This window comes from Adelges cooleyi, unplaced genomic scaffold (genome assembly GCF_023614345.1).
Source record: "Adelges cooleyi isolate 19-005CV unplaced genomic scaffold, UGA_ACOO_1.1 ACOO_flye_CR_arks_rails_tigmint_CR_PRNA_9, whole genome shotgun sequence".
Lineage (NCBI taxonomy): Eukaryota > Metazoa > Arthropoda > Insecta > Hemiptera > Adelgidae > Adelges > Adelges cooleyi.
Window position 1 is genome coordinate 6,234,072 of NW_026096579.1, and position 72,089 is coordinate 6,306,160.

Sequence of the window (72,089 nt, forward strand, 5' to 3'; positions counted from 1 at the left end):
AACCCATTTCGCTCCATGTCCGCTGTGGGGTTTTGCGATAATCACTGTAAAGCGTGTCGGCCACTCTGGGGAGGGTGTGTGTTATCAAAAATATGTTCAAAAATCAAAACCGTAACCTGACTGCATTAGCAGCAGGTACGTCTGAACCAAAATATGTCAACAACAACAACAGGTCGGCGGAAACGAAGGTTAATCGGTACCGAATTGGCGGGTCACCACTCGTTAGCACTACGGTCAATATTCATACCTGTTGTGTGTTATATAACACACAATATAAAGTAATGATATGTCATCATTTATATTGTTGTGCTGCGTAACGTGCAGATTTCAATTATTTAATAATATCAACCTCAAGAGCTCTAAAAAAATTCTTTTCGCCCATAACGTTTTCACGAAGGATTTATAAAAACGGGTAAACATTTTTTATAGTCTTAAAAAATTATTATGATCTTACTCGCCCAATAATAATATTGTTTTTATTAATTAGAGAGTCTGTCGAATATTTTTTTTTTAACTATTATTTTCACAAAGCTATTTATACTATGTAATATCATCTCTTTTTATAATATTGACATATGAAGGGCACAGGGGAAAAACGATAGTTGTCACATTATGAACATTTTTTTTTTCAAATAGTTTTTTTTTCAATTTATGTCAATAGAGTGTTTAAATAAATACATTTATTATTAGAGTAGCATTTGATGTGATTTTTTTTGTTCTTATGTAAGAGGTAGAGGAATTCACGAACTTTGTTTTTGCTATACTCTAAAATTTTCATGATGTGACAACTGCCGTTTTTCCCCTGTGCCCTTCATACGCAAAAATGTCTACTGTCAAATGACTGATTTTTGGTGTAACAAACAGTACTATTCGGACTATTACTTACAGAGAAATTACAAAACGGATTTTTTAATGGTAAATTGAGACAGGGAATATTTTGTTTTGGCCATCCTGAACAATTAAACAAAAAAAACTCCATTTAAAAACATGTTGTGTTGTTAAAAGATACTTTTGTTGCACCACAAAAATTTACAATCTAATAAAAAAACATGTCGTTGGTTCAGCTCAAACACTAATGGTTTAAGGTAAAAAAACAAAAACATCAAACTAAAAATGTAGTGTACCATGATCAAAAATGTTTTCAAAAAAAAAAAACCTATAAAATAACAGTACTTCTAAGAGCACACTGGTGTAGGGCGTTAAAAGAATCCAACGGTAGAGCGTCAATAATACATCTCATACTTGACCAAATTTTAAATTTGATAAAATTGCATAGGGCACCCCTCAAATGTAACTTGTAAGTCCTGTTTCCTAAGCGTTGACAGACGAGGTAAGCACGTCACCGCTAAATGGCAGGGTCTCTCCCCCCCCCCCCAAATTAATGTCTGCCCGTGGATGTCACCCTGGCGTGTACTAAACTGTACAAAATATTTATACAAACCTAACTTATAAAATAAGTGTCGATCCTCCCACGTTCGGGTACGGGACCAAAAACCGGTTTCGGGGGGTATGTGTAAAATAATAATATATAATAGGTATACACTGTAAGTATAATAGTAATAATTTTTTGAAAAAAAAAAAAAATAATAACTTCAATACCGACAACCCCCCGATGTGGCACACGGGGGAGGCCGACGACTTTTGGGGGTGTGTGTGTGTGTGTTGTGTGCGGGCGGACTGCAAAGGGGTCGACGAGCACAAACGACCGACGATGGTGGTGTACGCTGTACACATACAGGGTGATCGAAATTTCACTCAACAATATATTTTATTCCATTGAAATTAATTGTACTTAAGCTAAAACAATAATTATTCTAAATGAAATATATATATATATATATATATATATATATATATATGATATGTACCGATAAAAACGGCTTTCGGTGTCAAGCAAAAAAAAAAAAAAAACCATTATAAATGCTAATTTCTATAAAAACAAAACCTAACATATTTGATTTACATTATAAAATTTAATTTTAATAAAAAAACAAAAACAAGTCGATGACCAGTTTTAAATTACTAGTTCTCGAGCTGTTAGCGTTAATAGATAGGTACGGACGATGTGTGAGGTAGTTTTTCAACTTAAGTTCTAAGCATTTTATTGAATAATATTAGCAACAAGACGTAGGTATATTTTTTTATTTTACGACTCTATTTTTTATTTTTTATTCAAAAACGCCTGTCTTGTTTTTATAATGATCACACTTACACCCAAAACCCACCTGAGTTGAAAATGTTTCCAAAGGTGAAAACTTGATTAAAATGTCCCAAACAAAAACGTCCTAATCGGCGAACGTACCAAAAAATTTGTACTTAAAATTGTTTTGAAAATCCGGGTTTTTCTTTTTACAGGCATTTTTCTTTTTTGACTGGACAGGGGCGGAGATCAGTGGGAGGGGGATTGGGATACTAAAAACCTTAAAACTTAAATTAAGCGCTTTTCAAAATACCTACATACATTTTTTAGCGAGAGATTTGTTGAAATACAAAATATAAATGTAGCACTAATCATTTTAAGTTTTAACATTTTTACAATCCCTAGCTTCCCCATTGTCGATCACCCTGTATAATACTATATTGAAATATACTAATGTGGGGGGGTTCGACCCTTTGTGTGTGCCCGCGCGCGCAGTGCACCTGCCGAGGCGCCAAGTGTTAGTGCGGGGGTCCCGAGCGGCGGCGGCTGCGGCGGTGGGGGTAAAATGCCGCGTGCGTGTTCGTGACGTCACCGCGTACCCTAGAGGGGGTTGCCGACCCGGCGGCGGCGGCGGCGGCCAACGCGGTGGACGCCGGTGGTGACTGGTGATGTGCGTTTCAGTAACGTTCCCGAAGCGCAAAACGCGGCACGCGCCTCATCCGTTCCGACCGGCATGTGCATGCAATTTTGGTATATTTTTAGTTGTGCAGTTTTGTTTTGATTATTTGTTTTTTTTTTTTTTCGTAACCAAACCGGAAGATAACCCGACGACGACTGCTGCGAGTCACCAACACGGTTTGGTTTTAAGGTAAAAAAAAAAAAAAACAAATTACAGCCCTCACCCTGTTTGTTAATAGAAATTAAAACATTATTTTTTTGTTTTACACGACCGTTGCTTTTTACTTTAAGCCTTAAGAAATCATAATAAGCACGCACACGGTCGTCTGTAGCTTTACAGTAACAACAATTCGTTTAATATAATCGACGGTAATAATGTTGTTATGATGATAACAAAAGTTCCAATTAAAAGCGTATCGAATTGATGGGGGTCTACTTATTCCTCGCCTATATATTTTAACGCTAATTATTAACGCAAAAGTGTTAATCCAAAACTAGTCTTCCACTCGTTATTAACGTCATTGCGTAATTGTGCTATTTCACTTTTAAACGTTACCCTCTAAAACTTACCGTAACTGACTTTATGAACACATTACTTCAAAACATAAAAAGTTATTTGAAAAAAGAAGGCGTATTATATTAAAATTATAGTATGCGCGGACGAGAGGAACTATATAAAAAAATGTTTTGCAACTATATCGATTTTAGCCAAACGGGGTTTTTGTTGAAATTTACTTTTCACTTGGACCGAAAAGGTTGCCTAATCTAATCTTGGGGTTGTAACACGACCGGTCGGTTTGTCTGGGATACCTGAGGAATGTCTTTTGGGAGGACTTTTGCCGAAGGGCGACAATTTGCAAAATTATAATACTTAAAAAAACTGTTTAACGCCTGGTATATATCATAAATTATTGTGGTATACGACGGCCTTCGAACAATAATAGTATGTCCTGTGCCGCCGGTTCACAGTATATACAGGTATACATTATTATACTGTAAAGTTCAGAGATAATAATATTGCTATTGACCTTTTTTTTTTTCTTCTGCGGGGAAATACCTATCGTCGAGCACACGTTCGGCCGTCGGTTTAATATTATAAATTATAATAAGCTAAATAATTTTCCATATTTACTGTGCTTAACTCTTTCCGACTTTGATGCGGTAAACGCAATCCCGACGAAATTCTCAAGCGTTCACTTCCACATTAGCACAATCGCCCCGATTCCTATTTTAAAGTATAATAATATACCCAAAAAAGTGACGTAATAATATTGTTTTGATCAGCTTCTTCTGCCACGGTAATATATTTTGGTTTTTTACCGGACAGCAAAAAATAGTTTTCCATTCAAAGCGGTGGCGGTTACTGTAATGATAAATACCACCGACGGGGTAGACTCGGTAATACATACATACATATTATCATTATTATTATTATTTATTATTGAAATATACACCGGCTGCACGTGTACACCACCTACTTGTGTCTTCTTATCACCGACGGTATTTATACCTTGCACTTAAATGTTAATATTATGTTATTGGCCATAACCCCGTCGGCGGTTACCCCGAGATCCATATAGGACCGGTCCCCCCTCCCCCGAAACTGGTTTATGTTTAACTACGGCTGCGGGGAGTCCAGACCGAGCAGTCGTGTTGGACATTTATAATATTATTATATATTATATTATATTATGCTTCTTGTGTACAGTACCTATAGTACATGATAACCCACCGGCAACTACAGCTTAAGTGTAATAATTATTGCTGTGTAAACGAACGTCACGAAAATTGTAATGTTTTTTTTTAATATTATGGTAAACAATTGGAGAATCATTATTGTCGCTTTTGTTTTGTTAGGTTAGCTTTAATTTTATGTTTTAAGGTGTTTTGGTATCCCAAGCCGCCGCCCCCCCCCCCCTCTGAACTCCGCCAATCCCAGTATATACAAACGCCTAATCCTGTGCCCCCTTTGCTTATGCTACAAATAAGCGATCGAATTTGTTTTTCCATTTTGGCGACCCCTTTAAAATATTCTCTTTTTACAAAAAAATAGACTACCTATGACTGACTACCTATGGTCGTTTTTATTTTTTTACCTCACTTAGGTAAACCAGAGTAAAGGTCGTTCCTGCGCCTCGTGTCATAAATCGCCAAGACACGGTTTCTCTTCTATTCAAAACTGAATGAATCACTTATGTTATAATATAGCCGACTTATATTACCCATACGAAGTGTTACCACGCGTTACCCGTATAGTTGTTTATTTGTAACAATAGTATAGTTCCTCTTTTAAACGACAAACCGTGTGCCATGGCCGCCGTTGAAGTCTGCTGCAAATGCCCAATGGTCCTTGGGCAATGTAAAAAATTCAACTGTACAACGAAAATTTAACAAGAATCAAACGCACATAGTTGTTGTCCTTACCGAGTCCGAAAAATAAAATAATACATAAAAAACAAATTACAAGTAGTATCTACAGATATGCATATTCGATTGTAAAACTCCGGGTATAACTTAAGTCATCCACTGACAGTGGATGAGTCTTAGTCCTAGCAAAACACTAATACTGACTGATGCACTCAGTTTTGGTTTTTTTCCTCCAATTTTCAACAATGGAGTAAATAATAATACACGGTAAACGGAGTTAAATACCAGACGCCGGTTTACACAGAATAAACAGTGAAAAAGACTAGTAAAAAAATCTAGTTATAAACGTTTAATAAAAAAAATCACATAGTGCTAAAAGATGTTGGCGTTAACCGGTTGAGTGTTGTTTTTATGAAGAAAAAAAACCCATTATAAATGTTTATACGGTTTATGCAATTGTATCCACACTTTCGTTATGTAATCAATAAAATTGTATAATAAAATATAATAACGTTATCCGTGGCACAAAGTACACGCTTTTGCCTAACCAATAATTTAGGTGCGTTTGTTGGTTTAAAGTCATTGTAAATATTCGAATATCAAATGTCTTGGAAAAACGTTGTTGTTTTGTGTGAGTTTTCTTTTCCCTGGTTTTATTACTATATTTTGACCATAATTTTTTTAAACATTTTGTCCAGGTTTGGTAGAGTGTTGTTGTAAGTGTATGTTTGTTTTGAGGTCTTAAAAATAATTATTAGTATTGGTAGTTCTAATATATATTATTTGGATGATCTCGTGCAAAATCAATAGAAATAGTTTCACTTGTATTTCGAATTTTTCTAAAATTTACAATAAATGTACAGATAAGTTTTAGTACAGTTACAGTTAAATGTACATTTTGAGACATTTTTTATATCAAGAGATAAACTTTATGGTTTTATTTTTAATTTTCATATGTAGCGAAAATTGTTACATTTAAATTTCAAAAGTTGATAGAGCTCTGAAAAATACTGCATAAGAAAAAATATTTAGTAATTTTATAATATTGTAAAATAACATAAAACAAACATTAAAAAAAAAAAAAAAAAAATTGAATTTTATTATTTTAAGAGATATTGAGTTTCTTATCCTTAATGAATCACGTGAATTACATTTATATTATACTTATATAAATTATTTAATTGACTTTTTAAATAAAGTACAATTTGCTGAACATGTTGACAGGTCTAAGTGGTCGATAATATATTTTTTTAAGGTTATTAAAGTTTAAAATTAATGATGGGAGGAAGGAAGGGTGCATTACTCTACCGCACTCCCCCCTCCCGTTCTTAATTTTAAATTGTAACAACTCTAAAAGTAATTATCCAAAACCGGTTATCGACCGGTCAACATTTTTTAGAAAATTAGCCTTAAAATTAAAAAAAAAGTAATTAAATACATACCGTTTAAATTTTGAAAATCGATAGAGCTCTGGAAGACGGTAAAGGAGATAAAGATTTGAAATATTGTAAAACAGCATGAACTAAAATATCTGCAAAAAGAACAACTACAAAATTGCAGTTATTTTAAGAGGAAACTAATGTCTTATTCTTAATCTATCATCCCGTGTTGCAAAACGTGAATTGTATTACAATTCTTTTTTCAACGTTAATTAAATTTAATATACAAAAAAAAAAAAATGAAAAAATTGCATTTTTTTCCAACGAAATATGGTTAAAAAAACGTATTATTTTTGTACAGAACAATGTAATTATGCCGGTACTGTATTTGTTGTGTTGTCTTTCGATTAAAGTTGGAACGTTTTCGAAATTCGAATAGCATTCAACTACGTTCAGCTGCTGCTTTCGGTCAACCCATTTGTGAGTGTGTACTCGCACCGTACGAATTATGTAACTTGGTTTAGAGAATGTAATATGTTTTCTTATTACGGTTGGGTTAGGTTCAATTGGACGGGCACGGCGTACGTTTTGTAATTGAGCTTTTTGGTGGTCAACCGTGTGTGTGTGTGTGTACAAAAAGGTCGTAGGGTCTGTTGTGGTGTATTGCGAAATAAACAAAACGGAGGGGGGGGTAGGGTAAGGGCACCTCTATTTATATATCCGACCGGCGAGGGGTGGTAGAAATTAAAAAAAACCTTAGTCTGCCGTACACATCAGCCATGACCGCCCCTCTCCTCCTGTCTGTGGGGAATGTTATATGTTTTGCATATTTTATATTTCTGCATTTTCATATCCAACAAACCAACAAACCCTCCCCGTTCAATTAAAATTGAAATAAAATTCGCAAAAAGTCAAAAAACAAGCGAGGTCGATTGACCCGAGGCAGAAAGCGTTGGTTAAGTTTCTTTCAATAAGCGATTAGTGGCTTACCAGATCCTGTGGTTAGGTTAGGTTTCAAACTGGTCGTGTTCGGGTTTGACCAGGTTAGATTGGGTCAGCATTAAGTTCGATTAGCTTCGAAGCTAATAAAATGGCACATGTCTTAAATGACAATCGACGGTCTTCAGGAGGCACAAAACATTTTTATAAAAAAACAATTTTTATTTTTTAAACTAAATGTTTATTTTGTTTATTAAATTATTACCGACGAATGACTTGTGACCTTTTTTTGCACGTGAACGAAACCATATAATTTTTATGAGAAAAGACACCAAATAGGAAGCCACGACTTGTTGTGCGCGACTGTTATAAGTTCATTTATTAAGGCGCATTGTACAGGCAATTCTCCACCAATTATTAACATTAAGCTGTGTAAAGATTTTATATATTGTAATCAAAGGAAAGAGGGATCTATTTTTTTTTTTTTTTTGTGTGTTTGATTTTCGTTTTTCAACTTTTACAACGCCGTCGTAGGTACAGGCCGTATTTTTGTACATAAAACGTGTATTTTGTTTCTACTGCCGACGATCCAAGTTGCAATCTGAATAGTGCGTTTTGGATAACCTCCCCCCTTCCCCCTCCCCCCCCCCCCCCGTTCGCGCCGATGATCAACAACTCATGTCGGATAGCGATAGATTTATTTCCGTTTTCAGACTTGTGCTATTTTCGTTTTGGGAAATCCACCGCCAAGCTCCTCGCCACAACCGTCGGTGATGACGTCATCGACAAACTTGACACCCGAGACGCTACACGTCCGGGGCTTCCCGTGTTCTCTCCACACTACGCTTCCGCCCCACTCCGGATGGGATTTTTTTTCTTCAAATTTCCCCCCCCCACCCCCCACCGCCCAGGCACCGGTTAAGCGCTGTACTCGGGCACCTCTAGCCCAACGCGTGTTATTGTTTTTCTACTTGTAAACCGGACCGGGCTGTGGGGCTATTTAGCGCTGCGCTTTTTTTCAGACCCGACGTCGGGTCGATATTATTGTGTGTGTGCGTCGTTCCCCCACGACGACCACGTTCGTCGTGGGGGAGATTGTGTGTGCAGGGGTGCCGACTAGCGCATGTATATATGTATATACACGCGGACACAAAACAAGACCCCTAGAGGGAAGTCCCTTATATATATACATTTAAACCGCCTCCCCTGCAGCGGCAAGCAACGTCTCGCCCCCCCTCTCCGAACCACCCTATCCCTACCCTCCCTTTCCTCTCCCCCCCCCCCACCCCACTCGATCACAAATCCGGCCACCCCGACCGGGACAACAGGGAACCCCCCATCGTGGTACCCGACCCCGGGCTGTGCGTTACACGGCCCGAAACGCCGCTGCGAACGCCCGAGTCTAAAAATACACGGCGCCCGGCTTGGTTGTAATAAAAAAAATTTGAAAAAATAAGAATGAGAAAAAAATTCTTCCGAGCTTTTTTTTTTTATATACGTATACGTTTCCCGCATCGCGTGTTGTCAAGGCAACGCGAAAATTGTCTACCCGTCTTAACAGCTTCTTCTTCTTCTTCTTCGGAATACATTACACTATACGTAGTACATAGCTGCACACGCTAAGAACGGTGCCCAGACACAGGGATTTTTCCCTGTGGACCCTCTTACATGTCTATCTCGGTGGCCCCCGGGGTAGAAGCTAACATACTACGTAAGTTACTTCTTGCTATTTCAGTCAATCAAGTAAGGCGGGTACAAAATTCGTTGCACCATACTTAAGGAGTAAGAGGCACCTCCTACCTATTCACAGCAGTGACGACTGTGGACCCTGTTTTAATTGGGGTCTTGATGTCTGTATGTTATATATGCATTTGGATGTATTCGTTTAGTTTTGTTTTAAACATATTTTTATTTCTTGCATCATATTTACTCAGACATATTGCTTCAACGAGAATCCGGATTTTCAGATTCCATCACCAGGTCAAGGTATTATCAGTAAACTAATGAATTTCACGTAAAGCCTTCAGTGTCGTCGTCTGTAATATTAACCGTCGCCCATTCCCACTCGAAACAAATGTCTACCTTTGGACCATTAACTTTGGTTTTCGGTATTTGCTTGGACCGCCGATTTGTAAAAACTCATTCATGTGTAATATTTAATTTTGTAAAAAAGCACAAAAAACCTACTTCGAGTGATTTGTTCGATTTAACATGGAAAACACCTGTTGACGCAGATCAACAGTCAGTGTATTTATATATATATATATTGGCTATTGCAAAAACAACAACACAATGATTTAAAATTTTAATAAGTATTATAATAATATTGTTACATGTAAGTGATTTTTTATGTTCTTTATAATAATATTATTATGCGTTAATGACGTATATACGCGACAATGATAAAAAGGCAAACCGGCCGGTTTATCGCGAGTACCTGTTTTGCTTTGGCACTTGGCTTTCTAAAATGTATAATAATATAATATGTATACAATATTATATATATTTTTTTATTTCGTCTTCTCTCCGCTATTAACACCACCCACCGCCGTTGTACCTTTTTTTTTTTTTTTATGTTATAACGCCCGTTTCGATTAACGGGTCAATTTTGTCGGGCCTTTCCCCCCCCCCCACCATTCGGTACTTTATATACAACCTAAACTCCGAGAATTTCTCAGTAGGATATTCTTTATCATTAACGTTATAATATGTTGTGCGGTTTTTTCTCTTCTAACCCTCCCCCCCCCCGCGTGCTTCCCGTATCCACTCCAGGTTCATAGGGAAACGGAGATTTTCCCCGTGGTCCCTCCTGCATGTATATAATATCTCGGTGGTACCACTCCTTAACATTAACTAAAATGATGAGTTATTGTTATTTTTCAACGAAATGTTAGTGTTTTTTTTTTTTAATTTCTCGATGAAGTAGGTATAATGTTTATACGCCTACCCTGGCCTCTACTATAAGTTACACGTTACTCCTTAATCTTTTAGTCAATCAAGTAAGACGCGTGCGCGGTTTATCGAGAAAAGGTTGTTATTAAAATATATGATCTTTGGATAAGGCAGCCTATTGGTAAACCAAGTAAAGCAAATTTTTTTTTTTTTTTTTCCATTCCGGTCGCCCCTTTTACAAAATATATTTCCCCGTCACAAAAATACTACCCACGTCCCTATGTCCCTGCGTAGTCCCCGCTTTATCCGATTCCCCCTTATTCCCCTTACCACTGAGTCACCGCCGCGCCGAGGGTCAGCCCCCCTCGGTTTTAATCCCCCTTTCGGCGGCCGCTACTCCTCCCCCACGGCGCGGCGCGCCTCGTCTTCGCGTGGGGCCCGCGTGCTTTTAACGATCGGCAGCCGGGGTCGTCCTGCTGCCCCTCTGTCCGTTTCCCCACAAGGGAAACAAAAAAAATAAAAATTCATCGCTTGAAAAAAGCAAGGGTTATACCAGACACTCGACAGCAGCTTAGACCGTGAGTAGGGGGGGGGGGAGAACAGGAGGAGGGGTCGTGCACAAGCCACTGTGCACGGAGAACTTGAACAACGGATTTTGTTTACCGCAAGTTTAAAGAAATGTTTCTAAATAGTTTTTTCGTGGGATCACAAAAAAAAAAAAAGAAACCTTTTTCCGCGAAGGATGACGTCGTTTCACATCGTTTGGGGGTTGTTTACGAATCGTGTATTCGGTCAGGTTCGGAAATGGTTTTGTTGACCTTTTTTTTTTTTTTTTATTTCACCTTTACCCAAAAACGTCGTTGTCGACCTGTTGTCCGGTGCCCGGATACAAGTCATGTGTACAAGACGGTCCCGGAGAAGAAAACTCGACCTTTGCCGTTCCTAGAACGGCGAAGAGAAACTATTAGCTACGAATCGCGGCCGTTTCGGATGGACCTTAATTGATATGCAAATCAAACGGTACCTAATGTATTATGTATTATTAATATTATTATCGTCTTGTCCGAGTGTCGTACCATTATGGACGCACTCCGGTGTGTGTTCGTGTGGGATGAATGCAACGCTTTTTTTCCGTTCGGTCTAATATTATTGTTGTGGACGTTTTTAACACATGCACAACTATATGCGGGACCCTCGCCAAGGTTTTATAATGGTGTGTTGTGTGTACCCCACGGCCTGCACGCGGCAGGTCTATCCGAAAAAGGTCCGTCTTTCTCTCCCCCCCGCGACGTGCACGCCCCCGACCCTTCTCCCGTCCCTTTCCTCTGCGTTCCGGATAAAGTGTATGTGTATATATATATATATATATATATTAAATGAGTGTCTAGAGAGAGGGAGACAGAGAAACTATATACGCGCACTGTACTGAGACGAAGACCCCCGGCAAACCGAGCCCGGGTACAACAGGGGTGACCAAAATTCCAGTGCTTGCAGCTCGACCGAAAGTAGCGAGATTTTGAGAAAAGGATACCAATTTGAGGAGGGGGGCAGGGGCAGCAGGTTAGGGAGCAAAAACATCTACATCCATAACGAAACCGAAAGACGGTGTTGTATTCAATTTTCAGTGTATCCCTTATTTGGCTCGATATGCCATTTTTACCGCCTTACAGGTTCTCACAAAACTAAGTCAATTGTTTAGCTTGTTTATGTTTTTCACTTATAATTTCTTAATATTTTTTATAATTTATATATGTACTCGCTTAACTATATACAAAGTGATCAGTATGTAAATTAAGTGGTACAACTATTTTTTAATTTGACTATAACTGTTATAAGTAAATATGTTCCAACTGTATTATAAACTATTTTATATTTTAAACGTACCACAGACGCCTATTTTAAATACACCAGAATCTCGCTATAACTTCTTAAAAAATAGTACTATTTTTTACCTTCCACGTTCGATAATTAATAATAATTATTTATTTACTCGCTTAGCCGATCAACGTCAAGACTGATTGAATTAATCAAAACAAACGTACATATAATTATTACAATTGATCGTTTCCAATTACACCAATGGACTGTTGTTGTATTTTTCCAGATGACCAACGACATGGAAATCACCAACAAATCGTTTCATCTGCGGTGGAACAACCACTTGGAGAATTTACGTTCCCTGTTCGAATGTCTTTTCAACGAGCAGATACTGGTCGACGTGACCATAGCCTGTCAAGACGGTTTGCTCAGGGTAAGGCGGCGCCGATCGTGTGCGATCGACGATGATGATTTATCATATATAATAACACTACTGTGCATATTTGTTGTAATTGCAATAAGCTGTACCTATTCGTTATTTGTTCAGGCGCACAAACTGATTTTGTCGGCTTGCAGTCCGTACTTTGAGACGATTTTCCAAGAAAATCCCTGTAAACACCCGACGGTGATCATGAGAGGGGTTACTCTGCACGAAATGCAAAGTTTATGTCAGTACATGTACGTGGGTTCGGTGGAAGTCCAAGAGTGCAATTTGAGTTCACTGTTAAAAGTAGCCAGAGAGCTACAAATCAAAGGTAAAATTAAAAAAACCATCAAAAGCGTGTTAAAAATGTAAACTAAACGTGTTCGGTTTGCTTACTTACTTTTATTCTTTTTTTTTTCGTAGGTCTGTCAGAAAAAACCGTATCCGACCAACCGAGGACCAAACCGGTGGCGTTCAACCAGAAGCCCATCAAACTAGAGACTACGGACCCCGACGTGAACGTCAAGTTAGAAATGGTAAAGCCTGCCTTCCCCTGAACTCCAAATAGCATCGTTGTAACGGTGTAGTGATGGTAAAACATGTGCACGTCTTATGGCAGTGGATCAATTCAAAATACAGTACTCTCCGGATTACCTTATTAACGCTAATATGGTTTAGTTGGGGTAAGGGGGTCAGTTTAAAATTTGCGAAGCCGTGGATGTGGTTAAACCTTTGGACGACCCCTTGCCAGAAAGAGACATAGATATTGCTACAGAAAGAGAACTGTGCTCTCGCTCTCTTCCCCGTTGCGGATCACAACACCGTGTGTTATTGGAGTGACTCATCGGTATAGGATCTACGGCCCCATTGATCTATCATAGGAGGCGAGGAAGTGTGATAAGACATAGGTAGGGGGAGGGGGTGGGTGTTACGTTTTCAGGATCGGTTGATGCCATGAAACGTATTCGTGTTATGCTTATCGCGTTTTGACGTTTTTTTTTTTGTTGTATTCTTACCAATCCGTCTTATTGCAGACCAACGGCAGCACCAGTTCGAACGAACCCGAACCCGACTCCGGCGGCAACTACCACGTGCCGTGCGAGGACGATTCGTACGACAACAGCAGCTCCTTCGAGCACACGAACATGCTCAGCCCGCAGGTGATGATGATGGACGAGCAGGCGGACGAAAACAACAAACCCACCATACTGTCGCAGCCCAAGTACCATCATCATCCGTTCCAGGTGAACTTCCAGGCGATGGGCAACGCGGAGTCGCCGCAGAGCAAGATCGTCGGCGCCGTCGAGTGTCCCACGTGCCAGCGGACGTTCCTCAACAAGCAGAACCTGCGCCGGCACATGCAGACCCACTCGGGGCTGAAACCGCACCAGTGTTCCTATTGCAACCTGTCGTTCCTGAGGCTGTCGCACTTGCAGAGACACCACCGGACGCACACGGGCGAACGGCCGTTCACGTGCACCGAGTGCCCGAAGAGCTTTTCCCGGTCCGACAAGCTGAGGTATCACATTATGCAGCAGCACGCCGCCATGGCGCACCTGCCGGGACCCAAGCAGAGAGGTAGACCCAAAAAGGTCAGCATACCATAAAGCTAGTGTTATTCCGTCTACTGTTATTCCGTCTAGAAATTTTTGAAATTTTCCAAAAACAACGAAAAAAAGGTCTTAACCTTAGACTTTTAGCCGGTTTCGAAACTAGACGCCTCGCGTTAAGATGTCAAACGAGTATATCAGAGGTCTTATAAGCATCTTGTAACTTTTTCCAAGACGCAAAATGTTTGTACTTAAACCGTTGCTATTTTGTATCTTGTGTTGAAAATTTGCTGATGTTGCCCATCTCCGTGTTTGGAAACGATACATTCGCCATTGTGCATTAAGTACTTAAGAAATATATATATATATTTTTTTTATATTCTGTTACAAAAATCAAACATTGCTTTCCTTGCTCTGACTTTGATTTTTTATACTTTTATCGGTTTATGGAAATCCAATTGTTATTTTGCACATTTTTTGGAACTGGGTAACCGTTACATTAAGTACCCAATGTAAAGCATTTTCAAATACTTTTATATTTTTAATTATTTCAAAAGTATTCTATGTGTTGTTTTCTTAAGACGTGTTTTCTGGTGTTTAACGATAATGACATTTTTAACTTTAGCGTTTAATACATTAATTAGTCACACAACATTTTCTATTTTTGTTCTAAAAATAGCAACCAATATTATTTTTTTAAGGTTGAAAAATCTCACAAAAAAAAAAAAGTTTCCATTCTTTTCTATACAACTTTGTAATGGCGAATGCAAATACATTTATAATAAATAGTTCCTAGATACACTCTGTTTTTAAGTAGACCTTAAATCTTAAATAGCTTAGATCTCGGACTAAACTGTGTATCTAGTTACGTTACAGCTACGGTCTAGTGCTAGAATTTTTTTTTTTTTTTTCAATTATGCTTTAAGTTCTGTTTGTAATTATTGGGCTAACTTTTTTTTTATTTTACAGTTTGAGTCGCCCACCAACAACGTAGACGTGACTATGGTTGCCAACATACAGAACTACGAAGAACAGTGTGTACCCGTACCCGTCCAAGAGCTGCAAGAACCTTTGAACTTGGCTCATTAGATCTCCAAGATTTCCATAATTATTATTATTATCATTATTAACTTAAGAGTGTTATTTTTAGTTTTTTTTACCTTCATGCTTTGATTTGATTCTCATTAATCGTATACTATATAGATTATTATACGAACAACGTAATAATTTGTCAGTGGATTTTTCAAGACACTTTTATTCTGTGATAAAGTGAATTTATATAAATATTGTAAATGTTTCTTTTTTTTTTTTTTTTTACTATCTATAAAATCATTAGTAACTTCAAGTGTGCTTAAAACGGTTTGTCGATCAAAGTTGATTTTTATTCAAAAAAATAAAAATAAAAATCATGATAACTTATATGACAACAATTAAAACTTGTCACGGTTTATAATTGTATTTTTTTTTTTTTTTTTTTGTAAATTTATGACGAGAATAATATATAAAATTATATTTTAAATTGCGCCACGGCGGTGTATGAAATAAGTAACGTTTGTTTTAGTCATTTCATGATATATTATTATTATTATTATTATTTTTATTTTACAACCAGTTGTAAAATTATTTTGGTACCTATATCAATATTATTAAGAGACGACTGATAATATTATTATGTTATAAAATATACATATTATAAACTGTGCTGTATATATATATATATTATCGAGAAAACAATTTCCACCAGAACAACTACCGATTTGAAATTGTATATAAAAAATGAAAAAATTGGTTTTACTTTGTCGTTTTATACTTATATATTATATATTTAAATTGTAACATAATATTATATCCTTATATTCTATTGCGCGTCCTTGTGTACGCGATATAAATATTGTTTGTTTGTTTGTTTTTTTTTTTTTTTTTTGTAAAGTAAATATTTTAACATTAATTAAAAAGATACATATTTCCTTTAACTGTGTTTTGTATGCGTATGTTGTAGTTTCTCGAAACTAAAATATGTTCTAAAATCATACTTGAGGGGATTGCATGCGGTCTGGTTTTAAGGAGTTTTGTATAGGCAATATTTAAGAAAATTGAGGTTTTAATCATTTTCGACCATCCTAAGTAGTCGAAAACTTTGTCAGACTTTTTGGTATGAAGTCAAAAACACAGGCCGCATACAACCGTCCCCTTATGGAGGGAGAGTACCTTAGACAGTTTTATGATTACGTAACCGAAATAAAAGCAGTTTTTTGTCTTTTTCTTAACTGGTGGCCTCTTTTACAAAAAAACCTAACTACCTATCCGCTTTATGGGGGGCGGGGGGGGGGGGTTCTATAACGGCGCCAGACAATTGTTGGACCCTAAACTTTTGAAAAACCCTCCCGCCGTCTTGCCGGTCGGACTCTGTTGGTTCGAGGCGGTCGGGTTGCAGGCGGAACACCCGTTTTTCCTGAGATGTCTGTTGTTGACGTGCATCAGCGAATTCCGCATCAGACCGATCTGCGTGGCCATCTTGAACACCTCCTCTTTCAGCTGATCGTTTTCCGTTTGCAAGTCGACCGGTTCGTCGCGAGCGTCGGCGCACGACATCTCGTACGACATCAGCCCCTTGGCCGGCAGCCCCTTGCTGTCCCAGTGGTCGCCCTGGCCGCTCAACACCCGCACCACTTTCGAACCGAACACCAGGCCTATGGTGACCGACGTGCTCAGCTGGGTCCGGATGAATCCCAGCGTGTACTTGAGGTCGGGCCCGATGTTCGGGAACAACAGAAAACTGTAAGAACAACGATAAAAAATGAATACAAAAAGCTACTTTTGCAAACTCTACCGTATCCGTAGCTATTATATTGTATCGATAAAATATATTGATTTTAAAAATAACTGATCAATAATTAAGTTGTATACCTATTTAGTTTACATTTAATATTACTTGATGCATAGGCAAGTGTAATTTAAATAGCAAAATTACAAGAATTTTTTTTGTTTTTTATCAGTAGACATGAGTGATAATCTGGATGGATAAAGTACAAAGACATAACACGTCATGACATTTATGACAAAAAAATTGTCATATGGAGTGAAAGAAATGTACAACAGGTTGGCTGAAGTCAAGAAGATGTAAGTTATTCTGTATAGATAATAAGCCATGCAGGTATGTGTGATTATTGTTAGTCTTAGGCCCTGTGTATTAAGCAATATATGTCACATTAAAAAAACAAGATACCAACTCAAATAATACAGATGAACTTTATTAATTATCATTGTGATCTCTATACCTAATTTCCGTACAGCGCCCAGCCAAGTCCAAGTAACTTAATGTATGTGACCTTTGCTCGTTAAACAATGGCATTAGATTAATTTAGACTAATTTAAAGTTGTAATTAACGGTCGATGTACTCGTGTAATTGACTAATACATTTGAACTTGCTTCAGACCTACGAGAGTCGGGAGTAAACGATTTTATATACCATAAAATATTTCAATCCATCTTTAACTAGTAACTACAATTTATTGGCTATAATTTGTTTATCTGGCTAAAACTTAACTGTAAAACACTAATCTTGAGTAGGGATCTAAGTACAATTTATAATTTCTGCTTCTGTCTTAACTTAGTTACTTCCTCTGTTCAAGACTTTTATGCGGAAACCAATGAAGTTTTTTTCAATTGTCAAAAAAAAAAAAAAAATGAAGCATGGAAAATGAGGTAAACCATTATATTTTTGTAATTATCTTGAGTCAGATCATTAAGATAATATAAACATTTAATTTAACCGTGTTAAGTGAACAATTTTACTAACTCGTGTCTCGATCAATAATAGCCACACTAAATATAATTTAATTATTTTTTATGTTTTTTAATTGATTCATAAATGTATGCTGTATTTTGTCTAAAATGTATTTTTTATAGACATATCAATGACAATATCAAACGCGTAACTAGTATAATATACTAGCTGTACCATAGTGGATATACATACTGAATTATCATCATTATGATGTTGACGATGAATATGTTGTAAATGGCGAAACTGATTAATTTGGCTTCGTTGTAAAACGATTCGGCGTTCCGCACGACATAACAAACGCGAACTCCCCACGCCAAGAAAAGGACTTCGCCTGAAAACCAATAGCTTAAATGTAAGGTCTGTTCTCATCAGAACAAAATATATTCACGTTAAGATTTTCTCCTCTTCGAGGGCAATTTTTTAAACAATTAATACGTTTTGTTTGTGGTACCCGCCCGCTCCTAGAACCGTATCACCATTGCTTATCTCTTATCATCCCCCATTATCTCTTATCACTCCTTATCACTTCTCCTTATCTCTCGGGTCGACAACCGGGCGTATTTTGATCATAATGAAAAGGGTCTTGAACCGACCCCAGGCATAAGCCACGCATTCGAGTTGGCAACATTAAGACGGCGATAATAATTACCGGCTGCTAAGCAATGATCCCACCAATCGCTGGAACACTGCCAGAATTTCGTTCCCTCTTCGCTTTTGACCAGCACCGCCAGTGGAGGATCGCTCAGCGTCCAAGAGCCCATGTACACCAGTATAATGACTAGAATCGGGGTCATCCATTGCAACAGTTGATTGTCGGTAAGTTTCAGCTTATGGGCAGACTTCACTCTGTACGTCAACGACACTCTCCACGTCTTCATCAACAAGGCGGAATAGGTTATGCAAAACCCAAAATGTCGAGTCCACTTGGTCGCCACGCACAGCTGCTGAGAGCATTGTGGGAACATCATACCCATCTAATAGGAGTCAACATATAATCATAAGGACGATTATTTGTAACAAGGACGATTGGAACTGTTAGATTTGAAAAGAAAATAATTCCTTTTTTTTTGAAATAGCTGTTTTAAAATAGTCAGTATTTATTTAAGCTGTTCGTTCAGTTCGATGGTGTAAATTTAAGTAGTTTTGATTGGGCACTCAAACTAATTTCCTTAAGACCTTTTTTTGTTTTTTTTTTGTAATCGTTAATTGCTATGATTTTTCAGGCGTAATCAGATTTCTACGCCCGACTTTGCACCTTATACACACTATAATATTTGTATTATTTCTGCCTAGGTATTTTTAATAATTTAAAAACCGTTGCACATTACTTCGGAGTACATTATGATGCATCCTATCAGCGTGATAACGAGGAAGGTGGGACTTGCTATCCTGAACACTTTGATCCGGCGATTTTTGTGCACGAACCAAATCAGTATCACGGTCAACACGATGCACACCAGGGTGATGATGAGAAAAATACTCCTGGAATAATATTAAAAAAATATATATGTTTCTCGATTATTTTGAAAATAAGCAGGTGCTCGACATGCTGTTGGTTTATGTTCGGTGGTGTGAAATCAACCTGCCCATAACGCTAATATTATAACCTCTTTATCCAAGAAAACCGAGCCATACAACTGTCTGGTCCTTGGCAATCGTCGCACCCTATCGAGCACGGATTGCAAGAATACTTCTCGTCGATTTCGCTCAACGAGGCTACTAAATAAAATACAAAAATACCGACATCTTTAAACAAAAACTAAACGCAAGATTACATAACATTTGTTTCTTTCGGATTGCGTTGGGGCTTTACCTTCCACGTCGGCGCCGTCAAATCTGCCATCAGTGGAATAATATCCGGTTTTGCAAGCACACCAATAATTTCCTGAGACGAAACGCCTTGGTGTTTGCTCTTTGAAAATACACTCGGTCGTGTGATGGCATTTGTTCGTGCCGTTTAGTAAATTTGTTCCCTGGGATTTGTCACACTGATTGATTGTGATTGTTGACAGATCGGATTCGATCACGATACTGAAATCAAATTAATTTTTTTTTTTACAACACGTAACCGATTAAAAATCACATTATACACACGTGTATTAAGCGGAGCGTTCACGATTAATATCACCTATCTATCATAGTGATACTAAAAATATTTTATTTTAATACAAATCAAACTTTTTTCAAAAATTTTACTGCTTATTGCTGGCTCTGATAGTGTCTATTAATAATTTGAAAGCATTTTAAATATTATATAATAGTACTCTCAGTAATTACATCGGTACAGTTTTGATTTCCTTGAGTTTAAATAAAAACCGAGAATATTTGTTACATAAAACAGAAATTAGAAGGGTATCTTCTAAGCAGCCGACATTTTTCAATCTGTTTATTGATAATTAAGTTAAGGGATAAATTAAAGTTCACTTTAAATAGTTTAAGTTAATACTAAAATTATTTATAAAATCTTAACAATATAATAAACTAAAAAAAAAAAAAACATCATTCCTTTACGGTTGATGCCATACACAATTCAGTTTTATAGTTTAGGAGCAATTTTTAAAAATAGCTAGACGTGCTTGAGATGTATTCATTAAATCCATAACAATAATTTAATTATTGAAATAAAATGAAGTTGATAAACTTTAAATAATTATTAATTAAAAAAAAAACCCGAAACTGGAATATGTCTTATGGGCGGTCTTCCGTCTATTTCGGATGATTTTCTTATCAATTATCTCTTATCAGTTATCCCGGGATTATCGATTTCCCTTTACCGCCATCCCACCCTCACCTCATTATTATTACTGTCCCATCTCTTTCCCAACACCATTAGTCGGTAGACTGCGACCGCCACCGCTAGACGGCGCTAGCTGTGCGTATGTCAATTTTCAACTTGGATTTTTGGACATTTAACGCAACGCGCAAGTGCGAATTAACGATTCGTCCGTATCGGGGAACTGGATCTTTGAAGTGGTACCTTTATTTAGGTTTTAGTACGAATGCAGTAAAAGCGACAACGGTCATAATATTATATTATTGAAAGAATCACACGGTTGGACTTACGCGATTTGATTTTCGAGTGTCACTTCAACGTGTTCGACTAACAAACCGTTGTCGCATATCCACTGTGTGCCATTGCGGTCGGTCGGCGGAGGAGAGGAGTCGCTCTGGTGGTATGTTACACGGTCGCCGTAGGAACGTACGAGCCGTCGACCGGAGTAGAGTTCCAGCGAGATCAGTCCCGGTTCGGTGGCCCACAGCCACTCGCAGCCGGCCGCCAACAAATCTGTAAAAGGATTTCACAACAAAGTATATATATATATATATATATTAGTTTCGGGGTGGAAAACCATACTTTGCTCATCCCGTTGGCTCAACGACCCGACCAGATCCAACTTGGGCCCCAACGACGGCAGCGTCCAAAAAAGCAACGCCGTGTCCACGTTGCCGGTGCATTGCAACAGACTGCGGTTGCCCTTTGTGCCCAAAGCTCTTAACGCTTCGATTGGAGTTCGGCCGGTGTCGATCACGGCCACTGCGCAGCAGCTCACGGTCAAAGCGCCAAAGCACACGGCTAGACGGAGTGTCATCAGAGTGTCTCAACCGGGTCGAATCTCTCCGAGGAGACGCTCGCGAACCGAATGACCGTCTTGCCGGATCGACAAAGCCTTAACAGTGCGTGGTCAATTGAAGCCCCGCAAGTATATTGCCGCCGAGATGCGAGCAACGACGGTTTTTTAATTATTATTATTGTTATTCTCGCCCACGCGTTTCTTCGTGATAATATTGTTATAAACGTGCCCACTGATTGATAAACAAGAAGATGGTCGCCACGATACTTAGCGATGCCCCCCGTTCAAACACACAGCTATCAGTTATCAGTGTTGCCAACACGCTAAAACCTCGCGAATAGTTTTTGATCTCGTTATGTAAAACTTGCACGGAAAACAAACAGACTTATAATAGTTTATCGCAATAGTGTTTGTGTTCACATTTTCAGTTTTGATTTATTTAAAATACATTTAAAAAAAAAAAAAAAAAACGTTGGCAACACTTCTATGCTGATAACCATACTAACCACTAATAATTTGAAAACGTAACGGTCGCTAGAGTTCATGATGATAAAAGAAATGGTTAAATTTTTAAAAAAATGTTTTTATAACTATATAGTACTTATGTAATAATCGTATACTAAACTTCAAGTTAATAAATTTAAAAAAAAACATTCAAATTTCAATTTTTTTTATACATTTTTAGTTTTTTCTAAAATTAAATATTGACTACAGATTGTTTTTATGCAATGGGCACTTCTTCAGACTAATTTTCAACTCTCAAATCCTAAAATATTATAATATTTCATAAATAATTAAAGAAATTGATGGGGGGTTAGCCAATCACTCAGTTAATTGCTTACTACAAATAAAATTCCATCAGCTAATTACACCATATTACTATAATAAACTTTTATTGAAAAACATTTTTTTATAATTGGGAATAACGTTACTCTACAAAACCCACACTTTTTGGTTGGGCTTACAAATTAATCTTACTAATTTTAAAATTTGATATTTCTGTAAAATGTGCGTTTGTAAATAATTATTTAATTATTTCTTTTTGTTTAACTAATAAAATATTTTCATATTTTTATTACCAGATCAACGAAACTGACACATATTAATTTGAGATGTATAAATAATTCGAGGTCAAAATCAAATAAAATATCATTTAAGGCTTTTTGCTTTTGTATTCGGTTCAGTAGAAAATGTTCTAAATTATTCAATCAGTTGTAAGTCGTTTGTTAATCAATAACTATTAACAAAATTGAACCTAAAATAATATTTTACTATTTAACAAGTAACGCGTTTATATTTTAATACCAAATAATTTTGCCCAACGGCAACAGCATGTTATTTTCATGCGTGTGTGTATCAAGGTATGACCTTCGAGTCACCGAGGAATACACCTGTTGACGATCGCTTTTCGACATTTTGTACTAGGGGCTCATGATGAACAGAACGGAAAAAAATTATTCAAGGTACTGTCGTTCGAATATAAAATAACATGTATTATCAAGCAGACTTCCGGTTTTCCCGTTTGTTTGTTGTCTACAATCGAAGAAAGTAAAACTGCTTACACAAACTCGTGGCTATAATATAAATATATATTATTAAAAAAAAAAAATGAACAATTATATTGATATAAATTTAACTAAAAATTATTTTATACTTCCAAAATCGCTGTGTGAATTTCTGGTAAAAAAACGTGTAATAAATTATTTTCAAAACGTTGAAATTGCGTTGAAATCTCAAGGTAAATCAGCAAATGAGAATACATATATATATATATATATATATATATATATATACATATATATATGTGTATATTTTTTTTGAAATATGAATCACTCGTATAAAAATCGACAGTGTTAACAATACAAAAAAACGTATGTAATTTATATTAGTCACTGTTGTAAACAACCAATTTACGCTGTAAAAGGCAACGTTTCATGTACAAGACAAAATAATAATATAATGTCAGTGGTTTATACTTGGTACATTGAAAAAATACATTAGAAAAGTATAATATCATATTGTTGTTGTTGTTGTTGTGTGTAAAAAGTGTTAATTAAAAAAGCATACTGCGCGTTTTACGTTTGATTTAATGCGACTTTAATGATTTTATAGATTAAAATACGATAATTTGTATTAGTGCAACAACACATTGCTGTCGTCCGTATCATAATTGATTACAGTTGTAAATAATAATCTTTTATTCGTGTTATCTAGCTTTCGGTTTAATGCACAGCTCAATGCTGTTAATGTATCAACATTAAACACTATACAAGCAATAAAATATACTTACACACACTAAACTTTGTTTAATGCACAGCTCAATGTTGTTAATGTATCAACATTAAACACTATACAAGCAATAAATACTTACACACACACTAAACTTAAATTGTTGTTTTACACACACAACACGACCCGTTCTTTATATTATTATTACAACAAGATTCCTTTACACCAGCACATATCCCACTGCTAGCTTTTTCATTCGAGGTGCTGCTATTTAAGTTTTGCATTGCTAGTGCTCATTTAGTTTTCACTTGTATGAATTCATTGTAATGAGCTTCATATTATAAACAAGTATAAACATATAACGTGCAAGTCAAGTATTATATATTAAGACATATTGTATTGGAATTGATAATAAAACCATTTAACAAGGGTTGGTTTTTCAAACGGAAATCTACAAATATTACATTTTAGTAGGACGTCATAAAAGTATATTATATTGTCACTACTGTGTGAACACAAAAAAGCACTGATTTCGAATCATATTCTACTTTTGTCGGTCAATTCAACTTGATCCGTGAGAACGCGCCTTAAGACCCGTATAACAGGTGGTTAAATAAATGTGGTTTGCCGGTTATGCTGGTTTGCGCCGCCTCGCCACACGTACGGGCGTGTGTGAACATTGTGTGTGGCGGACGTGTGTGAGTACAAACTACATGTGTGTACTGGCGTTGTACTCGTGTTGGAGGCACACGAGCACCAGGGTCGCATGGACGCGTGCCGGAGGCCTATGCCCGCACGGCGCACACACATGCCAGCCGTGTGTGTACCGACGAAATGTGTCCGTGTACCGCGTGTCCGTGTGTGAGTCGCTTGGAACTACACACGAGGCATAAATTCAACGAGCCCGACTACCAGTGTTGTATGGGTCGGGTGGACGGTTTTTTTTTTTTAGTTATTTCAATTCTTATAATATCATGTGTATAGTATAAGTGTGAAAATAATATAATATACTACTATATTTATGTATATTTAAAAACTTAAAACGATGTACATATTTTAATTCTTATATCTGGTACATAATAATATAAGTGTGATAACAACATATATTTAATATACTGGATGATTCTTTTATCATGGCAAACAAAAAAAAAAAAGGTGAACATCATAGACCTATAAGGATTTCTTTATAGGTCTATGGTGAAAATTCATAGAAAAGTCTAAAAAATTAACGGTTATTTAGACACATAATTATTTCAACTATTTTGATTGATGTATAGTCGTTTTTTTGACGTTTCTACGAATTTTTACCTTAATTTTTTTTTCTAAATGTTTTTATGGAAATCCAAGTTTGAAATTTGCACACATTTTACGTAAAACGTTTCAGCTTTCTGAAAAAATCTTTAAATAAATTCTCATACTTCGGGCAACACGAAAAAACGTTCGATTATAAGAATTCATGTATATATTGTTATTTGTTGTCACACTTATAATATGTACATGGTATAAGAATTTAAATATATATTATTAGACCTCTTTTTTTTTGTTTGTTTTTATGGAGATACCAGTTTGAAATTTACACACATTTCATATTTTTATGTACAACTTTCACAACTTTCTGAAAAAAATATTAGACAAAATTTCGAATTTCGTGCAACGCGAAGCCAACCTCTCAATTTCAATAACTTTCTGTTACTCGAAAAAAATTTTTTTTTCAGAAATCTGAGTTTAATTTACATAAGAAATTTGATACTAATATACATAATATATTATTTTGATGGCTGAAAATACTATCAAAAGGAAGAGTGAATGAATAATATTTTTTTTTAAACGCATAAAATTGCATTGGCTATGGTCCTTTTTATGGGGGAAGGGGAGGGGGCACGTGTTACCCTTCCGGTTCCGGACAAAATTACTACCTGATAGATGTACCAAAAGCGTTAAGGTTTTTCTGTCTTTTTTTGTTTGTTTAATTTTTTTTCAAAATAAAGGACCACTTAAGTAAAATGGACCGTTGTGAAAAGCTGAGGGGAAAAAAAAATCAAACACAACAATAGGACAGTGTGCGACTTCGATCTAATTCGATGCGGGCACGTGTCTATTATGTTATTATTACTTGAGAAATGATAATAATATTAACCTAACCATTCAAAACTGCATTTTCCAAGACGATAAAGTGGACTTGGACGACACGCTTTGACCCGACCAACGTGTACCAGGGAACCATAACGACAAGCGTGCACAACTCCAAAAAGTATACTACACAATATAAAAACCTACAAGTCTTAACTCACAAAAAAGACCAAATCAGTCAAAATTACCTAAAAAAAAAATAACGAAAATTGAACAATCAAACTGATCGACAAATTATTTTAATACATTTTGAACAGATAACTTGCCCAAAAAGTCAAATATTAATTTATTGTTGTCGAAAAAAAGTTAATGCCACTCAATGCATTTTCACGATATTTTTCAATTAAAATGTAAATTTTGTACTTTGCTTTAATCACAAGTTCACAACAGATAGATCTATGCTGAGTTGTGCAAATATAAATCTAATAATATTAAGCTTGCATACATGCTAAAAGTGGCCAAAATAATATGTTAAAAAAACCTTCAGTAGTACAATTTTATCACTTTTACAATTTCATTTTTACTTTTATAATTTAAAATAGTATTTTTGATCAATCTAATGTAGTTAGGACATATTATTGATAAGTTGTACTGTTGGTTACATACAAATTATGGATACAGTCCTGAAATTATTGACACTAACTCATTTGGCCGTCTTGGTTTTATTTCCAGCTTTTAAGAGGGCGTCGCACCGGTGAAAATAACTCGCTTAATTTTGGTTTTTGAGTAAAAGTTTTAGAATAAATTAACTACCAAAATAGAGTCCCAGTTATTGAACTAATAATTACACATCACAGCTTAATTAAGATTTTGTTAAAAATTGCATATACTTTACTCCTTTAAAATGAGCGATGCGACGCCCTCTCAAAGTAAAACTAAATAAAGTATATCACTAAGTTTCAGGTTGGCAAATATTGGACGGTCAAGTATACAATTTTTAAAATGTCACATAAGTCACATAATCCATACTGCACAGTACTGCACGATTTTGATTTTGATGTACCAGGGTCTCATCACCTTACCGCGGATGTAGTCCATTTAATACAGAGAAAGCAACAGCGATTATTATTTATGTAAAAAAAATCTCAACAAAAAAGTATGTAACATGTTAACTTTTTCCATAGAAAATTGAAACTTTGCGTTTGAAACTAATACAATAGTCTTGTTGGTTTAGTGTTTAAAAGTAGGACAGGGTTTTTTTTTTTTGGAAAGAAGATTAATAGAGACTAGTTAGGTTCGTATGGTAGGTTTTATAGGAATTTTATACAAGTTAAAGCATGCATCGCCCAGCGCTAAATAAATAACAACACAATTTAATAAAATCTCAATGAAGAATCTTATATAATTAAGATTAATTTGCATAATTTCCAATTTAGCTTGTTGTTTTAATCTCGACTATAAAAATAAATATATTTTTAAGCGTTTTTTTACCAACCAACCATGTATTTCCTGATGATTAAAATAAAACATTATTAATTGAACCAATAGATTTAACTAAATTCTTTGTTTAATTTACATTTAGTAGATGTTTACCGTGTAAAATCATAGACAACCAATTTAAGTATTTCATTAAATCGACAGTAATATTGTCTTATCTATTTAATAATATTATAATATTTTTAACTGAAATGTTTTGAAATATATATTTTTTTAATGTACAACGCCCAATTCTTTTACTCGTTCAAACATTTTAGTTCATATATGTTTCGACATTTTTGTCGGTAGCAAAAAGGGTGATTTATATAGCTTATATAAAGAAGAAATGTGAATAAACAAAAAGGAAAATAAATATCATGTGTCATATCTTGCATATTAAACTGAGAGTCTCGTCTTATGATTTATATTTTATTAAAAAACAATTTCTATCTCAAACCTTTGCAGAATAACATTGAAAATAATGCGGAGAACGGCTTTACTGTAATATATTATTGACACCAATTCAAGTTATGCGCAATACGCACTTAAATCCACCAAACTTGTGTATATTAAAAATATTTATTTTTTTTCAGTCTTTATGAAAACCATCAAAGAATTTGGAAATAATATAATATACGTTTCGGTTCAAACTTATGTGTGGCTATACATTGTACAGGCCAAAGGCTCTGGAAAAACCGAAACTTTGCAAAGAACTGTCTAGGGATTGCGGTCAAACTTACCGGCCATATACTTGCTGCTGCCATTAACTCGATATCGGATACTTCCAGCGTGCTTACCGCTGCGCTGGCCAGACCATTATCCGCACCTGTTGTCGTTTCCTGCACACTTTATATGAGGTATAGCCATATAGGTTTGTAATATAATACAACATAATATAGTATTGTGCCAAAACAAATAATCACAAATCATTGTTAAAGTGCTTTCTGTTGTTTTGTAGTAGGTATTCCGTGAAATAAGTGTTTCTATGGCTGTTTATAGGGCTTAAGTACGCGAGGAAGTACTATATTTATGGATTTTTAAAAAATACTTTCAGTCCAATATTCAGCAGTCGTTAAATAGCAGCTGTCGTTTTGGTAAAAAGATAAAAAACGAATGATATTTAATAACAACAAAGTTCCCACCCCCACTTTAAAAAAAATCGAATTAAAATAAATATGCAAATAGATTCGTAAAAAAATTATTTGAAAATTAAAAAAATTATTAAATATATTAAATAAAAATTAATTACTTAATACAAACACAACTACTTATCATAGCGTGTTTAAATTTTAAAATATATATATATTTCGGTAATGTAATTTAGTATATTATAAGCGTTTCGTATTAACTTTAAAATGTTTTTTTTTTTATTAAAACAAAATAGTTAATAATATAACCCTTTCCGTTTCCCTTCACTTTCATGTAGTCAACCAATCACGTAATAAACATGATGAATTTCGGCTACAACGGACACTGAAGGGTTAAGTTAAGAATTTTATTTTTTTTATAAAATTTAATAGTGCCATTTTTTGGTATTTAGGTACTTATCGAGATTTTCGTTGATATTTAATAGTATAAATCAAATGTAAACAACGTAGCTTTTTTTCATTCAGCTGATGTATATCGTATATTGTGTACATATAAAATGTCCTTGAGCCAGAATTATAATTTTAAATTGTGTTTTTAAGACTACACAAAAATATTTGTACATTTTTGAAATAAATAAAACATACTTAGCAAAACTATATTATAACAGTTTTTAAGAAAACGGTTTCCTGAAAATGTTAAGGGGGGATTGCATGCGGTCTATTTTTAAGGAGTTTTGTATAGGCAATATTTAAGAAAAAAAGAGGTTTTAATCATTTTCGACAATGTCAATTAATTTACCGGCTAACATTGTATAAGCTACCAGGTATCAGTTTTAATTAAAATAATTTGTTCTACGAGTAAAAGCATTTTGGTTTATTTTAGATCCAAATAGGATGGTCCAATTCCAATTCTATAACGAGATTTGAGTTCATTGGCTACTTTACTATGTTATGTAGAAAGCCGATTTTCGTTTAAAAATATCAGTTTCTTGTAACTAAATAAATTAAATTTGCAATTTTTTCAATATTAAAACCTTATTTATTTACATAAAAAAGCAAAAAAGTAAAAAATCTGTTTCCCTGCATAACCTAGTTAAGTGACCATTCTAAGTAGTCGAAATTTTGTCTCGCTTTTTGGTCTATAAAGTTAAAAAAACAGACCGCATGCAATCCGCTCAAGTGTTCGAAAAATCGGTTAGTGTTAAAATAACGTTCAGTTGTTTCCCATAAATTGTCTTTTTTTTTTTTTTTATACGAATATGGCACGTTACTGCTTCAGACGGCCGTCGTGCCCAGCACGTGCGTTGGCCCATGAAACCCTGATATCCGTAGACGCCGAACGGGTCGCGTTCATTGTTCTCGGACGATCCACCCACGCGGTCGCGTGGGAGTCTCTGCGGCATTGCCGCCGCCGACGGTTTTGCGTTGGCCGCGCGCAACGCTTCCCATGGTGCCCTGGTGCGGGCATCGGCGAAAGTGACATAACTCGGCGCACGCGCGTCCTGTAAGGTCGGCAACGGCGGCGCTGTCCGTCTCACTAAGATGCGGCGGCGGCGGCGGCGTTCACGCGACGGGCACGCGCATACGACCCTGTTCCGTCGGAAACGCAAACGCGCTTGGTTTGCGGACGGAAAAAACAACGGAAATCCGGCGGACTCGCGGCTCCGGCGGGCCGCCGCCGCTGACGCGCCAGCCGCATACGGCCCTGTTCAATGGAAATCGTAAATGCGGCTGCTGCTCGATACCGCGGTACCCGGCGACGGATAGATAACGAAGAAACTATCTCGGGTACGCCACGGTACCGCGGTTGCGATAACCGGGCCGCGGCCGCTCTTGCACGGTAGACCGCTGCCGTTATCACACGAGGGCCTAATAGTAGTAGGCCGTGGCTGTTGCCGATGGCCGTCCACGCGGCAGCAGCTGCTAATCGCTATGCAGTTGTGATTTTCCAACGGCCAAGACAAGGTGTGGACAAGGTGGGTTATCAACCCGCCTTAACTGTAAAATATATAATAGTAGCTGCTGCTGTTTGTGTTTAATACCAGCTCTTCATTTTAAATTATATAGATGATAATAAGATTTTAAATTTATTATATTTTTTAAATTGGACGAGGAGCTCAGAAGGTGCTGACGATGTGGCTCTAACTTCTTGTACAATATTACAGCGTGTCGTTAAATAATTTAATTTTGATTTTATTTCACGGACTACCGTCGCGTCAGCCGTGCCGATGGGCCCCTGGTACGGTAAAATCAACAACGTGCGGTATTCTTGCGGTATTCTTGAAGCTAAACAAATAAATAAATAAATACTAAAAAAAATAACACAATTTGAACATTTCAACATGACAAATAATAAGTACAAACGGTAACAGGAGCAGAATAACACAAAGATAAATAAGCTGAAGATTATAATTATATTATTATGTGGCATTCATTATAATGGTGTTTCTAGGCCTAACTATCCACTTAACCGCATCAGCTTCGTGTAATTTCTCTATTATTCCGCCTTAAAATGTTGTGCTTACACACGCTTCAATAATAATGTATAGGATTGTATTTCGTGAACAAAGAGGAGATTAACTGTATTGATAATGTTCAATAAAAAAAAACCTATATATTACACTTTTATTATCAACAAAATAGACTAATATTATGCCAAAAATGGACAGAGGAGACACAAAAACCAACTCTATAAAAACAGCGGTATAACGTTTGTGTACATTATTTTTTATTCGTAATTGAAACCTTTTTCTAAGTAACAACTTAAAATGTATAAAACACAAATGGGAAATGACTGTACAAATAGCAAAACATGAAAAGATGAGTCATAGCAAATGTACACATAATATTGTGTGCTTCGTTTACCTCGCTCGGTGTGGGCAAGTAATTTTATATTAAATGTTTGTAATATTAAGACATTCTAGTGTTTGGTACGGATTACACGAGCAGTACATTTTCAACCAAATTGTAAATCTTTAATCTAAACCATTAGAATGTACGACAAATTAATATTTTCAATTTTAATTGCGTTTGTCGTTGTAAGCCGCAAAGAATGGAACGGTGAAAGGGCCAACTCCGACACCAGCAATTTTACAATTTTTAAATAATTTTAATGATCTTTTACGTTATCAAAGTTATTTATTGGTATTGCCGTTACAGTAGAAAAATGATCAATGATTTGTGTTTGAATCACACCTGCTACAGTTAGATCTAGCACAAGTTAAAATTGCCCCACTGCCCTGGCCAATGTTGAGCTGGTGTCAAGTTTGCCATTACACTAGTTTTGTTTTTTACGTTTATAACGAAAAACACAATTAAAATTGAAATTATCCAATTGACGTACATTCTATCAATCGTTTCGGTTTAAGATTTACAATTCGGTTGGAAATGTACTACTCGTGTAGTCCGTACCAAAAACTAGAATGTCTGGATATATTAAAAACTAAAGAATAACTTACAAAATTGCTCGCCTGTGCATGCTAAATGCTTACATAAACATAATTGTTTGTCTTGTTACAAAAAAAAACATGGTAAAACGCATAAGTATGTATGCTACACGTACAAGTCAGCTACAGAAAAATAGGTATTTTAAAGTTTACATTACTATTTATTAAAAACGAGTATCACTCGTATGATATATTTGGCTGTGTATAATAACCATAAAAGTTTTACGGTTCACTTCTTAATAGAGCCACTAGAGCAACTATAAAATAATAATAGTGATAATTTTTTGATGTTGTCCTCAATCATAATTTGTACATAGTTAACATCTAAGCTTATTCTATTACATTGTCCTAATGTAAACATTTAATTATTACATGTATAATATTTAACCTTGTACATATTATGTATGTATATTCACTATGACTGATCTTTTCATGTTTTCAAACAGACATTAATCGGATTCTTTTAATTTTAGTTAAATCTTCTGTGTTTACACAAAAGCCAACGCAACAATACGTTTTATTACATTATATAAAATGTTTTTAAACAAATTTTGTACAGTTTTATTGTTATTTTTTTAGTTTTCCAAAGTGTTCTACACTTTTATACGCCTTCCTTCCGACTTAATTGTCAACAAGATGATTTTAACAAGATATCGCCAAAAAAAAAACAACTTGTTTTCCTCAAAATAAAAAAGAAGTAAAACTTAAGAAAACAATATCTCGTGCATTTTTACGTTTTGCTGTTTACCGGAAAAAGATGTGTTTTTAAGCGATTTTTGTTTTGTTGTTTGTGCAGGTACAAATGTTCAAATGTTTGAACCATTTTCTTGCATGACCGTAGAACCTTGATAATTATAGGTATGACTATTATTTACATTAGGATACAGCATTATTCTATATTAAATTGTCCCATTGTAAACATTTGTAATAATTATTATTACTTAATATTACGTTTAATTCGACATATTGGAAACCCAGTTTGGTCAAATGACCGGTCACGTATCCGATGTGATCGTCCATTTTGCTAACATAAAAGTTGTTGTGTTTTTTTGGGGGATTTTGGCTAAAAAAACATGATAAAACACATATTATAATACCTAAAAATTCTACGCAAGTTAGTTACATGAAAAAACAAATGTTTTAAAGTTTATAACACAATTTGTTTAGAAATAATAGCGTTGTAAGACGAATTTGGATGTGTACAATAAGTAAGTAAAAAAATACCACATGATGAACTTTTTAAAGTTTGGTTATTATCGAAACAAAATCTTTTTGGTAAATTGATATTATGTAAAAAGAAAACATAACGACTTTATTTGACGTAAAACTGTAATAATAGTATTTCTAAGCAACATTTTGAAAACCAACGTGAAATTGGAATTGTATCAAAAAATCCTCCTATTTTGGTTTTATAAAATAAAATGGAGAAACAAAATATATAGAATACTTTGGCTTATACTCGTATATCATAGTTGTTGTTTACCACCTACCGCTACTCAACTAACCAATCGATGGTTTACAACGTGAATCAATTCAAAATACAGTTTAACAAGTTTTTGTCTTTTATTGCATATCATTGGATTCAAAAACAATTATTTTTATTAATAATCACATAAAATGTAACATATTTATCACGGCATAGCTGACATTTTTTTATTAAAATATCTAATAATTGAGATCACCATTGTCATGTATAAAATAAAAATAGTATAAATTCATCAATCCTTCTGTAACACCGAGAGCGTTGTAAAGTAATACTATTGCTGATCATCAATGATGTTGTATGAATGGTTTGTTGGATAAAAGTCTATGTTTGATAGCCACTATGGATGTGTTAAGGTACTTTGGCGAGTGTAAGCGTCACAATGAAAACCCAGTTGAACCAAATTATTGGTAACGTGTCGGATTATTTCATCCATTTTACTTACATAAAAGTCGTAGGGTTTTTTCGTGAGGTTATGACTTTCACGCTCATTGATCAATTCGTTTATATCAAACGGTTTGTAGTGTGGTCGACACTCGGAGATCAAATATCTCTGCAAATATCTCTGCAAGGAAACGATAACTTTTACTAATACCTCGATGTAATTTTGACCGTCTTCTTCTAAAACGGCAGACAATTCCACTAAACGTTTGTTTGCTACGTTTGCAAGGAGCAACGCAATTAAAATCGAAATTGTCCAATTGTCGTACATTGTAAATGGTTTTGGTTTAAGATTTACAATTGTATTGAAAATGTACTATTCGTGTAACAAAAAACTGCAACGTCTGGACGTATAAATTTAATGCAAAACTCACAAAAACCGTTTGCCTACAAAACATAATATGTTAAAAGTCATAAACATTTTTACAATTGTACCTTTATAATAATTCCATGGCAATTGATTTGGGTAACAACTACAACAGATTCCTAATGCTCGGCGCAAAACACTACGCCAGTAAAGTGTGTGCTATTTTATTATATACATTTTTTTTGTTTCATTGGAAATATTTACAATCTGTATAATATGTACAATAAGTAACATGGCTAATTTTTAATATTAAATGCGTACAATTACTTGTATTGTTCTTAAATTAGTTTATACAAAATATCATCTACCTACAAAATTATTTTTAAAAAATGTGTTTATGAAATTTCCAATGTATAAAATCATTATTTGCAAATTTTACTTTTTATAGTGTGTGCAATTATTTAAGAGAATTGAAAGCGGTCGGTTTGTTGACGTTTTGGACGAAAAAGCCATTAGATTTAAATCCATATCTCGATATCGATTTATTAACTTTAAAAAACGTTTAATAGTTTAGTTTGTTAATTTGTTTTTATTTCGAGTGTACTGCTATTAGTTTTTTTGGGTAGTGGCCATTTTATAAATACATTTTTTTTATCACAATAATTCTTAGATTAAGGCACATTTTATTTTTATCAGTATTTAATAACGCGGTATTTTATATATTTTACAGGTAAAAACGTTTGTGATGCCGATGGCTATGTAATGTTGTACTTTATTTCTTACTTCTCATCCTCTAGAAGGGGTAGAATAACTTTTTCGTTATTTCTCATTTTCGTCCAAGTCTTATGGTCTGGAAATTACACTGAACGTAGATCTAGAGTTGGGCTATAAAATCGTTTTGATAAAAAAGTCATAATACGATAAACAAATTTCCGTGTTGTATTTGCTGGTTGAAATAAAAAACATCATTAAATAATGTCATTATAGGCAAAAAAAGATGTTATATTTTCTTAATACAAAATATAAATCCAAGAAAACGGGTTTTCGATTGTGACCAAACTTCAAAAAGTTTATTCTATGCCAACTTGAAGATAGTATATTCGTTTTACCGTTTCGTCATAACTCATAATATAACGAAACAAGATAAAAGATTATTATGTTTATGTAAACATTTACCATATGCTGTACACATGCAAACAATTTTGTGTGCATTATGCGTTACAAAAATATACTCAGACAGTCCATTTTTTGTCTTTTGGTACAGGTTGCACAAGTAGTGCATGTTGGACGGCATTTCTGAACGTTTAAATTCAAACGGTTTCGAATGTGCAACTGTTTAGTAATTGCAATTTTAACCGTGTTTGTCGTTACAAACCAACAAAAAGGAACTACAGTAGGAGCGCCACCGGTTTCTTTGTCAGCACCTCAATGGGACCTGCTGTTCGGTGTGTACAAAGTACAAAACTGGAGGGATTCGTGGTTTACCGCAATCGCAGACGCAGACGGTTGGATGGGTGTGCACGAACGTTTGCTTAGTCTGAGGGCTAGACCTGGGTCGCTGAAGAAGCTGCTCCTGATTCCCCGGATGATGGGATGCGATTGCGGAGCAAAGCTGTATTGGTTTCTCTCGTTGGCCGTCTACGTGGTCAAAGAGTGTGAGAGATTTTCACAAGACAACGACGGCAGCCGAGTGGTCGCTGGTCTGGCAAGGGATTGTTGGAACAGACTAGGAGACGGTGTCCGAAGAGGTTCGAACACCGTGTCGGAGGTGATGGGCTCGTTGGGATACACTCATTACACTGTGGGCGACAACGTTGGTTCGGATGAATTTTACAAAAACGTCTCGAGGATCCGAGGTTTCCTTTCCACCGTCTTAACATCACAAGACATTACGAATTTTTGCGTCAAGCGGACGGACGAACTCACCGATTGCTTGCAGGACTTTTTACATTTTAACTGTGCACCAGAGTACCCGCCGTTTGATATCGAACAATTAATGACCGAGCACGAAACAGCGTACAGACACATTTGCAGTTACTTGTTTTATTTAAACAAAATGGATTCTTACGTCAGATACGTGAGCACACGGTTGATCCAACTGGGTTTCCTTTATGACGCGGCAACGGGTCAAACTACCTTTAAGAAGTATTTTATAATATCATAATACTGTTGATATTAGAGCAAAAGAACGTTGCCGCCATAGTCACCGTGTTAAAGACGGATTGATAAATTTATAATATTTGTATTTCTATACATAAAAACAGTGACAAATTTTAAATGTGTTACGACTTATAACATTACTTATGTGTAAATATATGAACTGTGTTTTGAAATTATTCGCATTATAAGTCATCGATTGGTAAGTCGAGTAGTATAGCGATGAGTGGTAAATTGTTAAAACGTTATATCCTTATCCTTGTACTCAACCAAACAAACTCAATTAATGAATGTGTGTAATGAGTTCTCTGTCTCTGTTATTGTTAGCTCGGGATTACTCTAAAAGGGTTCTTTTATCGCCTGTTTTTTTAGCTTCGATGCAAAGCGAGAAGGTATTGGTTTTACTCTGATGTATGTTTTTTTTTTATCTGTATACACTGTAACTTCTTTAATACTGGACCAATTCCTTCGAATAGCAACTCTATAAATCGCAATTTTCATCTAGCTGGCACTTTGGGGGGGGGGGGGGTAAAAGTTGAAAAAGTTTAACTCTTCACAGGCGAAAGTTGAAAAAACAAAAAAAAAACCGTACGAGTTTTTAAGTTAGAACTTTTACTGGCTATAGCTTCGAGAAAAAGAGTCGGATCGAGTTGAAATTTATAAGAAATATTTATTTAGTATGCCCGCGCACGTCAGTTATATCAAATTTGAATTTAACCCAATGCCCACCCCCCTAGGGGGGGTACAGGTTTTTTTGTTTTTCGGGGTTTTTAGCCGTAATTTTAAGACCTTTGGGTTGAAAATTTGCCAGTAGTTGGAACTCATATGTATCCATAACATATTAAACGGAAAAATAATTCGGCACTACAGTTTTTTTTTAATAGCCGGAAAACTGTGTTTTCGCAGATTGCGTATATTTTAACAAAAAACACTTAAAATCTTAAAAAAATTGTTATCAAATCATTAAAACAATTTTATGTAGATCTATGCAGAATGATACTATTGAGTTTTGTGCTCAAGTAACACTTTTGACTTTAAGTTGACACAAAGTTCAATTTTTTTTTTTTTACTTAAGTTCTTTCTGGCTGATTAAAATTGAGAACTGATAACAAATTCGTAATCACCGACCCCAAAAACATATAATTTGACCCCTTTTAATGCCTTTTTCACAAAAATCCAGAAAAATGTTTTAGCTTCGATGCAAAGCGAGAAGGTATTGGTTTTACATGAAATTGTTAACTGCAGATGGGTGGAAGACTTATCTGATCAACTTGACTGCTTAAACAACACTGGTGATACAAGAAATGTTCGACAATGCTTAGAACAGAGGTTATTACATATAAGATTTCTTACAATTTTAAATAAATTGATTTTCTTTTGATGCTAAATTGCAAATGTTTTTATTTATAATATAACTTTTTACATAAAACATATTATTTTAGCTGTGAAACACACAATGAACCATTAACTGTTTTCTGTGCTACTTGCAATCTATCTATTTGTCATCGATGTGCACTATTTGATAATTCGTCTCATATTAGTCATTCATTTCGGCCAATCGAGGAAATTTATAATGAAACCCTGACAAAACTCGAAGATGAGTGTGATAATCTGAAAGGCAAAGAAGAACTGATTAAAAAGGATATTAAAGAAATTGTGAGTTCAAATTGTTTTATTATTATCATCAATCAAAATTGATTTTTATAATTAATAAAAAGATTAATCAAAAAATTCTGATAGTGTTTATATTAACTGAATTTTTATGCCATATGAGGTACGGTCCAAAAAAACTCTTAAAGTTGTGAGCTAAATTATATATTATGATATGACATTTAATTGAAAACAGCACATTTTGTGATTAAGTATGTATTTAGTTTGTATTCAAAACATTAATACAAGCACCTTAGGTTGTTAAATTGAAAAAATCAATTTTCAAAAAATGAAGTTAGTATACTTAATTTGAAAATCATTTTATTTCATTTATTTTTTTTATGTTTTAATTTTTCTGTGTTTTAATGTCTTTAACACTACTCCATTACACTAAAATTATCTTTTTTTTAGGCTATATTAATTAAGTAATATTGTTTATACCAATGCTTACATTTTTTAGGATAAAAATATTAAAGATGTACAGCAAGCCAAAGATCAAAAAGTGCGTGAAATTCGCACGGCAATTGAATGTATGATGATGGATTTAGAAAAAGATCTTGATACCAAACTTACAACTTTATTACGCCAAAAAGGTCATCTAGTCCACGAAGCTGAACAAATTGAAGAGTTTTTACATGACTGTGATTTGGAAGTCTCTCAAATGACAATGTCTCAGCTAATTAGTAATGCTCCTAGGTTTATGAGAACTGTTACTATTATGCAGCAAAAGCAAGCTCCATTATTAATTCCTGTGTATCCCGAGTTCCATAGGTAATTTTTTTTTAATAAATTATAATAGTATAATAATTTATAGAACAGAAATAAAATAATGAGACATGTTATGTATGTTTATTCCTTTTAGTGCCGTGACCCCTAAATTTGAAGGAGGTACTTTGACTATAAAATCATTTTCTGAAAAAATAACTCAATCTGAACCTATCTATTCATTGCCTATTGGATGTAACGGTGTCAGTTGGAGACTCAAAGTATATCCTAATGGGAACGGTATTGTAAGAGATAGATATTTATCTGTATTTTTGGAATTAACTTCAGGTCCACCTGGTGTTTCTAGGTAAGTTAATTAACTCAATTTCCCCATAAAACATAAAATTACATGAATAATAAAATTCATAAAATAAACTATATTGAACTTACAAAAAATTACAAAAGATTTGTACTATACAGGTTAAAAAAAAAACATACATACAGTTTTGTTTTATTTGTTTAACTTTTGCAAAACTTTTTTTACTAACTTATTTTAGCTGCACTATATTATGAAATTATTTCTTTGAGTTTTAATGAATCAATATTTTGTTTTAGGTATGAATATCGTATTGAAATGATAAATCAATTGAATATAAATGATCCCTCCAAAAATGTACTTAGAGAGTTTACTTCAAATTTTGAGATTGGTGAATGTTGGGGATACAACAGATTTTTTAGACTAGATTTATTGGAAAATGAAGGATTCCTACAGCGAAACTCTTTAATTTTAAAGTAAGCCTTTAACAATTAACCTTCCGCACTATTGTAAATAATACAACAGTTTAAATAATTAACAAAATAATAACTTAATTAAGGTTTGTTCAATAACAGGATAATTAATAAAGTTTGTTAGTTACCTAAGGTTTATAACATAAGATGAACCATTAGCTGATTCAGTAAATGTACCATTAATGTAAATGTTTTAATATTTTATAGATGAACGATAATCAATACATTAGAACTGTTGTAAATTTTACTATGTGCAACTACTTTTTTTTATAGCAAATAGCTGAAAAGTTTAACATGTTTTTCTTACTAATACTTAAATTGTATAATATTTCACTTAGGTTTAGTGTAAGGCCACCAACATATTATCAAAAATGCATTGAACAACAATGGTATTTATCAAAATTGGAACTTGAAAACTCTTTATTAGTACAAAAATGTGATGAACTGAAACAGGTTATTTTTTTACATTGCACAATAGTTCAATTATTATTACTAAACTTTAAAAACAATTTTTTTAAAGTATTTATACATACGTCATAGTGATTCCTCAATATAACTGGATTGTCTAATTTTTCAGGGTTATAAATTAATGTGTATTTTTTTTTTTACGACGAAGACAATACACGAACCTAATAAACTGTTATTTTTATTTATAATTTATGTAAATTATATATAAAAATATATAATTTATAATAAATTATATAGTATACAATTCTAGAAAAATTATAGATATTAAGTTTTATTCCTTTGCATTGAAAATGTTAATCAATGCTTTTGTCAACTTTTTTTTCAGAAAGTACCAGCTAAAGTGAAACCTGTAATTAAAGAGGTTTCAAGTCCTAAAAAGAAACTTAAAATTAAAATTCAATCATTACTTGATGAGTTTGAAAGTGTTGAAGCGACTGGGTAATTATTTTGTACTTTTATATAATATAATTTAAAGGTGACAACATAAGCAGTATATTTTAATAATACAGAAGTATCGATAAAAATCCAAATGAAGATCATGGAAGTCAAGGAGGGTCTTGTGGTATTGAAATTGCCTCTAACTCAGTATTACCTCCCTTTTCGTTACAAAATTTGTATGACAGTGAACTTCCCATTCGTTTCCAAGGTGAAACAGCGCAATCAATGTTCGAAAGACTCAGTAGACTTTTTCAAGAAAATGAAATTGTATGTTCCTATATATTGTATGTACCTATATAACTTATAATATTAATAATATAATGAACTTTTATTTAGATTCCAGAAAGACCAATTAATGTCGGTAGTATCAATAATTCATTGTTGAATAACGTAGAACAGCCTAGTCAACCTGGTTAGTAAACTCGTTAAAAGTAAAGTATTTTAGATATATATATATATTAATAATTTTGGATATGAGTATTAATATAGTTATTTTAATGAGTGTTCAAATGATATTAATTTTTATTTTTAAGGTAATACATTATTGAGAGCAGTGGCGGCTCGTGGCTATGTGCGGCCGCACCCCTTACAGAAATAACGAAATAGTATAAATAATATATTTGATTTGATATTTTATGTTAAGGAATACTTTCTTATTATTTTTCGTAGTATCTATTAATATAATGTCATATTATTGACAGCGGCGGCCGTATAAGCTATGTTATGACTAGCGCGATAATTTTTGTCCCACAATTTGGGCGAAAGCCTATAAATACTTTTGGCGGCTGTTATAACGTGGTGTGTGCTACATTGTAAACCTAAAACCACGCATATAAAAATATGTTTTCGTATTATATATAAATATAATATCAGATTATCAACGGCGGCGGCTGTATAAACTATAATGTGCGATGATTTTGTTGCACAATTCGGGCGATAGCCTTTAATGAATTCAATGGCGTTTTTCGTGGTTTGATCACCCTATGTTCAAGTTTAGACCCAAGTTTACGGGAACATTTTCAGAAGTCAATTGCTTTTAGAGGTACTTCTAAAACCATACAAAATTAATTACTGGATTGTATTTTAAATATTATAAAAAATCATATTTTAATTGAAATAAATAATTTGGAGTGTGTATCCATAATTGTAGACGAAACTGCCGATATCTTTAACAAATTTCAATTAGCGTTAATATTTCGTTATGAAATTAATGGTAAGGTTACAAATAAAAGAAAATTTTTGTAATGTTACTATTATCTTATATATATTTCATATTTTGTTTTTATTTCATACTTATATGTATTTTCCTGAAATAAATAGATTACTTATCATTTTGGGTTATGATTTTCTAATTTTTTATCACACTCCTGTGTCAAATCACCACGAGCCGCCACTGATTGAGAGAAATAAACAACTATATATTATAAAATAGAGGTTAACCTTCCGATAGACAACCCTATTGAACTAAAGGAAAAGCATGCAAAACTCATGTGTAATTATTACATACAAGGTTTTTCCTTATACATATAAGGTTTTTTCGCCTTTGGGTTAAAAAAAAAAAATAATAACACTTGAAAAAAATGCTTTTTACTAATGATAAATCATTTTTGTAAATTCTATTTAAATCAGCCATATTAAGAAAATTAAATTTTTTTTTAAATCAGTTTATATATTATTTGTGATTTTAGATTTTAATTTGGATAATCGTTTGCGTGTTTATGGGGTTAACCATTTTAACTCGCCGAAAAGATTAAGTGAGTTACGAATAAAATATAATATTATTATGTTAATTAGTTAATACATTAAATTATCTTTGATAAATGTGGTATATTAGTTATTTGACTGCTATAATATTTTTAGGAGTAGCTGAAAATGCACAAATGGTTAATAAAATTCAGTCTGAAATAACGGAAGCTAGGTAAATATTTATATATTTATTATTTTTATTATTAATAAAAATTGTATGTGCTATTTACATTTCTTCTTGGAATTCCTCTCCTAACGGAGGTTGGAAATCATCATATTAATCTGGATTGACCCTTGGGCCGCTTTGAATACTTGGTTGTTGCTGTAATCAAACCATTGCCTCAGATTGTGCATCCATGATGATTTTTACTAGGAATAATTAATAATGTGGTGGGTCTTCCGTCTCCTTCCACATGCAGCTGCTACCCTGCATCAGGTTCTTTTTGTCGCCTCTTACGACAGGAGGAACATTCCGTGGTCCTATTCTTGCCCGGGAACCATTTACATTTATATTTTAATTAATATTTGCAGTTATAGTGTAATATTCAAATGTAATATAATGTATACATGTTATTTAATTTTATTAGGTTTCGCTTAACAAAATTGGAAAATGCTATGCTTAACAGTCAAACAAGTAATATACAATATTATTATTAAAATTAAAAGAAGTACAATAACATTTTCGTAATTTGTAAAACTACAATAATTAAATAGTTGCAGAATCTTTTTCTGAACCGACTTCTTCTATTCCGAACAATTTGACATTAGCAACAAATTCAGTGGAATTACTACAATCAAATTTGGAACATGATTTGATGCATGAATTACATGGTGCTACTAATTCCGTATGTGTAAATATAATATATCTCTCTTTATAATTATTAATCCATAGATAGGCTTGCATTCAACGCTAGTATCCTGGGGAAGGATATTTATGGTGTGAAGACTTATGACTGAGTTTCATACCATGCACAGCTAGTACTTAGTTACAAAGCGCCATATATATATATTATGAACTTTTTGCATAACTTTATTATGTATTTTTTTAATATAATCTAGTAGTAAATTGTGCTTTCTTGACGGAATGAGGGGGAGAAAGTATGTTACCGGTAGAGATGGGCGTATTTGTATTCATGAATACGAATATTATTCACAGGACCCTCATCTGTGAAGACAAGTACGAAAATATTCGTATTCAAAGTAAAAAAATAAAAATACACTATTATTTGCAGCCAAAAAAAGTGATTACAAATGTATTTGTATTATTTGGCTGTGAATACAAATGTATTCCTACTTTTAGGCTGTGAAAGCGAATATAATCGTATTTGTATGTGCTCATACCCGCTAGTATGAATATATTTGGAAATGTGAATACAAATGAAGGGCTGTGGGGAAAAAAGATCAATGTCAATTTTTTTTTAAAAATGAGATTTTGGTATCAAATTGTTTGTATTGACGTATTGTATCTTTTATGTGCTCGAACCAGGGGAAAAAACAGATTCGTCGAGAGTAACGACCGCCGGAAGTTTAGGCATACAGGCGAAATGTATTACGTTTTGAAATTAAAAACATGATTTTCTCAGAATGAACAAAAATTGACATTGATCTTTTTTCCCCGCAGCCCTTCAAATGTATTTGTATTTGAATTCGCAGATGAGGGTCCTGTGAATAATATTCGTGCCCATCTCTGGTTACAGGTAACTAACTCACGATCCATTCTGAATATTGAATCTTCAATAAACCTCTATCTTGAAGGAGACAGTCTTTTTCTTGTCAAGTCCGAATATAAAATGCCAATTATCAATAGTCCTAATAACATAAAAATATTAAAAAAACCTTGGTAAATACTTAAATAATAAAATACATAAATAAATTAGGTAACAAATTTGGTAAATCTAAAAATCAAAATCACATATGGTAACGTCCGAACATAGGGTGTTTTTCGTCCTTTGTCAGTTTGATTTCTCGATGTCTTTGGTTACACGTCTTATAATTTCGGGTAATATTCAATGATCTTACGACTTACTTGGAAACTTAATTATGTTAATTACAGAATACATTATCCATGGAAAATGGTGAAACTGAAGAACAAGGTACATCAGAAGACAGGTATTTTAATTTATGCCTTTTTCTTTAATTTTTTTTTTTTTTTTTTTTGCAACAGTAAGTTAATTTTATAACAAACAAATTCTTTTATTTTAGTTTTTTGAAAAACTTGACAAAAGGATTAGATGAAATGCTTTGTTTAGAAGATGTCTATAAAGGTAATCACCAAGCATACACTACTTTTATTATATTAGACTATTTGAAGTGATTAAAATCAATCAAGTATAAGTTATTTTTAAACAAATTTGAACAGGAGAGTAAAATTTAAATTGTATTTTGCAAGTGTTCTTGCGAGTGATGTTCATTTCTCTTTCAAAAATTGTAAAACAAATACAGATATAAATAGAATTCATTGACAAATATTGTATAATCAAAAACTTGTTTTTGAAAAAAAAAATGTCACCTGTACCCACTTTTTAGTTCTCATCACTTCATTTACTATCGAGCTATGTAAACTTAGCTAATGAATAACTCATTAGTTGATTTAAGTGAAATTATCATTATGATATAGTTCTAAGTATACTAAAGATTTTCATTACGTACTTTTAAAACTTAAGGAGAAACATTTTGTTTGATTTGAAGAATGTTAATGTTATGATATTAATTCAAAATTAATTTTTTCATTATTATTTATAGATAATTGGGATATTGCAGAAAGTTCATCGAGCGAGAGTGAATCGAGCCCGAGCGACGAACCAGTAGGCCCTGGTCATTTGAGTCAAAATTAATAATTTATTCAATATAACTATTTTTAATTTTAACATTTATTATCTATAAATGATACAACAGTCCCATACCATTATAGTCACAAATTATTTATTATCGATAAATTGCTTTAAATATTTAAATTCATTTATAAATTAAATTAATTAAAAATAACATTATAATTTTAAAAAAAAGTCCATATTGTAGTATAAGATTTAAAGATCTCAAATATTCAGAAACATAAAAATGTACAAAGTAAAATAGTTAATTTTGTTGTGGAACTATGTATTAAAACACAATTTAATGATTCATTTGTAATAAATATATAAATACAACATGTAAGTTCTAAAGCTAATTAAGAAAATCTTAATAAAAAGTGCAGACTAAATATTGGTTCTACCATCTCAAGCAGTGTCTAAATATCTCATAGAACCCAATTTAGTATAGTATTCCAATATGGAGTAGATAAAGAAAATGTGAGGTGTTTTATAATAATATGTACATGTTTAAAACACATAAATGAACTTGTCTTTATATAAACTGTTCCTATTTATTATTTACTTAGCTATTTTTACATGTAAAGCATTAGAAGGGACCGGTGCAATAACCAGCTAACTCAATTTTTAGTAATTATTCATGACGATCATAAGGAAATTCTTAATTTCATTTACTACTATTGGCAGAGGAAAAATGCGTTTTGTAAATAATGGTCCGATTTTACTGTTTTTACACCAAAATGTAGATAATTTATCTATAATATAGCATAAACTTAATGTTAAACTGTGTTCATATTTTTTTTTAATAGAATTTATAAGATTTGGTGTAATAGATAATGTACTAATATTTTGTATATTTCTAAATTATGGTTGACAATCACTGAAACAATTGTAATGTTAAAATAGCCTTCATTATAATAAATTATTTAAAACTTGATTTTTAAGTTGGTACTATTTATAGTTTACGTATTAAGGTACTATATCAGCTGTTTATAAAACTGCTGTACATTAATAGTGATGGGCATAGTCAAATGATTAGTAATTGAGAGAATCTCTCGAAAAATTACTCGAAACTAAAAATGGTCTATTATTAAAATAATAGACTATTCTTACTGATTTTGAGTATGTTCGATTACATTAATTCCATTTGTAAGTTATAACCAAATTGCCGACCTCATGTAGTTGGGAGTGTAAGGCGAAGATAAAGAAGTTATAACCAAATCAAATAGGTATAAGTAAAGAAATATGCACCTACTTATAGTAAATGAATAATTTAATGTCTTTTTTTATTTGTCGGTATAATACCTATTATTAATTGAATCGTAGTTTAGAAGTAATAATACTTAATTATTAGTGGGTGTCTTAAATAAAATGACAAAGATGTTTAATTTTTTTAATCGTTCAATAATTTTTATTATCTTCAATTTAATTATGTACCGTAATCCATGTTAACTGACATTTTTTCGAAAATGCATAAACAAATTCTATTATTTTACATACAATTGAAATTATTCAATTATTTTTATCATAATCGAAATATCTCGATTGTTTTCATAATCGAGATATCTCGATTATGCCCATCACTATACATTAGCATTGCAATACAATGTATTATGCAGTAGTCAGTAATGTATTAAGTGATTAATGCAGGGATAGTTGGTAACTAAGAAAAATATACCGACAGCCGGTAATATTTATATTTTTATAGTTCAGAAATTGTTTTATAATTTTTGTTGACTGAGTATACTAGTAATATATAATAATGAATTACACATTTGACGAGAAACTTCTTTATATTGAGTGTTTAGAGAACAATAGAAAATACAACTTCGCTAATCCTTTATTAGGTATGCAGAAGTTATTTTATGTAGGTAGATTAGGTAAAACGGAATGGCACAGATTTATATTATAGGTTCAAATATCATAATGTATTCTATTTTGTAATTTAGAAAATATTATTATGTCTTGCCTATCCTGTGTACAACGATGGAAATGAAGGGAACAGGGAAAAAACGGTAGTTGTCACATTATGAAAATGTTTTCAAATAGTTTTTTTCAATTTATGCCAATAATTTTTTTTTTATGTCAATACATTGTTTAAATAAATACTTTTATTATTAGAGTAGCATTTAATGTGATTTTTTTTTGTTTTAATGTAAGAGGTAGAGGAATTCAGGAACTTTGTTTTTGCTATACTCTAAAACTTTCATAATGTGACAACTACCGTTTTTCCTCTCTGCCCTTCAAATAATTTTTATCACTATCTACCTTTTTCTAGGCCTTCAAAATAGAAAAACACCGGGAGTTTTCCCGGTGCGCCCCATGATAAATTAGCGATTTCAACCAAATGTTGAAATCGTGATAGACAAAAAGGGTAATTGTTGTGAAAATAAAATATACGCCGGGTTTAAGTATCACGGTTGATCTTTATTATTTACACAAAAGGTTGAAGACAAGGTATATTCATAAAAATGTCCGTGTATCCATCTACAATGGAAGTGTCCGGTTGGGCGGCGAGCGCGGCCTGTCGGACGAGTAGAGAAAGCGGGTGCGGGTGTAATTAGTACTCGGCCACCATCGAGTCGCGATGCGACCGCTTCAACGTCATAGCAAGTGCCATGCACAAAGTGCATGGACAGGTGTTCCTTGGCCTATAGCGGTCTCAAGAAGAAGTGACCTGTCAGAAACTTGCGTCAGTTGCGACCGAGGAAGTCTTCTCTCTCGTCTCGTAGGCGATTCCAGAGGGCCGGCAGGAGCAGATCCATCGCCGATGCTTGCCTTCATCTCGAGCCTGAAACTGTCTGACGCCAAACGGTACTGCTGTAAAAGCTAAAAATCTCCGCAGAAGATGATTAAACACAATTAGTTAACGTCATAGCAAATGCCATGCACTAAGTGCATGGGACAGGTGTTCCTTGGCCTTTAGCGGTCTCAAGAAGAAGTGACCTGTCAGAAACTTGCGTCAGTTGCGACCGAGGAAGTCTTCTCTCTCGTCTCGTAGGCGATTCCAGAGGGCCGGCAGGAGCAGATCCATCGCCGATGCTTGCCTTCATCTCGAGCCTGAAACTGTCTGACGCCAAACGGTACTGCTGTAAAAGCTAAAAATCTCCGCAGAAGATGATTAAACACAATTAGTTAACGTCATAGCAAATGCCATGCACTAAGTGCATGGGACAGGTGTTCCTTGGCTTCAGTGGTTCACCCCGAAGGGATCCCCTACGACTGCGGCCCGCCTAGTAGCACTGGGGGGCAGATTCTCGAATGTTTGTCGCTTTCGACGAAGATTTTGTCGCCATATTATACCAAAATCTTGTCAAATTCGATGTACATTCGAGAATCGGCGCCTTAGGTGCTAATTGCGGGCCGCAGAAGGTGTGTCTCAAGAAGAAGTGACCTGTCAGAAGGCCACTTTACGTCGGGCTCGACGCCGCTTTAGTCGCCTTTTACGACAGGCGCGGGAACCTTGGAAGTATTCTTACTCCCCTGTCCACAGGGATAAAATGAGGGCACGAGAAAGTGAGGGCGTTAAGCAGAGGTTGGACCGCTCTTGGAGACCAGGTGTAGCAGCGTTCAGGTTCAGCGGAGTAGCACTGGGTAGCAAATTTGGTCGCCATTTTAAACCGATGGCGAGAAAATTTTGTCGAATTCGATAAATATTCGAGAATCGGCGCCCTGAATAATCTACGGTGGATCACGAGTGGTGTTTGACCGGAGAAAAGTAGGTAGCGCACGCAGAACATACAGGGAGGCGAATCTTGAATAAACGTCACTTTCGGCAAAATTTGGTCACCATTTTAAACCGATGGCGAGAAAATGTTGTCAAATTTGATAAATATTCGAGAATTGGCGCCCTGAATAATCTACGGTGGATCACGAGTGGTGTTTGACCGGAGAAAAGTAGGTAGCGCACGCAGAACATACAGGGAGGCGAATCTTGAATAAACGTCACTTTCGGCAAAATTTGGTCACCATTTTAAACCGATGGCGAGAAAATGTTGTCAAATTTGATAAATATTCGAGAATTGGCGCCCTGAATAATCTACGGTGGATCACGAGTGGTGTTTGACCGGAGAAAAGTAGGTAGCGCACGCAGAACATACAGGGAGGCGAATCTTGAATAAACGTCACTTTCGGCAAAATTTGGTCACCATTTTAAACCGATGGCGAGAAAATGTTGTCAAATTCGATAAATATTCGAGAATTGGCGCCCTGAATAATCTACGGTGGATCACGAGTGGTGTTTGACCGGAGAAAAGTAGGTAGCGCACGCAGAACACACAGGGAGGCGAATCTTGAATAAACGTCACTTTCGGCAAAATTTGGTCACCATTTTAAACCGATGGCGAGAAAATATTGTCAAATTTGATAAATATTCGAGAATTGGCGCCCTGGATAATCTACGGTGGATCACGAGTGCTGTTTGACCGGAGAAAAGTAGGTAGCGCACGCAGAACACACAGGGAGGCGAATCTTGAATAAACGTCACTTTCGGCAAAATTTGGTCACCATTTTAAACCGATGGCGAGAAAATGTTGTCAAATTCGATAAATATTCGAGAATTGGCGCCCTGGATAATCTACGGTGGATCACGAGTGGTGTTTGACCGGAGAAAAGTAGGTAGCGCACGCAGAACACACAGGGAGGCGAATCTTGAATAAACGTCACTTTCGGCAAAATTTGGTCACCATTTTAAACCGATGGCGAGAAAATGTTGTCAAATTCGATAAATATTCGAGAATTGGCGCCCTGAATAATCTACGGTGGATCACGAGTGGTGTTTGACCGGAGAAAAGTAGGTAGCGCACGCAGAACACACAGGGAGGCGAATCTTGAATAAACGTCACTTTCGGCAAAATTTGGTCACCATTTTAAACCGATGGCGAGAAAATATTGTCAAATTCGATAAATATTCGAGAATTGGCGCCCTGAATAATCTACGGTGGATCACGAGTGGTGTTTGACCGGAGAAAAGTAGGTAGCGCACGCAGAACATACAGGGAGGCGAATCTTGAATAAACGTCACTTTCGGCAAAATTTGGTCACCATTTTAAACCGATGGCGAGAAAATGTTGTCAAATTTGATAAATATTCGAGAATTGGCGCCCTGAATAATCTACGGTGGATCACGAGTGGTGTTTGACCGGAGAAAAGTAGGTAGCGCACGCAGAACATACAGGGAGGCGAATCTTGAATAAACGTCACTTTCGGCAAAATTTGGTCACCATTTTAAACCGATGGCGAGAAAATGTTGTCAAATTTGATAAATATTCGAGAATTGGCGCCCTGGATAATCTACGGTGGATCACGAGTGGTGTTTGACCGGAGAAAAGTAGGTAGCGCACGCAGAACACACAGGGAGGCGAATCTTGAATAAACGTCACTTTCGGCAAAATTTGGTCACCATTTTAAACCGATGGCGAGAAAATATTGTCAAATTCGATAAATATTCGAGAATTGGCGCCCTGGATAATCTACGGTGGATCACGAGTGCTGTTTGACCGGAGAAAAGTAGGTAGCGCACGCAGAACACACAGGGAAGCGAATCTTGAATAAACGTCACTTTCGGCAAAATTTGGTCACCATTTTAAACCGATGGCGAGAAAATGTTGTCAAATTCGATAAATATTCGAGAATTGGCGCCCTGGATAATCTACGGTGGATCACGAGTGGTGTTTGACCGGAGAAAAGTAGGTAACGCACGCAGAACACACAGGGAGGCGAATCTTGAATAAACGTCACTTTCGGCAAAATTTGGTCGCCATTTTAAAACGATGACTTGACACAATCAAGTTTGATTTAGATTCTGATAGGAACAGAAGAGACAGGTCAGTTTCAAGAGAGAGATATGATAGCAGAAACAGGTCATTTTCGAGAGGCAGAGATAGTAGAAGGGATAGGTCATTCTCAAGAGACAGAGATTATAAATGATCTAGTGATAAAAATTACAATAGGGAGAACAGTTACGATAGAGGTTATAAAAATCAAAGGTATAGCAGGGAAAAAAAGGAACAAAAGTAATTAGAGATACATACCAACAGTCCGACGGCGTACCAAAAGTTACCTGGCACCTTCGAGTACATCGTTGTACACGTTGCCGCCGAACGGCGTCGGAGTTCGTTTTAAAATTCTTTTCTTTTTGTCCACCATTTTGTCGAACTTCCGCAATTCGTCCGGTCTCATGCGGTGAAGAATAGGCTTAAATATTATCCTTGCCGTATCTGTGACTTCGTTGTCTGGGAATGCCAATACCGCAGACAGTAGGTCGATGAACTTGGAATATTGACCAGGTTCGCGGACCTGCTGGGCTACTTCCAGGCAGGTCCCTAACAACTCCCTCTGTTGGCCCAACATTTCCGTCTTGGTCATTTCTTTCCACACCTGTTCCTTCTGTCGCTTCTCCTCCTGCTGCTCCTCTTCTTGCCGCACCTCCTTCTGTCGCTCCTCTTCCTGTCGCACCTTCTCCTGTCGCTCCTCTTCCAGCCACACCTCCTCATCCTGCCAGTCCTCCTCATCGTCTCCTTTTGCATAACACTTGTACGAGTAGTACGCCAGTACAACTAAGCCAACAGGGGCAACAACCCACAAAGGGTTAAACATCCTGTAACAATAATTAACAATAATTGTTATAACAAGTAACAATAACTGTTGTCCAGCGTTGACTAGCGACCAAAGTGGTTTGTAGAATAGTATAGTTTAATACAAATCAAAATTACATTCAAATTATAAAATATTATAACAAAATTTTTCAAAATTAAGACAATTATTACGAATATTTTTGAAAATATGTGGCACATCATTTACAGAAAATATTTGTTTATAACGTACATAAAAATAAGGTTTTTCAGATGTCATACCTAACATCTTATACGCTAACTGATTGTTTGTCCCTTGATCAGACACAACCGCACATACATTTAGTGTAAAGATTGGTTTAGCACTTGGTTTCACTGGTGATAGCTTCTATAGTTCTATCACCAGTAAAGACCGGCAAACGGTAATAGAATTTATAAATAAGTTTTTTCACCGCGATGAACCACTGAGTAATGCACTTGAATTAATGGATGACGTTAGAGCAATAGTGAAATTGGATGTTATTTCAATAATTCGGTATTGGACAATGGTAAACATTACTTCAATAACTCACATTCAATGTTACACACATTACTATTAAGCATGAACATTTTTTCTGTTTTAATAAATTTCGATCATGTCAATTAATTTACCGGTTAATTTGTATAAGCTTCGTGGTATTATTTCTAATTTAAATTATTTTGTCTATGAGTAAAAACCATTTTAGTTAATATAACATACATTTTTTGTTGAATCACACAGGCTGAACCAGTGATCCGATAAGTAATCTGAAAACAGATTTGAATTCGTCATAAAGTTTACTTATTAAGGGTCAGGGTACTTTTTTGATATCTTATTCCTACTATGTATAAAACACGTTTGAACATTATTTCAAATTTGGAAAGGGTTAAAGTTAAAAGAGTGCCCTGACCAATCATAAGTAAACTTAAATGGTGAATTCAAATCTGTTTTTAGATTGCTTATCGAATCACTGGTTCGGTCTGTGCAATGGAATAATACAATGGTACGACTTACGTTTCTGTTGACTGTAAGTATTCAATCTGCGTACAATATACAATTGTTATCTGCCGTTTTTCCTGAAATAATAAAGCGTGTTTCAACTAATACCATTATCAAAGCAAGACTATAATAATTGGTACGACATACCTTCACGGTTTGAGTCCTATGACCTTATTATACAAGTGCTTGTCTGCCTGTTTTTCAGAAATAAAACTCGGTAGACAAAAACCTTAAAATAACATACAGTATATTGTTATAATAATAATACCTACTTACTATAGTAACCTTATGACGTAAAATAAATATATATTGACAAATAATGGCTAATCAATTTATAAATCTCACGTCCCTGGTACGTTGTAGATGGACGGCTGAGACCAGCCCCCTACTTCCCTAATGCGTGTCTATTAAATATATTAAGTCTATTATTAAAAAACCAGTACAGTTAATTTGAAAGTGATTTTATCCGAGAGGACTAGTATAGTAGAGTAATGGCATAATGTAATCAAAGCAATGAGGAAACGGAGAGGTCACAGGTCTACAAGAATTATTATAAATAAAAGTGATAAAATTGAATAAAATCGCTTTCAAATAAACGCTTTGATGCTTCTATTTTGTAATTTTATCAGTCATTTAAAAAACGACACAAGTCACAAATTTGAAATATTACACTAGCCACAAGAAACTTCATAAATATATTTTGCAGTGATTCAAATTTCTTGTACTCAACATTTGTATTAAATATGAGTCTGACAAATTGAGTTTTCACACAGAATACGTAGCTAAGTATATAATTATTACATTTGATAAAAAGACAGTTTTGAAAAATCGGTGACCTAAGTCGTTTTTGAAATGGCCGATTCAATTTATTACTTTCTAACTTTCCTAGCTTACACTGTGCTTGGTTTAGATTGTACTGCCTTGAAAATACTAACTACCGATTTGCATCGAAGCGTTTTTTCGAAAGTGATTTTATCACTTTCAGATTTAAAAATTCCTATAAACCTGTGACCTCCCCGTCCCCACTATGCTCCGTCCCCACTATGCCCCGACCCCACTGTACTGGTTTTTTTATTATTTGTAAATGATTGTTTCGATGAGTAAACACTATTTTGATGGTATTTTAGACCCAAAAACCTGACAAAATTAGTATCTTACTTAAGATTGTTAGGCTTGTTAGTTAAAAAAGAGACCGCTTTCGATTCTCTTAAAAAACAAAATTGCAGGCAATGATTTGAATACATTGGACATTTCATAATTACATTTATTTCAAATAAATTCGTCCATGATTATTTTATATAAACAAATTTAAGAACAATACAAATAGTTGTACTTCACAACGAGACCGCTATTGATTGAATTTTACTGAATAATTCTAATGAAATCCAAAGTAGGTTTATATATTATTATAATGCATGTTTTTAATGCACGCGTTACTGGCGTGGTGTTTGCATTTAGCGTACACGCGCCGAGTTTAGAAATCTGTTGGAATTAATCAACCTATGTCAATTACTTAGAAATAATTATAAAAGTTTTATTTAAAAAATGTTTATGACATTTAACATGTGTTGTACAGGCAAACGGGTTTGGGAGTTTTGCATTGAATTTATATATTCAGACGTTGCAGTATTTTGCAAGACAAGCAGCAGTGCGTTTTCAATAAAATTGTAAACCGGAACCATTTACAATGTACGACAATTGGACAATTTCGATTTTAATTGCGTTGCTCCTTATGAACGTACAAAACGAAACGAGTGTACGGGCGACCGTGACACCAGCTCAACTTGCCCTGGTCAACGGTGTTGTTCATCCCATACACTGGCCCGATTTGTGGATGGGTTTGATGGCTTCTAAAGACGATCTGGTGGAAGTAATACTCGGTCCGAATGCAGAACACGGGACGAGGAAGAAGCTGGAATCGATTACCCGGCTAATGGGATGCGACTACGGGATAAGATTTAACTGGTTTCTAACGCTGGCGACTCATGTTATTGACGAGTGTAATCGTTTTAACCGACTATACAGTGGCCACACCAGCGATTGTTGGAACACAGTCGGAGACCGTCTCCGAGAAGGTTCGTATACCATGTTGAAGGTGATGCGCTCGTTGGAGCACGTGCATTCCACCATCGACGACGATATCGATGCAGATGTATTTTACCAAAATATGCGGAAGATCCAAGATTTTCTCACGCACCGGAGTGTAGCGGAATGTTCTGTCATTTTAGAAGAAGCCGGTCAAAATTACATCGAGGTATTAGTAAAAGTTATCGTTTCCTTGCAGAGCTATTTGATCTCCGCGTGTCGACCACACTACAGACCGTTTGATATAAACGAATTGATCAATGACCGTGAAAGTCATAAACCCGCGAAAAAACCCTACGAGTTTTACGGTAGGAAAATGGACGAAATAAACCGACACGTAACCAAACATTTGGTCGAACTGGGTTTTCATTATGACGCTAGTACGGGCCAAATTACCTTTAAATATCCATAATGGCTATCAAACGTAATATTTCATCCAACAATTCATTCATACAACATCATAGATGCTCAGCAATAGTAGTTACTTTACAACGCTCTCGGTGTTATAGGCGGATCGATAGATTTATAATGTTTTTATTTTATACATAACAATAGTGTCCAATTGTTATATATTTTATTAGTTGCAATATTATGTAGTAATTAAATCAATTAATTTAATAAAAATCATGTCTCCTACGGTAACAACTCATAAATCTAAAAATTTGTCGACTATATAATTAGCCTATAGATGTTTATTTATTTGTAAAACTATCCGCCAAGTCATGTTAATTTTTTAGTTTAATACAAGTTTAGAAATAAGATAAAGTTACATCCGATATTACTTGATATCACAACTTTTCCAGTGTTTTTGTTGGGATATTATTAAAACAAGTTTGACTGAATTTCCTAAATAGTATAAGTTAAATATAGTTAGTCATTAGTTTTCCAACAACAAACAAAATGTCTAGTCAATGTTTTAGTTTGCAGGTATTCTTTATAATATATTGTATATATAAGGGCATCGCAAAACCTACGTCTAAAGAAGCAATGTAAAAAAAACATTCTTACCCCTTTAAATCTAAAAACATCCATTATAGCGAATTGACATGGTATACTCTTGGTAAACAAAAGGTGGGTCGTATTGCATACACCATGCTTTATGCGGTATACGGTTGTCTATTACGTGGCACAAATCGACACGTAGACATTTTATTTTTTCCCATAGACCACGTCTAAGGAAGCAAAATAAAAAAAACGTTCTTCCCCCTTCTAATATAACATCTATTACACTTAAAGGTGTATTCCTTGATTCAGAAGGGGAATGGGTGTACTTAAATTATATTTTTGGACCAATGTGGTAACTTTCGAGTAAGTACGATTACTTGTGCCTTCGAGGTCTGACAGATGTTACATACAAAATTTAGGTCTTTTTTTTTTTTAAATTTACAGTATCGTTGTAGCGAATTGACATTATATACCTTTGGCAAACAATAGGTGCGTCAGTTGATTTATGCGGTATACGATTGTCTTCCATGTGGCACAAATCGACAAGTAGACTATTTCTTTTCTCTATAGACCACATATGTGTTTTGTTCGATCGAGTGAAGTTTTTCAAGTCTAAAAGTTACAAGATGGAAAAAGTAGCTATCGTGAAGGTTTTATTTCCTTTTGTTTTGGCGTGTTTGTATAATGGAACCTGGATCTCTGCGGAAAGTCAATTTCAACTGCTAAATACTAAATATAAAATGCAAATTATTCGATAAAACGGTAATAAATAATGAATACAACGCTGCAAATTACCGAAACGGTATCATCTCTTTTTATGTGGAAAAATTAGATTTTTATACCGACTACATTAACAGTCACTTGAACCGACTGGATTTACAATACTGAACACACAACATGGATTTAATGTTAACCAAAATATATTGACATTGCATATTATTAATTTAAGATAGTGCAGAAATTTTAAGCATATTAAGTAATTAAAAATGTTTTATTTTCTAGTAATAGTAACCAGCTAATAGTTGTAATAAAACTTTTTAATGTGTTATAAAATAAAATTGTTTTTGATTTAATTAATTAATGATTAGTATAATTAAATGTTCGTTTATTCACCTTGTTAAAAAAAACACATTGCGTTCCAGCAGCAGTATTATTTATTATGGTTAATGAACATTTTAAACTGTTAAGTTACATCTAAATAAATGAACTACTAAATAGGCAATTCAAACGTGCGCCACGTCTTTTGTGTGGTATTCGCCAGTCGAGAGGGCGCTCAACATACGACAACATTGATTTATTTTGCACTGTAAAATTAATACATTTCAAATACAAGAACCAAATGCCAACAGCGACGGTTTACGATCACGGAACATAATTATATTATACTTACAAATCGGTTTTCGTACGTGCGTGTAGGTTTTGCATATTAATATATTGTCATAATTTGTTTGAACAAGTATTACGTTAAGTTTTGATGTTATTATCATGCCGTACGGTTCGTTCTAATTGTTTCCAAGTCGCTCTAATGGTCATATATTTCCGATGGTAAAAATGTGTTTAGCAAACATATTATTCATTAAAATATTGATGTAAACAAATGTGATGTTTTTAATATTTGTAAAAATTCTTTCTAAAAATTAGATGAGTTATACTTTGTTATCAAAGTACAAACATTGTGAATATTATTAAATTATTCGCAAAATGGACACACGGATAATATAACCGGAATAATAGAAAACAGGCATTGAAAACATGCGTCAAGACAATAATTACACGAGAAGGTTAGTTTTTCATTAAAAAAGTTAGAACAAATTATTGCTGTTATTTTTTTAGATAAGTATAATATAATACATATATATTTGTGTTTTACTTAAATCGTTGAACCACATTCATAGTATTTTTGCACCGGTATATTTCTAATACTGACTACTAGTAATTTAATTTTAATCAAAATCTACAAACAATTTTAACGGTACAACTTGATCTGAAAATATGAGCTGTACACCTTAGACTTAGACATTATTGCTAGATAAATTATGATGTTGTTAATGGAGTTGTCTGTGCCTTTCCCCAAACGGTTTGGGCGTACAATACGTAATAGGATCTGTTATTTATTATTTGAATATAGGCCTAATAACGCCGCCATTAAGACTTAAGATCCACACTGGTATTGGGAGCACGTACTGACCATAAGACAATGACGGAAGCGACCAGCAAGAATTCAGTTTAGCTATCATCGACCATAATAATATTTATTGCTATCAAAACACCTACCGTTTGTCCGGACCATTACTTTTACTTTCTTATACTATACTATGTTATTTACCCGCTGGAAATTATATGATTCATAATTCCCGTTAGTTTATAAAATACAAATCACTTCATTTAACCGATTGACTGCATTAATATGTGTCAACACTTTGGCGGTACTATTGTCCGTGTCTAGCATGATTAATTTTAACGACTGTATGATTTTTTACAGTCAGAAGTCATCCTTAATTTTTTTTCCTTTAATAAAATATTATGCTCATATTTATTCAACATAAGAAACACGAGGAGTACCTACCGGCATACACCTCCACAAAAATGGCTGGCCAATCTGTACATCAGTTCTATATAATAGTCTTCTTTCTGCGCACTTATGTGCCTAATATGTATATTATGCGTTCAATTGTTTTCGTTTAAATATATTGTCATAGCTTAACTTTTTCCGCATTTTATAAATAGAATTGTCCAGTTTTCTTGTGAACTTTGTTAAATATCAACAAAAAAAAAAAACGACGGAACTCCTAATGTCGTACACCATAACTAGAATATCTTGGACATTGTACTTACTATAAGGATTCTTTCCCGGTCAATATTGTTATGAGTTGTTTGTGTGTGTATAAAAGAAAAACTACTTCATATATCCGAACTTGTGAAAACAATAACAATTTTATTAGGTAAACTTTTGTCGTGGGCGTTAAATAAACTATACAATATTATGTTATCTCAAGACTTGGGGGTCTGAATGTGCTCGTTTCAAAGAAATCTTAAAATACTTGAGTTTGATAATACCCGTAGAATATTTTTCGCACTTATATATGTATTGAACAATATCAAGTGACGTTATATTGAAAACGTTTAATAGAGTACTTTGACAAATTATTGGAAATATTTTCAAAATTATTAAATGAAGATGATATTATACATTTTTGTTTTTTTTTTTATAAATTGCCCGAGTTGTTTGTTGCTACTATTTTTAAGACTTTCAAAATGTACCCAACACCAATTAGTATGTTTGTATTGCCTGGACCCTGTCTGTAAAAACCTGAAATGATGCCGTTGGCCACTGTTAAAGGGAGTAATCGGTGGTTTACTATAATTACTTCATCTTGTACAAAATTCCACTTCCAATACTCACGAAAATTAAAAACAGAAAACGAAGTCTTGCATTTAAGGCCTGCCTACATTGGTGATTAAAAACAAATAAGTAATTAACAATAATTAGTAACGTGAGTATATTTTGAGGTATTTAAAAGTCTCTAGTTCGGTCCACGATAGAAAGTATACGAATTCGGTTGAAAATTATAATTGCCAACCGGAATTTTTGAATATTTCAAAATTAGAAAGTAGCGCGTGTTCCGTTTTTTTTTTTGAACTTATGAGTAAAAATATTACATACTAGACAATTAAAAAAATGTAGACATTCTTTTGGACGCATATCCAAAAAGTGATAATCAAGTAGCGAAAAAATATAATAATTGAAAAATAATCAACTAATAAAAAATGATAATAAAACATGATTTCACACAAATAATATAACACGGCTGCGCTGGATTTATCACCGCCTCCTCGGACCTCCGGTATAGGCTTTGTTTGCAAATAATAATTATGGGCTATTGAGTTTTATTGCTCGATCAAGACCACTTTGGATAATGATTCGAACGATTTATAAATAAAGACGTTTTCACAACCGTGTAGTGTAATAATAATACCTAATACTATATTACCGACCTCGGGCAAGTCAAACAGTGTAATTGGCCGACACAGTTACTCGGACCGACCGCTGTCTCGCCCCTGGTAGTTATTGCAAATGGTAATTATTCGGTTTTAGAGGTTTGTCTATCCGCAGATTTAAAAGTTTAGAAAATATAAATTAATTGTGTTGCGCTAAAAAACGCTCATAGTAAATATTGTATAGGAATATTCTACAAAAGGGCAAGCGAATGGTACATAAAATTAGGCCTTGTTTGTTGACAAGTATTGAGTGTGATTTTTAGGCATTTGGACTGACTCATAACACAGTTGAAAAAATATTGGCCCAATATTATTTTTTCTATTATATTCTATTTGTGTTACTATACATATAATTTGTATATATTACGTATTCATGTTTGTAGTTATAACTTTTTTTAAACCTCCTTAGTTCACTTACTATACACACCTGCGTGCCTTATTATCTATACAACATAATATCCTCTAACTTTTTTCATAAATCTACCTTTAGCCTTTACATTTTAATCCCTCGACTAGAATATTTCTCTCAGTTGTACTGTACTCTTATTACACACATTGTCATATTACATGCTCAGATCATATTTTGTTTTTCCCTATCCCCATTGGTCCGACTTCCAAACTACCTCGTGCGATACTCACGCTTAATTCTTTAAAACATCACTCACCACAAAATACAAATAAGTCTCAATGCAGGTACGCATTTTAGTTTTTAAATAATATATTTTGTACGTGTAATTTGGATTGGAGAATAGTCGAAAGTGCTTAAAAAAAATTGTTATCCAACCGTTGCTGTACATGGGTCCGAAGATAACACTAACTATTGAAAAATTATATACTTTTAAAAGGTTTCCGCACTAAATAAAAAAAAAAACGTATATTTGTGTATTTAATTCAGTACACATCAAGTAAAATTCGAAACGCATATAAATGTTCAAATATTCTTATTAATAGGTATTTCTGTAACGCCAAACGATTTCAAAATAAATACCTAACACTACTTATACATCTAGTGTAATCTCTCAGCAGTACTGTACAAAGGGAAACGTTTCAGTACAAGTATTAAGTAGAGTACCAGGCTAGGCTCAAATAATGGACAGGACAGTAGTTTGACGATCAGTCGCTATGTATGGATAGATAAATAGACCAAGGGGACGGGCCGGCCGTGAAGAAGACGGATTGACAGCGTTTGTAAAACGTCAGGTGTACTTAGATTGAGTTTAAGCCTACAAGACGTAATTCTTTTAATGAATCACTCGTGAAAGGAATTACTTTTGGCGGCAAAGCGCTTTGGAAAAAAAAAAAAATAATAACAAATGTATTTTTTCGTGAAGCTCGACAGGTGTTTCCGTGTCATAAGTTACAATATCATAGTATAATATTTGTAATTAGTACCTTGCCAATGGTTTAACTTGTGCGGCTATTTTTGGACCGAGTATAATATTTCCAATAACTGAAGGCCCGGCCGGGATCGTTCGAAATCAAATTGCTCGCATACTATTTTGATTTTGATTTTTTAAATGTTAATCTCTTACTACATCAGCTGGCGTGTGTCATAGAAATTGAGATATACAATATACATTTGTATTAGGTTTCTGACAGGTGTTGGTGTCCAGAGTCCATTTGCTACTACGCGATACTAACAGACTATGAACCATCGGTTGTCGTTATGAATTATGATTACACCGTGCAGCTATTAATCATTCGCCGGCACATGCTTGAATGAAATGCACCGACACGGTCACACGGGAGCTTAGTGTACAACAAACGTGGTCTATCCGAGTGGGCTTAAGTATTTTCTAAAAAAAAAAAAAAAAAAAACAACCGCAAATGCTACGCCAGAGGTGGGCAAGTTATGTCCACTTGTGGCTACAATATGTACTTGTTTCATTTCAGTAACTCACAAACGGTTACCATAGCCTATACCTTATATTATAATATTTAACTTGTAACTGAAAATGACACTTGGTTTAATATTTTTTAGGTAACAAGTTACGCAAATATTATAAGTAACTTGTACTCTGTAATCGGCTACAGTAACCCGAGTAACTTTCTCAACATTGAATAGAATACTGTAAATAATATCGAATTACTGTCCAATACATAAAATAATAAAATAAAGTTCCTGAAAAATAAATATACTTAAACGGTGCAAGTGGCAACAAAAGTAATATAAAAATTAAATAATAGGTAATGACTTTTGTAGTGTTTGAAGTAATAAAGAAACCAGCTGTGACTTGTAAGACCCGTACTTCATACTATTATAATAAATAAATACCGTCAGATGTTGGTGGGATTTACTCGATAAGATTTATCTGATATTTAATCATCGGTCATTGATTTTGTTTGTGTGTGCTTGTGTAGGCGAACATCAAAGCTATAGCTATTACATAATATGTAAATGTTTTCAATAGCTTTTTTTAAAACGAAAAGAGTAATCAATTATTAACAACATTTTGAGTTTTCTTATTAATATTTGTTTTATTCAAAATATGTAAAAAACATTCAATACATAAATAAACAATAATATGGCTTCAACACGAAATAATAATATTATTAATACAAAACAAAATACCATCGTCTTACTAAACTGTAATATACATGAGAAAATCGCCAGTCATCTTAAAGTTCTACAACAATTAATATTTTGGTAAAAAAAAAAACTAGGTAACTCTATAGGTAGTCGCTAGCTCTGTAGGGTTTATAACTGATACAGAAATGTTCATTTTGTTTACACATTTTCCCACTAAATATAATTTATGTATTAAAATATGAAGGAATAAAAAATGGGTAAATGGGGTCATAGACATTTTTTGTTTTTATAAATTAATTGTAAAAATGAGGACAATGGATATAAGCTGTCATGAGAAATGCGAAGGGTTAATTTCCCAAGACTAATGACTCCTTGCACGGCAAACAGGAATGCCACCAAAAGCAGGGTTCTATACGGGAGTATGGTTTGGAAAACTTATGTGGGAATCCTACAGGACTTGCGGTGTTATTAGGGATAATTGACATACACTTCTGTGAGACGTTAGTGAGATTACCTGATTCCATTACAATGGGTATTGTCATCAACTGGCGACGGCATTATGATTGGCTTTGATCGGTGGGATTGGTGCGGTTGAACTAATCGTACCGGACAACTTTTGAGTGTGGCATTTCTTCAGGTGAGTCCTCATGTTGCTGCTCTGGCTGAACGTCAGCTCGCACTTGTCGCATTTGTAGGGTTTGACGCCCGTGTGGCAGTTCATGTGTGTCTTTAGGTGGTGTTTTTTAGTGAAAGACTTGCCGCACATGGCACAAGCGTACGGCTTGACGCCAGAATGCAAGCGCATGTGTAGCGTCATGTTGGATCTGTCGGCGAAAGGTTTGTGGCAAACGGCGCAGGCAAAAGGTTTCTCGCCCGTGTGGATCCGCAAATGCTGTTTGAGCAGCATCTTCCTGGTGAAAGACTTGCTGCAGTGGTGACAAGAATGGGGCTTTTCTCCGGTGTGAATCCGCACGTGCATGTTGTACGCCACCCGTTGGTTGAAGCTCTTGTTGCAGTACTGACATTCGTATTCCTTGCGGTTCCGGTGGATCTTCATGTGCGAGCTGAGGTAGCCGCGGTCGTTGAACAGCTTACCGCATTCGGGACAGCTGCCCGAAAATTCTCTGGTACCTTCGTGCACGGACTTGTGGTACTTGTAGTTTCTCAGCTGGCTGAACTGCTTCCCGCAAGATTCGCACACGAACGGCTTCTCGCCGGTGTGTGTCCTCTGGTGAATCTGTGCAAACCATAACGGACGAGTTTTAGACATTGTCGCAGACCTTTGTCCTGTGCAACTACTATTGACCCACGTGAGTGGATTGGGTCGGTGGCTAAGACGCAAGCGAACATCGAGTAGGATACTTGAGTTTCCATACTACGATGACAGGTTAAAAGACTAAGCATTGCCATTGAAATTTACTACCACACATCTATTGCAAAATCAAGCGAGGAATCTGTTGTCTCAATGTTTTCACTAAATAATTTCTGAGTTCTTATAATAAATAAAACGAATATATTAGAAGCATAACTATTTAAACTCGTTTGCTTGCGTTTATGAAAATATTTATAGCTTTTTAAAGCATACGAATCCAGAGTCCAATTATCATTGATTGTATATAATAGTTATACTCCTCAACCGATAGTTTCAGGAAATCGTGATTGTCTATCACATTCGTAGTACCTACGAAATAATGATTTTTTTTCTTTCTTTTTTTTGGTGCCTTATAATGATTATTAAAACGGAAAATTATGCGGTGAAGACTGTAAACGCGGTATTATCGAAATTGCTGTGTGTAATATTAATGATTATTATTATTAAGGAAGTACAGTATATTATGTAAATGATGTACTTGCTATAGTATAATTGCATAAATTATGAAAACAGGAGGCGCTATAGGTCGTGAGGTCGGGTTCGAAACGGTACTCACATACTGTTAAGTTTGATTTCTTTTAGGATTTATCAACGGTGATTTTACCTTTAGCGACGCTTTCGTAACAAACGATTTCTGACATTCTTGGCACACGTGATTTTTCGTTGGGTTTGGATCTTTGGCTGATATCCCGTTGTTGTTCGCATCGCTGGCAAGGGAAAGATTTTGGACTCCTCCGTCTCGATCGCTGTCTGGTGACCGTGTCGATGGTACCGAAACGGTAGGTGGTCTGTCTGCCGGTTGTGGACGTGGGGACCGTGGTGGAAGTAAGGTTTCCTTTTGAAATTCTGGTGGCTAAAATAAAAAATTAAAAAATCTAGTTAGTAGTTATTAAGTACGATGGGCCATATTCGAGTTTTAAATTGTTAAAACAAAATAGATACAATATGAATCATGCTAGATTCAAACACGCAATAATCGCGCAGTGGAAACACGTGGGCACCGCAGAACAGGCACGACGCTATTGATCGATTGTTAATGTTATTATTACAACCTCTTTGGCGAATTTACATACCACACCATATTGTATCTGGATTATGATTAACGAGGCGGTCGGTAACATGTCAATTACTATGTGATGTCGTCGAGCCGCGTCCGGGGAACGTGCGAAACGACTCGGACCGAAAAATAATTAAATCCGTCCAACACTTCAACCGGTACACGTGTATTGAACACCGAATCACGGTCGCCGAGAAAGTCGGCGGACTGTTGCACTATTTTTTTGTGATATTTTAGTCTGTCGATTGTTATCAAACTCTAGTAAACTGCTCTAACGCCGTGTGCATAGTGATTATTATGAACCGCGCGTAATAGCATTATTATTAAAAGAAATCGGGTTCACGCCTACCATGTCAAACGGTCGAACCTCTTCTCGGACCTCGGATACCTACTATGCCTACGCGTGCATGTTTTCATGCGTATTACGGGATTTATCATAATATATTACTATTATTATTATTGTGATAGCAATTATATTATAAACGGAATCCCGTGAAAGTATCATTGTGATTTTGCCTATCAAACGGTTGGGTATATCCCGTATCGCCCGCGGTGTTCAGTAACCGGTCACGATCGCGGCCTGTGCCAATGTTCGGTACACACAATAATGTAAATTATGTACATGTACGGTTAACCCGCGGCCCGATGGGAACTCACGGTGTGTGTGCATCGAGAGAGAAAGGCTAGACGATTTTTTTCATATATTTTATTTGTTAATCAAATTGCACCGCTTATTGATTTAGCTACTTCCGAGCTCGGCTAGAACGACCCGCGACAAAATGTTGAGCCATGCAACCAAATAATAATACGTCATTGATAATAGGATATACTTTATGGATCTGAAATCTGTTAACGTGATTTGTAAGGCCAAACGTTGAAAAAGTCCACTCCTTTTCGTTGAAAATCTAAAAACCAACTAAGAAATCGTCCGAATTTGTCCAGTTTAACTATGACAAATTATAACTTCCCCCCTCCCCCCTCCCATCTGATAAAAAAAGACTGACCGAGTAAATTGATTTAAAATTAATAAAAAAAAAAATCATCGACTATAATAGATCAAATCTCTTACTGATTAAAGTCTTCTACATACGATTTTTATAGGAACATTTGGGAAAAATTTACTCTAAATAGACATTTTCATGATGTATTTTTTTTTAGGAAAAAAGTATTGAAAGGTTACAAAAATTACTATATAAATAAACGTTTGTTTCTACTTCTTAAATAAATTGAAATAATTTCATAACAAAACGGACTATTAATAATATAATATTCTATTGAACATAATTCATATTTTTGTTTTAATATTTAGATTTTTTTTTTCCAAAAATATTTTTTTTATAAATTATTTCATTTTTTCATTTTTTCTTGATCCGAGCATTAATCAACTCAATAATATATTTAAACGCGGTTTCATCGAAAAATTGTATTACGTTTAATATAACTTGACACAATAGTTTAAATATTTTCAAATCATAGCTTGCTAGAAAATCAAATATTAACAACAAAAATGTTTCAATAATATATTATTTCTTATGTTTTATAGCTTTAATAAAATATGTGTATATTATGATTTTTTAACAGCTTCAAAATACAGAATTAAAAAAAATGTAATTTTCTTGAATTTTTTTCTAATTTGACTCTAATATTGAAACCTAGTCCAACCTAACTTTATCGCGTTAGTTTATTGGTACTGTGCTGGTTTATACAAAAATATATAATATTTAGATCCAGCTTTAAATGAATTTTCGGTTCTTAGGTTTAACAATTTTTGTTTTTATAGAAATCTTCTTAAAAGCTAAAATCACATTTTCTAAAAACAACACTACAATTTTTATTTTTTATTTTTCCCCAAAAAAGAAACAAGTTAAGACTTTGTTTAAATAATGGAACGGTTATACTTTTTTTTAATTAAAAAAAAAATATATATAAAATTAACATTTTAAACGTGTCAACCCCGAATTCATTTTCTCCGTGCCACAAAGTAATTTATTCGTAACGCGGCCTTTAGCTATTCATCCGCCTGTCTTAAGTCGTAAGTCGTTGACCGGGATTGCCAATCGATTATAACCGAGGGTGTCAACGGATAGACAGATTAGTCGGCTATAACCTCGGAGAGGAGGATTGCAAGACACGTGTAAGGTTCGGAATGAGAAACTGAGGATTTATGTAAATAAAAGGGCAAATGACATCTTCCCTGGAGACGAACAACGAACGCCGACTACCCGAATCCGACGACTTGTTGTCTTCAATGATAAATCACAATAGCTTAACCAAAGTTCGGTTGGAGTACGTTTTGCATTTGAAACTATCTGTCGCTTTTACTTGGCGCGGAATTAATTTAATTGACGAATTGATATGAATCGAATCATCGAATGAAATTGTTCGGGCTTTCCAAAAATGTCTTGGGCCAGAATTTGCTGAAGCAATAATGTTTTGGATTCATTTTCAATGCTGTCAGTGATTCTCGGGGTCAGAACGTTACAACTGTTAAACGCGTTTACTTTGCACGGGAGGTAAGTGGATGGATTGAAATTCAAAAGCCGTATGGACAAACGAAAAAATTCTCAATCGTATTACGTCCCACGAACGTCTATTGTATGAATTTAACAATTTTTTTACAAGCACTGTAATGATGTGCTTTAAGTCAATTACCTTGGGCACAGTAGGAGGTGGTATTGACAGCAGGTCCGGCGGTCGGTGGATGTATTTTGGTGCAGCGCACGGTGGACGGCTGTTCTGCACCCAAGGCGAAGGCGTCAGAATGCCTGTGGTTCTGGGTCGCTTGGAAGGCCGGAACAATTTCGGTTGGTGGTGGTTTTGTGGACTAGAGATGTCGTTTCGATCACACTGCTCGCATTGGACGTACGAAGAAGGGTGTTGCTGTGGTTCCACGGTGATGGGGACCGAGGATCCTTGTCGTCGGGGATCGAGTAGCGGACCGATTCCTAGTGCGCTAGCTGCGGCCACGAAGCCGTCCATCAGGTGCTCGGGGACTACGGCGGTGCCGGTGTAGACAAACTGTAGTAAGTGTTTGACGTCTTGGTGGAATATGTCTTGAAGTATCAACGTCACCTCGTCCGACGCGGAATGGTTCAGGAATATCGACTGAAACATGAGTCAGAGTTTAAAAATTCAACGTAGTCAACAGCTGATTGCAATTATTGAATCCACTGACGTGGAAAAGCGGCAAAGCGTTGGACGAAATCGAAAGAGATGCTTATTATACTAATTCAAATTTTGGCTCTAGCTTCAAAGAGAAAATAACTTAACGGTAGAATGGATGTGCCATGAGAGCGCCTAGGAAAATGTAGCAGAGATAGACTGAAACAATATGATTGGATGCACGTATTGTGCGCGAACAGTTCAAGTGCGTAGGATTTGGGTAACCGAGTACACTAGGGTGGACAATCGCAAAAAGTTAAGAGTAGCAGTGTCGAAATATCAGCAGATAAGGTCCCACAGTATCTAACCCGCATAGACCTTTTACTTTAGTATGGAAGCCAACTCACGATAAAGAGCTTAGTCATGTCACCTTAAATCAATTTGCTCTGCGTTTTGTTTGCATCATGTGACACTCTAATAGCATCATAAATCCTAATGTCATCTTTAAGAAATTCTAATGCAGGCCCAAAAATCGCCCTACAGGTTTCTTGTCCCTGGAGTCCTCGAGAGGAGCTATTGGACTCCTCGTTGTCTTGTGGAAAAAGACTTTATGTATAATTCCTAAGAGCAAAGTGGAGAATCCTAATTTAAAATAACAGGTACCCTAGCTGGCCACGCAGCCAATGCACTTTTTATACCACACGAGTTGTCTATTTGAGACTTGTCTAACAGTAATCATCATATGTTTTAGTTAAACGTTTCAACTCTCAAATACTTTTCCGTGCGGTACAAATGCAACTATAATAGTTCACAGAAAGCCATGGTCTTCAGTTAATTAATTTACGAACCCTATAATTATCAAAAACAAAAAACTCAAGGATAATAATAATTTAAAAAATGTGTTATTGCCATTAACCTGTTATTAACCTAACCGCTTTTGGTTAATAACCCACTAATAAAATGTACAAAAAATATCCGTGTAACACTGTATTATTAGAAGTAAATGGTTTTATTATAAAATATATACTTAAATTGTTTTAATTTTTATAATTAATAGCGACAGGTAAGCGACGGGTCCTATCGTATTCTAGATTTATTTTTATAAAGCTAGTAAACTCTGTTAAAATTTTTTAAACGAATATGAAACCCAAGGTTCAATTATCTCTAATGAATATATTGCGATTTTAGAACGAATAATAATATAGCTGTTATAGTGTAGTATAATTTTTTAGTGGTATGACCTGTGGAATGATATCAACAAGTTGCGTCGTGCACATTTTTACACGTGTTGTGGCATCCTAGAGAAATTTTGTTTTTCTTCTACACGAGTCTCATGATCAAACCTAAGACAAGAGCTAATTTTTATTTTAAACGCATTACGAATACCGAACTTGTTTGGCTATACTCAGGCCAATAACTATCGGCGTAGGTAATGTAGAAACACATTTAATACCGACGGTATTAACATAATGTTTTACTGACGTTTTGATTAGCGCCTAATTATTCATTAACAGTTGGAACCGTTTTAATTAGACACGGCCCAATGGTGAATCCGGTTTAAGTGGAGGCACTTGTTTTGTTCGAACCGATAAAAATGTATAGGATGTGATTTCACCTAGTGTAATATATATAATATTATAGTTTCGCAGTTATTACAAAAATAATATCAGAATAGTACAGCTGTTGATACAGTATTATTAATATTATCATAATTAAAATGGATGACTCGCGAGAATTATTATGGGCCCGCATAGTAATAGGATTACATGGTGTATTTTTTTACTATACACATTAATATGGAGATGTCGGACTTGTTAATTTCACATTTTTTTAAGCCGTCAATCGTGTATTTTTTTTTATAGTTCTTGTTCTAAAATGATTTTAATTAGCGGTTTAATATAAAATTGTGTCTGTGTCAGCTGTCATGATGGAGCGGCCAAAAATAGAAGTTTTTTTACGGTGTGAGATTTTTTTTTTAAGTACTCATAGAGTTGTGAAAAACATTTAATATATCAATTACGGTTGCAAACGGCAAACACAAACCGGGCAAAACTAGACAAGCGACTATTTTTTGCGCGACAAAAGAGAAAATCTCCAAGTCGCAGTCGTTGTCGGTCGTCAGCAGATAAAACTCACAACAGTGAAAATGCCTTACTTGTAAATAAGAACTGCAATAGGACAACACGATTTTGTGCGCTCTCAGTTTGTATCCGTCCGCACAACTTATGATAACGTCGGCAAAATGTTCTGACCTCATCATCTGATTGAGATTGGACATCAGTCGGTTCTTATGTTGTTCGTATATAGCGTCGGCCATCTAAAAAAAAAAAATCACAATTTATTTATAAATATTTGAAAATACAACATGCCAATGTCTTATGTTGGTTCGTTGAAATTTTAAAAAAATAGTTGTTTTTTACTGAAAAGAAAATCCACTTGTGCAGTAGCTTCTTGGTCTGCAAAGTTGTTAATAAAACTAGCCCAATTTTTTGAAGTTCTTTGACGAAGACCTATGAAAATCCACAATGATTTTTTACCACAGCACCGTTTTTTTTATAGGTATACGCAGGCTTAGATTAAACCGTACACCAAGAACAATTAAAAATTAGTTTAGTACAAAAGTTACAACAATTTCATCCCTTCTCGTTTTAAAAACTAACATTGCTTTTATCCTTCTATTTTATCTTTTTTTTTTTTTTTGTTATTGAGACAAACAAAATGCAATAAATAAGGATATGAAAACTACTCGACAGAAGAACGTCAAAAGTGTAACCGAGTTATGACCATTTATTTTGCTACTTATAATCAATATAAAACGCAATGTACCGATTTGACGTGTTGAGCTGAACACGCAAAATATTGTACTTGTTTGGAATAATAAATTATAAGCCATTCGCATGCATGTAATTTTTCAAATACACAGATGCATTTTTAAACGCTTGAATAATTTTCATTTGTCAGTTTTAAACCATTTAAAAACAAATTGATCGACCACATCTCAGAAGAGTAAATGCACGCGATGGAGACAATTATTGTTCACAAAAATAAATTTAAAGCCATTACTAATTCAGTGTAATATAGATATACTCGTATTTATTAAAACTGTTATTGACTGTTATTACTTATTGACATTTTCATGTCTTAGCTCTGGCACATAACCGAAAAAAGTTTTACCAAAAAAGCGTTACAAAAAACAATATGGGGTAGGAGATAGGGGGTGGGAGATAGGGATGAGGGATAGAGGTGAGAGATAGGGATAAGATATAGGGGGTGGGAGATAGGGGTAGAAAATATGTTGTATTCACAACGATCAAATTATAACTGAAAAATAAATTCAATGTATTTTAAGAGGTCATATTTCCTATGAATTGTATAAGGCCAGATTATATGAAATCACTAAAATATGAGCCAGAAACTTGATATGTTTACTAGCCACCTTAGATACTAGCTTGTTAATATACTATTTCATTATCTATAATTCCACCACTACTCTAAATTTATTCGGTACTTCAACGAGACACGAAAATGCTCTTTTGTGGTTGCAAACTCGGCTGAAAAACTTTTATTATGCAATATGTACGGGCTACCTTAACTAGAAAGTGATTAGGCAAAAATGTATTTTAGAGTTACGGATGGTCCATCTTAAATAGGATACAAAATATACAACTATGATCCGTTTGAATCTTGCCAAGCTATTGATTAATTTTTACCAGATTTTATTATTATTACTATTATAACATGTGATGTTCATAATAAAAGTTATAAATAAAGTCATCAAAAATAACCACCTTTTTGTAAATTAAGGTGTATGAAAAACAATACAAGTATTCATTCAGTGTTTTTTTTTTAAACATTTTTTTTGCATTTATTGGAGTTGCTTCTCTTTTTTCAAATGAAAGATATGACTAAGTGTGACTAAATTAGCCGAAAATATGTGTATTTTAAAAATTTGGAGTTACATCACTTTTACACTAAACGACCCATGTGTAAATCGACTAAATGCGATATTATAATAGACATTATTGTAGTAATTGTTGTGTAGCGCTTTCTGTTTACGGTTTAATAATATACAGAAGTAAATGTCGTGTAGGTCAATCTACTTGCACGCAAAGACAAGTTGTACCGAAAACCGGTCGGATAGTTTATTACTATTATTATTATAAATATTAGATATTAGGTATCGTTTTGAAACTCGATTGTTGCTTCCTTCAATCTACAATGTGCGATGCACGGAACGGGGAAATTCGCCGGATGTGTCGCGTGTTTAGGATTTATTTCGTTTTCAATTTTAAAAACTTTCTAACAAGAAAAAAATATGTACCTAACATAGACCTATAAAGATATGGACTGCGCCTCCCACACACCCCGCCTATACTGCCGCGTTATGAACAACGTTAGAAAGAGATAGATAGAGTTGTTAGGTGGTCCATGGAATAAAAATTGAAAAGACACGGAATAATAATAATTTATATATACAAAACCAAATGATAATATATAATAATTAAATCATATTTAATTATTATTTATTATTGTGTTATGCGAAGTTGTAAAGCATTTAAGGA

General features: G+C 34.6%; 4 protein-coding genes across 7 annotated transcripts in view; 2 read left to right on the forward strand and 2 right to left on the reverse strand.

The window, feature by feature from the left end:
* The first annotated feature begins 2,836 nt into the window (after positions 1-2,836).
* LOC126846608 (oocyte zinc finger protein XlCOF28-like) lies at positions 2,837-15,445 on the forward strand. 2 transcript variants are annotated; one of them, XM_050586254.1, is made up of 6 exons: positions 2,837-3,008; positions 12,500-12,646; positions 12,761-12,968; positions 13,061-13,173; positions 13,672-14,229; positions 15,157-15,445. In XM_050586254.1, the coding sequence occupies exons 2-6, from the start codon at positions 12,500-12,502 to the stop codon at positions 15,274-15,276; spliced, it is 1,146 nt and encodes a 381-aa protein (XP_050442211.1). In that variant the 5' UTR covers positions 2,837-3,008; the 3' UTR covers positions 15,277-15,445. The 2 variants fall into 2 exon arrangements, with proteins under 2 accessions (XP_050442211.1, XP_050442212.1); XM_050586255.1 differs by having other exon boundaries at positions 13,672-14,215; positions 15,157-15,254.
* A 715-nt stretch (positions 15,446-16,160) lies between these two features.
* Positions 16,161-21,765, reverse strand: LOC126846588 (probable G-protein coupled receptor CG31760). Of its 2 annotated transcripts, none has more exons than XM_050586193.1 (8): positions 21,331-21,765; positions 21,039-21,261; positions 19,789-20,006; positions 19,583-19,691; positions 19,304-19,457; positions 18,625-18,949; positions 18,168-18,306; positions 16,161-16,963 (listed from the first exon to the last, which is right to left on the reverse strand). In XM_050586193.1, the coding sequence occupies exons 1-8, from the start codon at positions 21,563-21,565 to the stop codon at positions 16,522-16,524; spliced, it is 1,845 nt and encodes a 614-aa protein (XP_050442150.1). In that variant the 5' UTR covers positions 21,566-21,765; the 3' UTR covers positions 16,161-16,521. The 2 variants fall into 2 exon arrangements, with proteins under 2 accessions (XP_050442150.1, XP_050442149.1); XM_050586192.1 differs by having other exon boundaries at positions 19,583-19,694; positions 21,331-21,764.
* Positions 21,766-35,411: 13,646 nt separating this feature from the next.
* Positions 35,412-44,972, forward strand: LOC126846186 (uncharacterized). Its single transcript, XM_050585428.1, has 17 exons — positions 35,412-36,164; positions 37,458-37,573; positions 37,687-37,900; positions 38,355-38,665; positions 38,757-38,966; positions 39,215-39,391; positions 39,727-39,841; positions 40,182-40,294; positions 40,366-40,561; positions 40,631-40,706; positions 41,983-42,048; positions 42,155-42,212; positions 42,628-42,674; positions 42,755-42,885; positions 44,094-44,149; positions 44,243-44,304; positions 44,783-44,972. The coding sequence occupies exons 1-17, from the start codon at positions 35,412-35,414 to the stop codon at positions 44,872-44,874; spliced, it is 2,793 nt and encodes a 930-aa protein (XP_050441385.1). The 3' UTR covers positions 44,875-44,972.
* Positions 44,973-61,984: 17,012 nt separating this feature from the next.
* LOC126846886 (zinc finger protein interacting with ribonucleoprotein K-like) overlaps positions 61,985-72,089 on the reverse strand; it is a 20,796-nt gene continuing 10,691 nt past the window's right edge. For both annotated transcript variants that reach the window (XM_050586731.1, XM_050586732.1), the window contains exons 2-5: positions 69,683-69,844; positions 67,078-67,530; positions 63,973-64,221; positions 61,985-63,233 (exon numbers count right to left, since the gene is read on the reverse strand). In XM_050586731.1, coding sequence (XP_050442688.1) covers positions 62,538-63,233; positions 63,973-64,221; positions 67,078-67,530; positions 69,683-69,844 — 1,560 coding nt within the window. In that variant the 3' untranslated portion in view covers positions 61,985-62,537. The remainder of the gene's footprint in view (positions 63,234-63,972; positions 64,222-67,077; positions 67,531-69,682; positions 69,845-72,089) is intronic.

Excerpts from the sequence above, each read along its gene's own strand:
- LOC126846186 (XM_050585428.1), top strand. The coding sequence starts at position 35,412 with ATGTGCAACTGTTTAGTAATTGCAATTTTAACCGTGTTTGTCGTTACA. Across the intron at positions 37,901-38,354 it reads AAAAGGATATTAAAGAAATT|GATAAAAATATTAAAGATGT; the intron begins GTGAGTTCAAAT and ends TACATTTTTTAG. Across the intron at positions 39,842-40,181 it reads AATGTGATGAACTGAAACAG|AAAGTACCAGCTAAAGTGAA; the intron begins GTTATTTTTTTA and ends CTTTTTTTTCAG.
- LOC126846608 (XM_050586254.1), top strand. The coding sequence starts at position 12,500 with ATGACCAACGACATGGAAATCACCAACAAATCGTTTCATCTGCGGTGG. Across the intron at positions 12,969-13,060 it reads CAGAGAGCTACAAATCAAAG|GTCTGTCAGAAAAAACCGTA; the intron begins GTAAAATTAAAA and ends TTTTTTTCGTAG. Across the intron at positions 14,230-15,156 it reads AGAGAGGTAGACCCAAAAAG|TTTGAGTCGCCCACCAACAA; the intron begins GTCAGCATACCA and ends TTTATTTTACAG.
- LOC126846588 (XM_050586192.1), bottom strand. The coding sequence starts at position 21,565 with ATGACACTCCGTCTAGCCGTGTGCTTTGGCGCTTTGACCGTGAGCTGC. Across the intron at positions 19,695-19,788 it reads TGACGGCGCCGACGTGGAAG|TAGCCTCGTTGAGCGAAATC; the intron begins GTAAAGCCCCAA and ends TATTTTATTTAG. Across the intron at positions 16,964-18,167 it reads ATCATAATGATGATAATTCA|TTTTCTGTTGTTCCCGAACA; the intron begins GTATGTATATCC and ends TTGTTCTTACAG.